This window comes from Oncorhynchus clarkii, chromosome 30 (genome assembly GCF_045791955.1).
Source record: "Oncorhynchus clarkii lewisi isolate Uvic-CL-2024 chromosome 30, UVic_Ocla_1.0, whole genome shotgun sequence".
NCBI lineage: Eukaryota > Metazoa > Chordata > Actinopteri > Salmoniformes > Salmonidae > Oncorhynchus > Oncorhynchus clarkii.
The window spans coordinates 34,655,344-34,727,432 of record NC_092176.1 but is presented as its reverse complement, the minus strand read 5'-3'; the positions used below and the strand labels follow the sequence as shown (position 1 = coordinate 34,727,432).

The window sequence follows — 72,089 nt, the reverse complement described above, 5'->3', positions numbered from 1 at the left end:
CTAATCAAATCACAGAATTACATAAACACACACAATTAGGTATGTTAGTAAATAAATTGGGTACTAACATGACACAAGGAAAAGACCCTAGCGGACAAAACCGATATGATGGCTTGGTAGACAAAGGAAAGGGATGGGGACCGCTCAGGAGCGGGAAACTCATTGAGGATTACTACACTCATAGAAATGGCTAATCCTTTGAACATGAACAACCGCATTTACGTATTTATGAGTCTCTGCCTTTGTTGTCCCTCTCTGCGATTGTCGGTCCGTCTGCTAGATATTTGGTCGACAGAGCACCTCTGGTTTGTCCAGCAGAGATCCAAGTTGTAGGTAGTTAGAATGGATACTTCAGGGTACTATTCAGAAATGTTCTTAGATCGAATGCGTTTACCAGACTAAAGTATTTAAACAGCTGGCGGTCTGAATAGTTTATCATGGGGGTGTGGCCACTGACTAGCTAAAACGTTATACCTAAACAAGTATTTTGTTTAGATGGTCAACATCACATTACATCTTCTCACAAATAGTTTCATATTCAATCATATATTTTACACAACATTCAGGTAGAAAACTAATAACTGAGGAATGTACCCTTCCAGAGATAGCTTTATCTTGTCCTGCTGCCTTTCCTGGTGTCACAAAATCAAATCAAAGTTTATTTGTCACGTGCGCTGAATACAACAGGTGAAATGCTTACTTTCAGGCTCTAACCAATAGTGCAAAAAAGGTATTAGGTGAACAATAGGTAGGTAAAGAAATAAAACAACAGTAAAAAGACAGGCTATATACAGTAGCGAGGATATAAAAGTAGCGAAGCTACATACAGACACCGGTTAGTCAGGCTGATTGAGGTAGTATGTATGTACATGTAGATATGGTTAAAGTGACTATGCATATATGATGAACAGAGAGTAGCAGTAGCGTAAAAGAGGGGTTGGTGGATGGAACACTATGCAGATAGCCCAGTTAGCCACTGTGCCGTAGCACTGGTTGGTCGGCCCAATTGAGGTAGTATGTACATGAATGTATAGTTAAAGTGACTATGCATATATGATAAGGAGAGAGTAGCAGCAACGTAAAAGAAGGGGTTGGGATGGGGGGCACACAATGCAAATAGTCCGGGTGGCCATTTGATTACCTGTTCAGGAGTCTTATGGCTTGGGGGTAAAAACTGTTGAGAAGCCTTTTTGTCCTAGACTTGGCACTCCGGTACCGCTTGCCATGCGGTAGTAGAGAGAACAGTCTATGACTGGGGTGGCTGGGGTCTTTGACCATTTTTTGGGCCTTCCTCTGACACCGCCTGGTGTAGAGGTCCTGGATGGCAGGCAGCTTAGCCCCAGTGATGTACTGGGCCGTACGCACCACCCTCTCTAGTGCCTTGCGGTCAGAGGCCGAGCAGTTGCCGTACCAGGCAGTGATGCAACCATGCTCTCGATGTTGCAGCTGTAGAACCTTTTGAGGATCTCAGAACCCATGCCAAATCTTTTTAGATTCCTGAGGGGCACCACGGGAACATGAATAGACTTTGTCATGCCCTCTTCACGACTGTCTTGGTGTGTTTGGACCATTCTAGTTTGTTGTTGATGTGGACACTAAGGAACTTGAAGCTCTCAAACTGCTCCACTACAGCCCCGTCGATGAGAATGGGGACGTGCTCGGTCCTCCTTTTCCTGTAGTCCCCAATCATCTCCTTTGTGTCTTGGTTACGTTTAGGGATAGGTTTTTATTCTGGCACCACCCGGCCAGGACTCTGACTTCCTCCCTATAGGCTGTCTCATTGTTGTCGGTGATCAGGCCTACCACTGTTGTGTCGTCTGCAAACTTAATGATGCTGTTGGAGTCGTGCCTGGCCATGCAGTCGTGGGTGACAGGAAGTACAGGATGGGACTGAGCACACACCTGGGGAGCTCCAGCGTTAAGGATCAGCAAGGCAGATGTGTTGCTGCCTACCCTCACCACCTGGGGGCGGCACGTCAGGAAGTCCAGTATCCAGTTGCAGAGGGAGGTGTTTAGTCCCAGGATCATTAGCTTAGTGATGAGCTTTGAGAGTACTATGGTGTTGAACGCTGAGCTGTAGTCAATGAATAGCATTCTCACGTAAGTGTTCCTTTTGTCCAGGTGCGAAAGGACAGTGTGGAGTGCAATAGAGACTGCATCATCTGTGGATCTGTTTGGGCGGTACGCAAATTGGAGTGGGTCTAGGGTTTTTGTTGATAATGGTGTTGATGTGAGCCATTACCAACCTTTCAAAGCACTTCATGGCTACAAACGTGAGTGCTATGGTTCTGTAGTCGTTTAGGCAGGTTGCGTTTGCATTCTTGGGCACAGGGACTATGGTGGTCTGCTTGAAACATGTTGGTATTACAGACTTAATCAGGGACATGTTGAAAATGTCAGTGAAGACACCTGCCAGTTGGTCAGCACATGCCCGGAGAACACGTCCTGGTAATCCGTCTGGCCCCGCAGCCTTGTGTATGTTGACCTGTTTAATGGTCTTACTCACATCGGCTATGGAAAGCGTGATCACACAGTCGCCTGGAACAGCTGATGCTCTCATGCATGCCTCAGTGTTGCTTGTCTCGAAGTGAGCATAGAAGTGATTTAGCTCGTCTGGTAGGCTCATGTCACTGGGCAGCTCGCAGCTGTGCTTCCCTCTGTAGTCTGTAATGGTTTGCAAGCGATGCCACATAAGACTTTCGTCGGAGCCGGTGTAGTATGATTCAATCTTAGACCTGTATTGACGCTTTGCCTGTTTGATGGTTCGTCGCAGGGCATAGTGGGATTTATTGTAAATCTCCAGGTTAGAGTCCCGCATCTTGAAAGCGGCAGCTTTACCTTTTATGATCAACAGTGTATCCTCTCTCCTCTCCTCCTCTTTCCTCCTATTTTCTTACAGACATCCTCTCCTTTATTTTGTGCATTGTTAAGGTCTACTCATTTGGTTGTTTTTGAACATTCCATTTCTTCTCTCGTCTCTCCATTCTCCTCTCATCTCTCTCCTCCTCTTTCCTCTCCTCCTGTCTTTTTAAATGCTACCGATTTGGTTGTTTTTGAACCATCTATTCTCTGTACTTCCTGAGAAATGCATTTCCTGTGACCATGTGTTTTTTTTTACTAACCTAGTCCATGTACAAATCACAAATAGTGAAATTATAGTTTTTAATAGCTGTGGAACTTCAGATTTTTTGAAGTGGAATGGAGTGGAGTGGCTCTATTATTTTGATGTATTTGTGTATCTTGAGTGGCCATGGGCCTTGACTGTTTTGCTGACATGTATTTTGAAGATGAGAGTGAATGGGAAGGAGAAAAAGAAAGAGGAGGAGCTCCTTTATTGAATGAAGCCATGGGCAGTGTCGTGTCGTCGACTATCATTAAATGTGAAGACTGGATATTATCAAATCAATTCTCTGTGTGTAATTTAATTACGCAATTACACTAATCATGTCACTTTAATTAACTAGGAAGTCGGGGCACCACGGAAACATGTTGTTTATAGAGTGTACATTTCCTGAATATAACTCTTCAGATATTTTCATATCTTATCAAAACAGTTGCTAATTCATTTTATTACCTCATCAGTCTCATTACTGAACGTCGCAAACCCTTGGATACTGCACGAACCCTAGCCTAGATCATGAATCAGCGATATACAAATTGGTTTAATTATTTATTTACCTACTAACTAATCAAATCACAAAATTACATAAACACACACAATTAGTTATGTTAGTAAATAAATTGGGTACTAACATGACACAAGGAAAAGACCCTAGAGGACGAAACCGATATGATGGCTTGGTAGACAAAGGAAAGGGATGGGGACCGCTCAGGAGCGGGAAACTCATTGAGGATTACTACACTCATAGAAATGGCTAATCCTTTGAACATGAACAACCGCATTTACGTATTTATGAGTCTCTGCCTTTGTTGTCCCTCTCTGCGATTGTCGGTCCGTCTGCTAGATAGTCGGTCGACAGAGCACCTCTGGTTTGTCCAGCAGAGATCCAAGTTGTAGGTAGTTAGAATGGATACTTCAGGGTACTATTCAGAAATGTTCTTAGATCGAATGCGTTTACCAGACTAAAGTATTTAAACAGCTGGCGGTCTGAATAGTTTATCATGGGGGTGTGGCCACTGACTAGCTAAAACGTTATACCTAAACAAGTATTTTGTTTAGATGGTCAACATCACATTACATCTTCTCACAAATAGTTTCACATTCAATCATATATTTTACACAACATTCAGGTAGAAAACTAATAACTGAGGAATGTACCCTTCCAGAGATAGCTTTATCTTGTCCTGCTGCCTTTCCTGGTGTCACAAAATCAAATCAAAGTTTATTTGTCACGTGCGCTGAATACAACAGGTGAAATGCTTACTTTCAGGCTCTAACCAATAGTGCAAAAAAGGTATTAGGTGAACAATAGGTAGGTAAAGAAATAAAACAACAGTAAAAAGACAGGCTATATACAGTAGCGAGGATATAAAAGTAGCGAAGCTACATACAGACACCGGTTAGTCAGGCTGATTGAGGTAGTATGTATGTACATGTAGATATGGTTAAAGTGACTATGCATATATGATGAACAGAGAGTAGCAGTAGCGTAAAAGAGGGGTTGGTGGATGGAACACTATGCAGATAGCCCAGTTAGCCACTGTGCCGTAGCACTGGTTGGTCGGCCCAATTGAGGTAGTATGTACATGAATGTATAGTTAAAGTGACTATGCATATATGATAAGGAGAGAGTAGCAGCAACGTAAAAGAAGGGGTTGGGATGGGGGGCACACAATGCAAATAGTCCGGGTGGCCATTTGATTACCTGTTCAGGAGTCTTATGGCTTGGGGGTAAAAACTGTTGAGAAGCCTTTTTGTCCTAGACTTGGCACTCCGGTACCGCTTGCCATGCGGTAGTAGAGAGAACAGTCTATGACTGGGGTGGCTGGGGTCTTTGACCATTTTTTGGGCCTTCCTCTGACACCGCCTGGTGTAGAGGTCCTGGATGGCAGGCAGCTTAGCCCCAGTGATGTACTGGGCCGTACGCACCACCCTCTCTAGTGCCTTGCGGTCAGAGGCCGAGCAGTTGCCGTACCAGGCAGTGATGCAACCATGCTCTCGATGTTGCAGCTGTAGAACCTTTTGAGGATCTCAGAACCCATGCCAAATCTTTTTAGATTCCTGAGGGGCACCACGGGAACATGAATAGACTTTGTCATGCCCTCTTCACGACTGTCTTGGTGTGTTTGGACCATTCTAGTTTGTTGTTGATGTGGACACTAAGGAACTTGAAGCTCTCAAACTGCTCCACTACAGCCCCGTCGATGAGAATGGGGACGTGCTCGGTCCTCCTTTTCCTGTAGTCCCCAATCATCTCCTTTGTGTCTTGGTTACGTTTAGGGATAGGTTTTTATTCTGGCACCACCCGGCCAGGACTCTGACTTCCTCCCTATAGGCTGTCTCATTGTTGTCGGTGATCAGGCCTACCACTGTTGTGTCGTCTGCAAACTTAATGATGCTGTTGGAGTCGTGCCTGGCCATGCAGTCGTGGGTGACAGGAAGTACAGGATGGGACTGAGCACACACCTGGGGAGCTCCAGCGTTAAGGATCAGCAAGGCAGATGTGTTGCTGCCTACCCTCACCACCTGGGGGCGGCACGTCAGGAAGTCCAGTATCCAGTTGCAGAGGGAGGTGTTTAGTCCCAGGATCATTAGCTTAGTGATGAGCTTTGAGAGTACTATGGTGTTGAACGCTGAGCTGTAGTCAATGAATAGCATTCTCACGTAAGTGTTCCTTTTGTCCAGGTGCGAAAGGACAGTGTGGAGTGCAATAGAGACTGCATCATCTGTGGATCTGTTTGGGCGGTACGCAAATTGGAGTGGGTCTAGGGTTTTTGTTGATAATGGTGTTGATGTGAGCCATTACCAACCTTTCAAAGCACTTCATGGCTACAAACGTGAGTGCTATGGTTCTGTAGTCGTTTAGGCAGGTTGCGTTTGCATTCTTGGGCACAGGGACTATGGTGGTCTGCTTGAAACATGTTGGTATTACAGACTTAATCAGGGACATGTTGAAAATGTCAGTGAAGACACCTGCCAGTTGGTCAGCACATGCCCGGAGAACACGTCCTGGTAATCCGTCTGGCCCCGCAGCCTTGTGTATGTTGACCTGTTTAATGGTCTTACTCACATCGGCTATGGAAAGCGTGATCACACAGTCGCCTGGAACAGCTGATGCTCTCATGCATGCCTCAGTGTTGCTTGTCTCGAAGTGAGCATAGAAGTGATTTAGCTCGTCTGGTAGGCTCATGTCACTGGGCAGCTCGCAGCTGTGCTTCCCTCTGTAGTCTGTAATGGTTTGCAAGCGATGCCACATAAGACTTTCGTCGGAGCCGGTGTAGTATGATTCAATCTTAGACCTGTATTGACGCTTTGCCTGTTTGATGGTTCGTCGCAGGGCATAGTGGGATTTATTGTAAATCTCCAGGTTAGAGTCCCGCATCTTGAAAGCGGCAGCTTTACCTTTTATGATCAACAGTGTATCCTCTCTCCTCTCCTCCTCTTTCCTCCTATTTTCTTACAGACATCCTCTCCTTTATTTTGTGCATTGTTAAGGTCTACTCATTTGGTTGTTTTTGAACATTCCATTTCTTCTCTCGTCTCTCCATTCTCCTCTCATCTCTCTCCTCCTCTTTCCTCTCCTCCTGTCTTTTTAAATGCTACCGATTTGGTTGTTTTTGAACCATCTATTCTCTGTACTTCCTGAGAAATGCATTTCCTGTGACCATGTGTTTTTTTTTACTAACCTAGTCCATGTACAAATCACAAATAGTGAAATTATAGTTTTTAATAGCTGTGGAACTTCAGATTTTTTGAAGTGGAATGGAGTGGAGTGGCTCTATTATTTTGATGTATTTGTGTATCTTGAGTGGCCATGGGCCTTGACTGTTTTGCTGACATGTATTTTGAAGATGAGAGTGAATGGGAAGGAGAAAAAGAAAGAGGAGGAGCTCCTTTATTGAATGAAGCCATGGGCAGTGTCGTGTCGTCGACTATCATTAAATGTGAAGACTGGATATTATCAAATCAATTCTCTGTGTGTAATTTAATTACGCAATTACACTAATCATGTCACTTTAATTAACTAGGAAGTCGGGGCACCACGGAAACATGTTGTTTATAGAGTGTACATTTCCTGAATATAACTCTTCAGATATTTTCATATCTTATCAAAACAGTTGCTAATTCATTTTATTACCTCATCAGTCTCATTACTGAACGTCGCAAACCCTTGGATACTGCACGAACCCTAGCCTAGATCATGAATCAGCGATATACAAATTGGTTTAATTATTTATTTACCTACTAACTAATCAAATCACAGAATTACATAAACACACACAATTAGGTATGTTAGTAAATAAATTGGGTACTAACATGACACAAGGAAAAGACCCTAGCGGACAAAACCGATATGATGGCTTGGTAGACAAAGGAAAGGGATGGGGACCGCTCAGGAGCGGGAAACTCATTGAGGATTACTACACTCATAGAAATGGCTAATCCTTTGAACATGAACAACCGCATTTACGTATTTATGAGTCTCTGCCTTTGTTGTCCCTCTCTGCGATTGTCGGTCCGTCTGCTAGATATTTGGTCGACAGAGCACCTCTGGTTTGTCCAGCAGAGATCCAAGTTGTAGGTAGTTAGAATGGATACTTCAGGGTACTATTCAGAAATGTTCTTAGATCGAATGTGTTTACCAGACTAAATTATTTAAACAGCTGGCCGTCTGAATAGTTTATCATGTGGGTGTGGCCACTGACTAGCTAAAACATTATACCTAAACAAGTATTTTGTTTAGATGGTCAACATCACATTACATCTTCTCACAAATAGTTTCATATTCAATCATATATTTTACACAACATTCAGGTAGAAAACTAATAACTGAGGAATGTACCCTTCCAGAGATAGCATTATCTTGTCCTGCTGCCTTTCCTGATGTCACAAAATCAAATCAAAGTTTATTTGTCACGTGCGCTGAATACAACAGGTGAAATGCTTACTTACAGTCTCTAACCAATATGCAAAAAAGGTATTAGGTGAACAATAGGTAGATAAAGACATAAAACAACAGTAAAAAGACAGGCTATATACAGTAGCGAGAATATAAAAGTAGCGAAGCTACATACAGACACCGGTTAGTGAGGCTGATTGAGGTAGTATGTATGTACATGTAGATATGGTTAAAGTGACTATGCATATATGATGAACAGAGAGTAGCAGTAGCATAAAAGAGTGGTTGGTGGATGGAACACAATGCAGATAGCCCAGTTAGCCTCTGGTTGGTCAGCCCAATTGAGGTAGTATGTACATGAATGTATAGTTAAAGTGACTATGCATATATGATAAGGAGAGGGTAGCAGCAACGTAAAAGAAGGGGTTGGGGTGGGGGGGCACACAATGCAAATAGTCCGGGTGGCCATTTGATTACCTGTTCAGGAGTCTTATGGCTTGGGGGTAAAAATGGTTGAGAAGCCTTTTTGTCCTAGACTTGGCACTCCGGTACCGCTTGCCATGCGGTAGTAGAGAGAACAGTCTATGACTGGGGTGACTGGGGTCTTTGACCATTTTTTGGGCCTTCCTCTGACACCGCCTGGTGTAGAGGTCCTGGATGGCAGGCAGCTTAGCCCCAGTGATGTACTGGGCCGTACGCACCACCCTCTGTAGTGCCTTGCGGTCAGAGGACGAGCAGTTGCCGTACCAGGCAGTAATGCAATTGACGCTTTGCCTGTTTGATGGTTCGTCGCAGGGCATAGCGGGATTTCTTGTAAACCTCCGGGTTAGAGTCCCGCACCTTGAAAGTGGCAGCTTTATCTTTTAGCTCAGTGCGAATGTTGCCTGTAATCCATGGCTTCTGGTTGGGGTATGTATGTACAGTCACCGTGGGGACGACGTCCTCGATGCACTTGTTGATAAAGCCAGTGACTGATGTGGTGTACTCCTCAATGCCATCGGAAGAATCCCGGAACATGTCCCAGTCTGTGATCGCAAAACAGTCCTGTAGTTTAGCGTCTGCTCCATCTGACCACTTTTTTAAGGACCGAGTCACTGGTGTTTCCCGCTTAAATTTTTGCTTGTAAGCAGGAATCTGGAGGATAGAGTTGTGGTCGGATTTATCAAATGGAGGGCGAGGAAGACCTTTGTACACGTTTCTGTGTGTGGAGTACAGGTGATCTAGAATTATTTTCCCTCTGGTTGCACATTTAACATGCTGATGGAAATTTGGTAGAACTGATTTAAGTTAGGAGTAGGAGGCCCAGAGGCGGCACCAGGAGAGCCGCCTCTGGACGAGTGGTTTCCTGTTTGCTTATCTCCTCATACAGCTGACTGAGTGCGGTCTTAGTGCCAGCATCTGTCTGTGGTGGTAAATTAACAGCCACGAAAAGTATAGCTAAAAACTCTCTAGTTAAGCAGTGGCCTGCAATTCCTCACAATATACTCTACTTCAGGCGAGCAAAATCTAGAGACTTCCATTGATTTCGCGCACCAGCTGTTGTTTACAAATATGCACAGGCCGCCCGCCCTCGTCTTACCGGACGGAGTGTGCTGTTCTATCTTGCCGGTGCAGCTTATATCCTGCTAACTGAATATCCATGTCGTCATTCAGCCACGATTCCGTGAAACATAGGATTTTACAGTTTTTGATGCTCGTTGGTAGGATCTTTGTGATCGTACCTCGTCGAGTTTATTGTCCAATGATTGCACATTGGCGAGTAGTATTATTATTATTATTATTAGTATTGGTCCTCATGAGGCATCCGGCTCTTTGTCCTCAGTAACTGCATCGCTTCCTCTTGCAAATAACGTGGATATCGGCCCTGCTGGGTGTTTGGAGGATGTCTTGTGCATCTTGTTTGTTGAAGAAAAAATATTTGTCTAATCCGAGGTGAGTGATCGCTGTCGTGACATCCAGAAGCTCTTTTTTGCCGTAAGATACGGTTGCAGAAACATTATGTACAAAATAAGTAACAAATACCACGAAAAATAACACATAATAGCACAATTGGTTGGTCGCCTGTAAAACTGCTGCCATTTCTTCCAGCGCAATATCTTAATAAAATAACTTTGACAGGATTGTTCTTTAAATACCCACGGACCATTCCAACATTCTCAAAAAGAGAAATATTGTTTAATTCTCCAATTTTGGGGATTAGGAGTTTTGGCAAGAGAAGCTTTTTGTTCTCTCAGTGGCTTTTCCCCTCAATCCTGCCAAACCCCAAGTTTCTACATGGTATTTATGACATGAGGCAATTAAACCTGTGGTGGGAGAGAGAGTGAGAGAGGGAGGGAGGGGGGAGGCACGATATACACCAAAAAGGTCACGTTGTGACAGCAGTATAACTCTATAACCTGTTCCTCCGCATTGTGGTATGTGTCCTTGTTTCTATGGAGATGGAGAATGCAGCTGGAATCTCACCAAAGCCAAGGTGACAACTTTTTTTTACATTCTACTACGAACAAAAAACGTTCAGCTTTCACAAGGTTTTTCTCTTTTTCTCCTTTAGTTCATGTCCTAGGCCTTGTACTGTCCCTTTTTACAGTTGTCAAGACTGAGGTTGCCAATGGGCCACAGTTTTCTGAATTGTCGTGAGAAGGCTTTCATTCAGTATTGATGGTGTATGGAAAGTTGGAAACATACAGACATCTGATTTGTTGTTTTATTCCACACGGGGAATGGACGTGTTTCCTATTCAGCATCGAACTAAAGTTTTGATTCATATCAGATTTTGAAATACCCTCAGGCACTTTCTCCTCATCAATGATGCCAGTCTCCAGTTCAGTGAGATTCTACGGTATTGGTTCTTATCTCCTGGAGGAATAGATATTGGTATTGCTATCGTACTGTATCCAGCATTTCATTTCAACATGTTGATAGAATTCACAACGGGGCTTAGTAAAGCTGTCTTGGTTAGTAATGCTGTCTTGGTTAGTAATGCTGTCTTGGTTAGTAATGTTGTCTTGGTAAGTAATGCTGTCTTGGTAAGTAATGTTGTCTTGGTTAGTAATGCTGTCTTGGTAAGTAATGCTGTCTTGGTAAGTAATGCTGTCTTGGTAAGTAATGCTGTCTTGGTAAGTAATGTTGTCTTGGTAAGTAATGCTGTCTTGGTAAGTAATGTTGTCTTGGTAAGTAATGCTGTCTTGGTAAGTAATGTTGTCTTGGTAAGTAATGTTGTCTTGGTAAGTAATGGTGTCTTGGTAAGTAATGATGTCTTGGTAAGCAATGCTGTCTTGGTAAGTAATGCTGTCTTGGTAAGTAATGTTGTCTTGGTAAGTAATGCTGTCTTGGTAAGTAATGTTGTCTTGGTAAGTAATGTTGTCTTGGTAAGTAATGGTGTCTTGGTAAGTAATGATGTCTTGGTAAGTAATGCTGTCTTGGTAAGTAATGCTGTCTTGGTAAGTAATGTTGTCTTGGTAAGTAATGCTGTATTGGTAAGTAATGCTGTCTTGGTAAGTAATGCTGTCTTGGTAAGTAATGTTGTCTTGGTAGGTAATGCTGTCTTGGTAGGTAATGTTGCCTTGGTAAGTAATGCTGTCTTGGTAAGTAATGCTGTCTTGGTAAGTAATGCTGTCTTGGTAAGTAATGTTGTCTTGATAAGTAATGTTGTCTTGGTAAGTAATGCTGTCTTGGTAAGTAATGCTGTCTTGGTAAGTAATGTTGTCTTGATAAGTAATGCTGTCTTGGTAAATAATGCTGTCTTGGACACATACACTACCTTTCAAAAGTTTAGGGTCACTTAGAAATGTCCTTGTTTTTAAAAGAAAAGCACGTTTTTTGGTCCATTAAAATAACATAAAATTGATCAGAAATAGTGTAGACATTGTTAATGTTGTAAATGACTACTGTAGCTGGAAACGGCTAATATTTAATGGAATATCTACAGTTGAAGTCGGAAGTTTACATACACCTTAGCCAAATACATTTTGTATTTTAGTATTTCCTGACATTTAATCTGAGTAAAAATTCCCTGTTTTAGGTCAGTTAGGATTACCACTTTATTTCAAGAATGTGAAATGTCAGAATAATAGTCGAAAAAATGATTTATTTCAGCTTTTATTTCTTTCTTCTCATTCCCAGTAAGTCAGAAGTTTACAAACACTCAATTAGTATTTGGTAGCAATTGCCTTTAAATTGATTAACTTTGGTCAAACATTTTGGCTAGTCTTCCACAAGCTTCCCACAATAAATTGGGTGAATTTTGGCCCATTCCTCCTGACAGAGCTGGTGTAACTGAGTCAGATTTGTTGGCCTCCTTGCTCGCACACACTTTTTCAGTCTGTCCACAAATGTTCTATAGGATTGAGGTCAGGGCTTTGTGATGCCACTCCAATACCTTGACTTTGTTGTTCTTAAGCCATTTTGCCACAACTTTGGAAGTATGCTTGGGGTCATTGTCCATTTGGAAGACCGACTTGCGACCAAGCTTTGACTTCCTAATTGATGTCTTGAGATGTTGCTTCAATATATCCACATAATATTAATTCCTTTATGTCGATATAGGACTCGTTTTACTGTGGATATACTGTAGGTACTTTTGTATCTGTTTCATCCAGCATCTTCACAAGGTCCTTTGCTGTTGTTCTGTGATTGATTTGCACTTTTCGCAGCAAAGTACGTTCATCTCTAGGAGACAGAACGCGTCTCCTTCCTGAGCGGTATAACGGCTGTGTGGTCCCATGGTGTTTATACTTGTGTACTGTTGTTTGTACAGATGAACGCGGTACCTTCAGGTGTTTGGATTTTTTTTCCCAAAGATGATCCAGACTTGTGGAGGTCTATAATTTATTTTCTGAGGTCTTGGCTGATTTCTTTAGATTTTCCCATGATGTCAAGTAAAGAGGCACTGAGTTTGAAGGTAAGCCTTGAAATACATCCACAGGTACACCTCCAATTGACTCAGATTATGTCTATTTGCCTATCAGAAGCTTCTAAAGCCATGCTATAGTTTTCTGGAATTTTCCAAGCTGTTTAACTTCACTAGGGTATGGGGCAGCATTCGGAATTTTGGATGAAAAACGTGCCCAAATTAAACTGCTGCTACTCAGGCCCAGAAGATAGGAGATGCATATAATTAGTAGATTTGGATAGAAAACACTCAACATTTTGCATTACTGTTATAATAATGTCTGTGAGTATAACATAACTTATATGGCAGGCGAAAACCCGAGGAAAATCCACCAGGCAGTACTATTATTTTGAAAGGCTGTTTTTCCATTGAAAGCCTATCCACCATACAAAGACTTAGGACCCAGTTCACGAGCTCTATGGCTTCTTCTACATGTGGCCAGTCTTTAGGCATTGTTTCAGGCTTTTACTCTGAAAAATGAGGGATGTACAACACTTGCAATCAGTGGCCAGTGGTAATTTCCAGACATCAGCCATGGGCCTGATCGGGAACGCGCCTTTCTTGTTTCTCTTTTTCTATTGACAAAGCTTTTGTCCGACTGAAATATTATTTATGACAAAAACAACCGGAGGATTGATTTAAAACATCTTTTGGCATGTTTCTACTAACTTTTATTGTACTTTTTTTAAATACCTTAGTGAACGTGCCTTGAACATTTGGATTACTGTACAAAATGCGCGAACAAAAATGAGGTTTTTGGTCATAAAGAGGGACATTATCGAACAAAACAAACATTTATAAAAATCTGCCGTTTCCATCTACAATAGTCATTTACAACATTAACAATGTCTACATTGTATTTCTGATCAATTTGATGTTATTTTAATGGACACATATTTTTTATTTTCTTTCAAAAACAAGGACATTTCTAAGTGACCCCAAAGCTTTGAAAGGTAATGTACACATGAGTTGTAGTTTTACTTATTCCGAAATGTTTGTCTGTGTGTTCTTGTGTGTGTGCACGACATCCCACTCAGCACAAACTTGTTGAATCAACGTTGTTTCCCCGTAATAAAAAATAAAAAACAATGTGATGATGTTAAATCATTGATTGGATTTGCAAAAAGTCATCAATATTTTTTCCACCCAACTTTTAACCTTCTATAGCATGCTTCATGTGTTTGTTGATTTCACAGAGAATTCACATTAGTTGACAACTCATTCAAATGTAAATCAAAACTAGACGTTGAAATGACGTCTGAGGTTGCATGACTGCACACAAAGGATGTCATTAACCAGGATAGGAAGATAACCAATAACATAGTAATGTCAATGCACTGACATTTTCATGTCCCAAAAGCATTGTTCAACGCCCCCTGCCCCGTTGGAACAGGTTTCCATGTTGCTCCTCTATTCTTCCACCAGTCCCTATCCTCCCCCAGCACACACACAAACTAAAAAACATACACATACTGGCACGGTCCGCACAGGACAAAACCCTGCTAAACAAATATCCTCAATCAATGATTTATTTGACCCTCACTTTGCACTATACATGTAGTATATAAATAACGACACTACACAAAGCTTTTGTTTCTTATGTCCCATATAAAACATTATTACAGAAATGCAGAATTACAGTCTTGACATTTATCCGTTTCTCTACGTCGAGTGCACGCCTTACAGTTTGTTGTACCAGTCACTGGTATCATTTATCTTCATCATCTAACTTTATCCTTTAACCATTATTGTTAGTTGTTATTATGATTGTCAACAATCAGTCAAGTTTTGCATATTGTATTGTGTACCTCTGTGTTTCTGCAGAGTTATCAGTATTATGATACTGATGGTTTGTCGAGACTGATGGTTTGTACGATTGTGGCTACCAGTACACTCTTGGAAAAAAAAGGTTCCAAAAGGGTTCTTCGGATGTCCCCATAGGAGAACTCTTTTTGGTTCCAGGTAGAACTGTTTTGGGTTCCGTGTAGAACCCTCTGTAGAAAGGTTTCTTCAAAGGGTTATCTTAACAGTTGTAGCTGTAATTGTAGTAATATAGCTAACCCTAACCCTTTTCCTAACCTCAACCTCTTTCTCCTAACCTGCTACATTAATTATCCCTACCTGCTATGTTAATTATCCTAACCTGCTGCGTTAGTTCTCCTAACTTGCTACGTACAGTCACTTCTGTCCATAGCTGGGTTAGGCTTAGCTAAAATGCTACAGTTGTCAACAAACCATCGCATCGGTGTCACCACACCAACACTATGTCTGCAGCATGGAAGCCGGCTATGTTCTGGTAAAGGATGTCCGTGCGGAATTCCACCACTAAAGTTTTTCATTTCAATAAATGTATAAAGTGTTTCTTTTTTTTTATTTTCTCAGGCTATAATTTGTATTTAATTCATTTGAGTAATAAACCACATTGCTTGTCAGAATTTCTCGTTGCCTCCTTCGTCACACACACACACACACACACACACACACACACACACACACACACACACACACACACACACACACACACACACACACACACACACACACACACACACACACACACACACCCTCCCCCGTCAGTTGAGGTAGATGTGATAATTTGCCTACGTGCACAACTGCCAAGGCCAAAGAGGGTCATTAGAATATCCTAAAATACCTGGGGGAAGAATTGCATATGTTCTCCACGGAGGCAAGGCAGTGACCCGGGATACACGAATAACCCTCGCGCAGTGGTATAAAGTACTTAAGTAAAAGTACTACTTAAGTAGTTTTTTGGGGTATAACAACTTTTACTTTTACTTCACTACATTCCTAAAGAAAATATTGTACTTTTTACTCCATACATTGTCCCTGGCACCCAAAATAACTTATCACCTTGGTCCAATTCACGCAACTATCAAGGGAACATCCCTAGTCATCCCTACTGCTTCTGATCTGGCGAATTCACTAAACACTAATGCTTAATTTGTAAATGATGTCGGAGTGTTGGAGTGTGCCCCTGGCTATCGATACATATAAAAATACAAGAAAATGGTGCCGTCTGGTTTGCTTAATATAAGGAATTTGAAGTATATTTTTAAACCAAATACTTTTAAACTTTTACTCAAGTAGTATTTTACTGGGTGATTTTCACTTTTACTTGAGTCATTTTCTGTTAAGGTATCTTTACTTTAACTCAAGTGTGACAGTTGGGCACTTTTTTCACCACTGACCTCACTGGTCAAGATGAATGAAAAACAAAAACAAAGATTCACTGAAGCAAGGAGGAGAGCAAAGCACAGTATAGCAGAGCCAGTTAGCGGTTGCTATCAGAGATAATTGGTTCATTTACACAATTAACTGGAGCGAAAAAAAACCTTTGAGGAGGAATACCCCCCCAATCATTAGCACCCATTTAACCAATTAATGCATTAGCCAATTACTGCTTAGCTATTGACTCTTTCTCTCCTTTCTCTCACTGGTGGATCCACACTTAAAACCAGAGAGCCTGAGAATCGTCAGCTAAGTTGACATATAATAGCCAACATCCTAAAGCGATATGTTAATGTTTGTGGTGGGGTATGCTCACCATGGGACACATTGAATACATTAATTCAAATCTATCCACACATGATTCTATTTCCATATCCATTTTGTAACTGATCTCTGTGTCCAAAATTACTTCACTAAGCACCCATGCTGTGGGAGATGTTGTGATCTTGTCAAAATCTGCACAATAAAATTGGCTACCTGAGTGTTGCCAACTGCCTGTCTGTCCATATCAACCCAGCATGTTGTCACAGCCTGCTGCATTCAATTTGTCTCAGAGTCCAATGAGCCAATTAAGGTTGGACCAATTAAAAACTCTGTTCCAGCTGAGCACAGCATGCCCTGTGCCTGATGGTTATGTAGTAATTAGCTCCTGTGAGATAGGACCTCAGGGCCACCCCCTTTAACTCTGACAGTCCAAAATGTTCACTATATGCATTTCACTAGGCACCATAGAGCTCTAGTCAGAAATAGTGCACTACATAGGAAATAGGGTGCCATTTTGGAGAGAGAGAGAGAGAGAGAGAGAGAGAGAGAGAGAGAGAGAGAGAGAGAGAGAGAGAGAGAGAGAGAGAGAGAGAGAGAGAGAGAGAGAGAGAGAGAGAGAGAGAGTTTCTATGGAGGCCTGTGAGTCAAAGCTGTAAGGATGTAGTTGGTCTGGACACAAAAACTTATTTGAGTAACTGTTGTGTTGAATGAAAAAAAAAAGATGAGGGACAGAGCAGACCTGCTTTCATGGCAGGATATTTTGCAGGCGCCATTTTCAAAGCGTAGAGTAGAGTGTTTCAAGAGGAAGGAGTGATATTAATGGGATTTTATTTCAGCATCTCAAATGGCACCCTGTTCCTTCTGACCAGAGGGGTATTGGGTGCCATTAAGGATGCAGACTATATGTCAAGGCTGTTAAGCCTGAACCCAAATAAAAGGCTAAATTAAATGTCCTTGTTTCACAATGTGAATCACGGAGAGGCATGTACACACTAACACTGTTGTGTTCCCACTAAATGACGAGTATTGATTCGGAGCGTAGAGAGAGAACAGAATCTGAAGTGCGTTCCAAATGGCACCATATTCCGTATGTAGTACACTACTCTTGATAAGGGGACCCATCCAGAGCCTTGTGGGCCCCTTGGTCAAAAGTTGTGAACTATATAGGGAGTAGGATGCCATTTGAGGTGCAACCCTTGACTTCCATGGACCAAGCCCTTGATAATAAATCATGGAAGACTATCCAGAATGCTACAATGTTACGGCCTTGTGGAGGTCCCAACACCTCTGATATATAGGTGATTCTACACAAGTGGTGCAAATTAATGGTTTGAAAAAAAGATATATCCTATTTTTCCCACACTTTAATGAATGACACATTTCTTGAGTTATCTTACATTTATTGGAACTATTTTGAGAAAGTGTATACTGGCTACTGCGTCTCAACTGACTTGCCTAGTAAAATGAAAATTCATTCTACATTCTATAAATGTGTATTAGTGAGATAGTGTTTTTTTTTAAGATGTTTTAAAAAATGAACGAAGCTACTGATTAGATGAGTATTGTTCAGTGTAGTTATAGAACAACTCAAGATTATCTATTTAAATAACAATGTTAAAAATATTACAAAAATCAGGAATTGTTTTATTTTCGAACATGTTTTAGGAGTCAGGGTGTGGGACAGCCACCTCTCAATAGGAATAGTTGTATAAACAATGACTTAACAATATATTAATTTAACAATATTTCCTAAGTTTAGAGACTTAACTGTTTGTTTTTTTAAGTCATTTTTTGGGGTAGGACAGCAATTTACACCACCTCTGTGGAATCACCCATAAAGGTTAGTATCCCAAATGGAATCCTATACCCTTTCTAGTGCACTACTTTTGACCAAGGTGAATAGGGCTCTGGTCAAAAGTAGTGCACTCTATAGGGAATAGGCTGCCCGTTGGGATGCAGGTATAGTCCCAAACCACGGCAATATAATCAAGATAATTACAGGCAAATCTCAACCCAAAACAAAACACATGAATCATACCATCCAGACGGAGAACAATTGGGGAGAACCGAGCTGCTGCAACGCCGTGCCTCACAATCACTGATGATTTATTGATTGTTCCAAATGTAAAAGCAATTGCTTTTTATTGCTTTACATGGACCAGGGCTAATAAAACACTCAGGCAGCGCAGATGAAAATAACTGAGGGGACTGTAAAATAAAGAGGCAGGGCATGCGTCCCAAATGGCACCCATGTTCCTATATACTGCACTACTTTAGACCAGGGCCCATAGGGCTCTTGTCAAAAGTAGTACACTATGTAGTGAATAGTGTGCCATTTGGGACACCGTCTGGGTGTTGGAAACACACAGCAGATTGAGACTGAAGGAAGACAGACTAACATATTGTTCGCTAACCAAACTTGTCAAGATGTCTGTCTACATGATTCAAAGTCCTCTACCTGCCTTGGCTTTGCTAATATTCCAAATGTCTTTGCGTGTAATTCTGATTCTTAGAACTCAAAGAGTGCCTAAAATAGTTTACTCATGAGATTTTATCAAATATGTAGGAACAAAGTATTACTTTCATAACCTACTTTTCTAGCCTTACCACTAGAAAGTCTTGAGTGGTTTACAACACTACAGATTCACTGCTATAACTGAAGACAGTGCCACATAGAGCAGAGCTACAATAGCACATCTTGTTGGTATTGGTCCACCCAGGCTCTTGGTAGAGCAGAGAGCATTGTGGGTGTCTGTGTCTGGGCCACTACAGCACTAGCTGGCAAGGGGAGGAGAAAGGGAGACAGGGAGAGTGATGTGTTGGGACGAAAGCCCACCACTGCAGGGCTCCTTTCCTCCTCTCCTGTTCTCCTCTTCTCCAGCTAGGAGACAAATAGGGAAACACAGCCGTCAGGTTTGGCAAGCCCAGCCTGGGAAAGGACGCTTGACAGGAGAGACTCTAAAGCTGTGGAGGAGTAGATCATCCCTACAGGAACACACACACACACACACACAGAGACAGAGAGAGAGAGAGAGAGAGAGAGAGAGGCTATGTAACAAAGAATAAAGAGCAAAAACATATACATGATCAAATACAAATCTTAGAATCAAATATTAAAGACTACCAGAACCCACTGGATTCTCCAATTACCTTGAATGAGTTACAGGACAAAATAAAAACCCTCCAACCCAAAAAGGCCTATGGTGTTGATGGTATCCTTAATGAAATGATCAAATATACAGACAACAAATTCCAATTGGCTATACTAAAACTCTTTACATCCTCTTTAGTTCTGACATCTTCCCCAATATTTGGAACCAAGGACTGATCACCCCAATCCACAAAAGTGGAGACAAATTTGACCCCAATAACTACCGTGGAATATGCGTCAACAGTAACCTTGGGAAAATCCTCTGCATTATCATTAACAGCAGACTCCTACATTTCCTCAATGAAAACAATGTACTGAGCAAATGTCAAATTGGCTTTTTACCAAATTACCATACAACAGAACATGTACTCACCCTGCACACCCTAATTGACAACCAAACAAACCAAAACAAGGGCAAAGTCTTCTCATGCTTTGTTGATTTCAAAAAAGCCTTCGACTCAATTTGGCTTGTCTATACAAATTGATGGAAAGTGGTGTTGGGGGTAAAACATACGACATTATAAAATCCATGTACACAAACAACAAGTGTGCGGTTAAAATCGGCAAAAAACACACACATTTCTTCATACAGGGTCGTGGGGTGAGACAGGGATGCAGCTTATCCCCACCCTCTTCAACATATATATCAACGAATTGGCGCAGGCACTAGAAAAGTCTGCAGCACCCGGCTGAACCCTACTAGAATCCAAAGTCAAATGTCTACTGTTTGCTGATGATCTGGTGCTTCTGTCACCAACCAAGGAGGGCCTACAGCAGCACCTAGATCTTCTGCACAGATTCTGCCAGACCTGGGCCCTGACAGTAAATCTCAGTAAGAGCAAAATAATGGTGTTCCAAAAAGGGTCCAGTCACCAGGACCACAAATACAAATTCCATCTAGACACCATTGACGTAGAGCACACAAAAAAAACTATACATACCATGGCCTAAACATCAGCGCAACAGATAACTTCCACAAAGCTGTGAACGATCTGAGAAACAAGGCAAGAAGGGCATTCTATGCCATCAAAACGAACATAAATTTCAACATACCATCTGGCTAAAAATACTTGAATCAGTCATAGAGCCCTTTGCTCTTTATGGTTGTGAGGTCTGGGGTCCGCTCACCAACCAAGACTTCACAAAATGGGACAAACACAAAATTGAGACTTTACATGCAGAATTCTGCAAAATTATCCTCTGTGTACAACGTAGAACACCAAATAATGCATGCAGAGCAGAATTAGGCCGATACCCACTAATTATCAAAATCCAGAAAAGAGCCGTTAAATTCTACAACCACCTAAAAGGAAGTGATTCCCAAACCTTCCATAACAAAGCCATCACCTACAGAGAGATGAACCTGGAGAAGTGTCCCCTAAGCAAGCTGGTCCTGGGGCTCTGTTCACGAACACAAACACCCCACAGAGCCCCAGGACAGCAGCACAATTAGACCCAACCAAATCATGAGAAAACAAAAAGATAATTACTTGACACATTGGAAAGAATAAACAAAAAAACAGAGCAAACTAGAATGCTATTTGGCCCTAAACAGAGAGTACACAGTGGCAGAATACCTGTCCACCGTGACTGACCCAAACTTAAGGAAAGCTTTGACTATGTACAGACTTAGTGAGCATAGCCTTGCTATTGAGAAAGGCCGCCGTAGACAGACCTGGCTCTCAAGAGAAGACAGGCTATGTGCACACTGCCCACAAAATGAGGTGGAAACTGAGCTGCACTTCCTAACCTCCTGTCCAACGTATGACCATATCAGAGATACATATTTCCCTCAGATTACACAGATCCACAGAGAATTCGAAAACAAATCCAATTTTGATAAACTCCCATATCTACTGGGTGAAATTCCACAGTGTGCCATCAGAGCAGCAAGATGTGTGACCTATTGCCACAAGAAAAGGGCAACCAGTGAAGAACAAACACCATTGTAAATATAATATAATATATATATGACATTTGTAATGTCTTTATTGTTTTGAAACTTCTGTATGTGTAATGTTTACTGTTAATTTTTATTGTTTGTTCCACTTTTATATATTATCTACCTCACTTTTTTTTAGCAATGTTAACACATGTTTCCCATGCCAATAAAGCCTCTTGAATTGAATTGAATTGACAAGGGGATGGAGAAAGAGAGAGAGACAGGGGGATGGAGAAAGAGAGAGAGAGACAGGGGATGGAGAAAGAGAGAGAGAGACAGGGGATGGAGAAAGAGAGAGAGACAGGGGATGGAGAAAGAGAGAGAGACAGGGGGGTGGAGAAAGAGAGAGAGACAGAGACAAGGGATGGAGAGAGAGAGAGAGAGACAGGATGGAAAAAGGGAGAGTGAGAGAGAGATGGGGGTGGGAGAAAGAGACAGATCGAGAGAGCGATGGAGATGGAGATATGGAGATGGAGAGGGATGGAGAAAGAGAGAGAGTGGGATGGAGAAAGAGAGGGAGGCAGGGGATGGAGAAAGAGAGAGAGACAGGGGAAGGAGAAAGAGAGACAGACATTTATTGATTAAGGTACAGTATACACAAACACATCCACTAGAGGCACCTGCTCATTTCTATGCAGACACCTACTGCACCTATCAAACACTCCTCTGAAAGAAGTCTTCAGCCTCCAATAACTTTGCAGTTACAACTGCAACCAAGCCAGATGCATAAATGTATTCTGAATTCACTCAAACAATGAGAAAGTTGCATACAATACTGGTATATTATGGTATTCTGGTATATATCATCAGAGATGTGCTGACAACCTCATGAGAACAAATATAAGTACTGAGAGCATGTGACATACATTACCGAGAAGAACAGAAGCTATGTCCAGTCACTCAAAGTGAATCTGCCTCCGCTGATGCATAGATGAAATTCATGAGCTCGTCTTTATTCCCAGTCACTCTACATAAGCTGTATTAACAAATTGAGTCCACTAGTCTCACTCACAAAGAACTACCCTGCGCATTAACCTCTTTCTCCCCTCTCTCTCCAGATGACATCCTGTGACTATTGAGGTCTTCGCTCCCGACAACTCTTCCGCTCAATCTCATCCCCTCCTCCCTACTCCAGACCATCTCTCAAGACCTTCTCCCATTCCTCACTACCATTATCACCTTATCATGCCTTGTGACTTGGAGAATCACCTCTCTTCAACCCTGTTGTTTTCAACCAGAGTATGTAACCCCTGTAATACTGGCCTTCCCCAGCCATCCTTACATGCATACATACATACTATACATGACCAAAGGTATGTGGACACCTGCTCATCGAACATCTCATTCCCAAAAAATGACGACATCAATCCCTGACCACTGGCTGCGTCACCCCTGACTTCAAAATGGCTCGAGTTGCCCTCCTCCTCAAGAAACTAACACTCGACTCACCTGATGTCAAAAACTACAGACCTGTATACCTTTTTTCTTTTCTTTCCAAAACACTTGAGCGTGCTGACTCTTTCTCGTTATCTCTATCAGAACCATCTTCTTGACCCTAACCAGTCACGATTCAAGACTGGTCACTGAATCGAGACTGCTCTCATCTGTATCACGGAGGCTGTCTGCACTGCCAAAGCTGACTCTCTCTCCTCTGTTCTCATCCTCCTAGATCTATCCGCTGCCTTTGATACCGTGAACCCTTAGATCCTCCTCTCCACCCTCTCAGGGCTGGGCGTCTCAGACTCTATCAGATACTCCTCTCCATCCTCTCAGGGCTGGGCGTCTCAGACTATCAGATCCTCCTCTCCACCCTCTCAGGGCTGGGTGTCTCAGACTCTATCAGATCCTCCTCTCCACCCTCTCAGGGCTGAGCGTCTCAGACTCTATCAGATCCTCCTCTCCACCTTCTCAGGGCTGGGCGTCTCAGGCTCTATCAGATCCTCCTCTCCACCCTCTCAGGGCTGGGCGTCTCAGGCTCTACACACCCTTGGATTGCATCCTACCTGGCAGGCCACTCCTATCAGGTGACTTGGAGAGGATTTGTTTCTGCACCACGTATTCTCACTACTGGTGTCCCCCAGTGCTTGGTTCTAATCCGTCTCCTCTTCTCTCTATATACCAAGTCACTTGGCTCCGTCATATCCTCATATGGTCTCTCCTATCATTGCTATGCTTTTCTACTCTCCTATCATTGCTATGCTTTTCTACTTTCACCTTCTAACACCCAGGTGACTACACTCATCTTTGCATGCCTGGCAGAAATCTCAACTTGGATGTCGGCCCATCTCCTCAAGCTGAACCGCTTCCCGCTTGTGCCATCAAACCCCTGCGAATTACCTAGAAGGCCTGGTTTCCCAAGTTCTCTCATGTCACCCCCCTCCTCTGCACACTCCACTAGCTTCCAGTCGAAGCTCGCATCCACTGCAATACCATGGTGCTTACCTACGGTACAGTAAGAATAACTGCCCCCCCCCCCATGCTATGCTCAAACCCTACACCCCAACCTGAGCACTCCGCTCTGCCACATCAGGTTTCTTTTTTCTCCCACCCCTACGGGTCGGCAGCTCCTACTCTGCCCAGTCTAAGCTCTTCTCTGTCCTGGCACCCCAATGTTGGAACCAGCTTCCCCCTGAAGCTAGGACAGCGGCGTCCCTGCCCATCTTCCAAAAACGTCTGAAACCCAGCCTCTTAAAATCCACCTCACCTCGTCCCCATACCCCCTCGACAATTCCCCCTTCCTAGCTCTGATTCTACTTTAAGGAGGAAACATTGACTTCCTGCGATATGTGGTTGTCTCACATAGCTGTCTTAAGATGAATGTACTAACTGTAAGTTGCTATGGATAACAGCATCTGCTAATTGACTAAAATGTTAATAATAAAAAGTAGGTAAGTGGGTGTTGGTGTACTGTGACAGTGGGTGAATGTGCTGGTAGGTCAAAGTTTAATTCATGGAATGGAGGTGTGGTATATATTGTAAATCTTAAATATATGCCTACATTCAGATATAAACTAGGTGAATTCAGGTGAACGCTATGATCTCTTATTTACGAGACTTCAATTCCAGTTCAATTCCGTTCAATCAGTGTTGATGAAGGGGAGGAAACAGGTTAAAGAAGGATGTTAAGCCTTGAGACAATTGAGACATGGATTGTGTATGTGTGCCATTCAGAGGATGAATGGGCAAGACAGAAGATTTAAGTGCCTTTGAACATGGCGTTGTAGTAGGTGCCAGATGAACCAGTTTGAGGGTGTCAAAAACTGCAATGCTGCTGGGTTTTTCATGCTCAACCGTTTCACGTGTGTATCACGGTCCACCACACAAAGGACATCCAGCCAATTTAACACAACGTTGGGAAGCATTGAAGTCAACATGTGCCAGCATCCCTGTGGAACACTTTCTACACCTTGTAGTGCCAACACTGGGGCCCCACAAGGGTGCGTTCTCAGCCCTCTCCAGTACTCCCTGTTCAACCATGACTGCATGGCCATGCACGCCTCCAACTCAATCATCAAGTTTGCAGACGCCACTTCAGTAGTAGGCTTGGTTACCAACAACGACGAGACCTCCTAAAGGAGGAGGTGAGGGCCCTCGGAGTGTGGTGTCAGGAAAATAACCTCTCACTCAAAATCAACAAAACAAAGGAGATGATCTTGAACTTCAGTAAACAGCAGAGGGAGCACCCCCCTATCCACATCGATGGGACAGTAGCGGAGAAGGTCAAACTGAAATGGTCCACCCACACAGACAGAGTTGGGAAGAAGGCGCAACAGCGCCTTTTCAACTTCAGGAGGCTGAAAGAATTTGGCTTGTCACCTAAAACACTCACAAACTTTTACAGATGCACAATCGAGAGCATCCTGTCGGGCTGTATCACCGCCTGGTATGGCAACTGCACCTCCCTCAACCGCAAGGCTCTGCAGAGGGTAGTGCGGTCTGCACAATGCATCACAGGGGGCAAACTACTTGCACTCCAGGACACTTTCAGCACCCAATGTCACAAGAAGGCCCAAAAGATCATCAAGGACAGCAACCACTTGAGCCACTGCCTGTTCACCCCACTATCATCCAGAAGGCGAGGTCAGTACAGGTGCATCAAAGCTGGGACCAAGAGACTGAAAAACAGCTTCTATCTCAAGGCCATCAGACTGTTAAACAGCCAACACTAACATAGAGGCTGCTGCCAACATACAGATTCAAATCTCTGGCCACTTCTACTGCATCTTGCCATTGCTTATCCATATATTTACAGTGCCTTGCGAAAGTATTCGGCCCTCTTGAACTTTGCGACCTTTTGCCACATTTCAGGCTTCAAACATAAAGACATAAAACTGTATTTGTTTGTGACGAATCAACAACAAGTGGGACACAATCATGAAGTGGAACGACATTTATTGGATATTTCAAACTTTTTTAAGAAATCAAAAACTGAAAAATTGGGCGTGCAAAATTATTCAGCCCCCTTAAGTTAATACTTTGTAGCGCCACCTTTTGCTGCGATTACAGCTGTAAGTCGCTTGGGGTATGTCTCTATCAGTTTTGCACATCGAGAGACTGACATTTTTTCCCATTCCTCCTTGCAAAACAGCTCGAGCTCAGTGAGGTTGGATGGAGAGCATTTGTGAACAGCAGTTTTCAGTTCTTTCCACAGATTCTCGATTGGATTCAGGTCTGGACTTTGACTTGGCCATTCTAACACCTGGATATGTTTATTTTTGAACCATTCCATTGTAGATTTTGCTTTATGTTTTGGATCATTGTCTTGTTGGAAGACAAATCTCCGTCCCAGTCTCAGGTCTTTTGCAGACTCCATCAGGTTTTCTTACAGAATGGTCCTGTATTTGGCTCCATCCATCTTCCCATCAATTTTAACCATCTTCCCTGTCCCTGCTGAAGAAAAGCAGGCCCAAACCATGATGCTGCCACCACCATGTTTGACAGTGGGGATGGTGTGTTCAGCTGTGTTGCTTTTACGCCAAACATAATGTTTTGCATTGTTGCCAAAAAGTTCAATTTTGGTTTCATCTGACCAGAGCACCTTCTTCCACATGTTTGGTGTGTCTCCCAGGTGGCTTGTGGCAAACTTTAAAAGACACTTTTTATGGATATCTTTAAGAAATGGCTTTCTTGCCACTCTTCCATAAAGGCCAGATTTGTTGTCCTCAGCTGTAGATCTCTGCAGTTCATCCAGAATGATCATGGGCCTCTTGGCTGCATCTCTGATCAGTCTTCTCCTTGTATGAGCTGAAAGTTTAGCGGGACGGCCAGGTCTTGGTAGATTTGCAGTGGTCTGATACTCCTTCCATTTCAATATTATCGCTTGCACAGTGCTCCATGAGATGTTTAAAGCTTGGGAAATCTTTTTGCATCCAAATCCGGCTTTAAACTTCTTCACAACAGTATCTCGGACCTGCCTGGTGTGTTCCTTGTTCTTCATGATGCTCTCTGCGCTTTCAACGGACCTCTGAGACTATCACAGTGCAGGTGCATTTATACGGAGACTTGATTACACACAGGTGGATTGTATTTATCATCATTAGTCATTTAGGTCAACATTGGATCATTCAGAGATCCTCACTGAACTTCTGGAGAGAGTTTGCTGCACTGAAAGTAAAGGGGCTGAATAATTTTGCACGCCCAATTTTTCAGTATTTGATTTGTTAAAAAAGTTTGAAATATCCAATAAATGTCGTTCCACTTCATGATTGTGTCCCACTTGTTGTTGATTCTTCACAAAAAAATACAGTTTTATATCTTTATGTTTGAAGCCTGAAATGTGGCAAAAGGTCGCAAAGTTCAAGGGGGCCGAATACTTTCGCAAGGCACTGTATATGTACATATTCTTATTCATCCCTTTACATTTGTGTGTATAAGGTAGTCGTTGTGAGTTTGTTAGATTACTTGTTCGATATTACTGCACTGTCGGAACTAGAAGCATAAGCATTTCGCTACACTTGCATTAACATCTGCTAACCATGTGTATGTGACCAATAAGATTTGATTTGATTTGATGCCCTGCCAAATTGAGGCTGTTCTGAGGGAAAAGAGGGTGGGGGTTAACTCAATATTAGGTAGGTGTTCTTAATGTTTTGTAGTTATCTCTGTTCAATGTCACTTACCTTTCTATTTATTGAACACTTGCCTGGAATTGGGATGTTGTTTCGATGTGCCAATTCATAGGCAAGTTCTCTGCATTTGAGGCTACTAAAGCCCATGAAACTGGTTCACGAAAGTATTGATATGTTTAGCAAGCTCAGACTCCATGTCATCAAATGAGACTGTGTGTGCCTCTGCTACTCTATCATTGCCTCTCTTTCAAACAGGTACAATGTATGTTTTCTTTTTTGTTAATGTATCCCTTCAGTGTCATTCAGTTGTTTTTATCCCTCGCTGCTGCTTGAATGGACTTCTTACTTCCTTTGTTGCTCTCTCAGGAACCTCAAGGGGGGCTTGACTCCTGCTTGTTTTACTTTTGTATAGACAAGACATGATGATGTCTGCTCCATAACAATGTAGTGATAAATCATATTGAAATCTACATTTGATAAACCTGACTATCTGACTCCATTTGATATTATTGTAAAACCATGTGCAATCAAGTATTATGCATTTAGCTGACTAAGATCTAGGAATGGTTATGAGAAGCGAATATCAAAGCTAGTATGATTTAATAACTTTGTAAAATGAATGATACATTATAGAAGGCACAAACGTAACATACAAAGCATTAAAAATCATTACAAGATATGAATCTAGGCACATAAGACAAAACATGAACAAAGAGATGCCTAGATGCTCTAGGAAATTAGTATTGATCATACAACCTTCCTCTGTGGACCAGAAACAGGAGAAGATGGAGAACAACAAACCATTCCATTTATACCATATCTGACTTGTTAATATTCTAAATCAATTGTTGACCAATCCACAGGCAAAACCGAAGGTACTGTAATAAAAATAAGATATCCAATGTTAGAGGATCTGAAAATCTATGATTAGTAAATGGGAAATATCATTATACTCTTGGGTAAAGTATTTATTTTTAAGGCAATATCAGAATCACTTGTACAAATAGGGAGGTTCAGGACCTTTGTAAGACATTATATTAAAATGAGGGGTATATTGCAAAAGGAAATAGCTAAATGGCGTTATACTGGGAAAGATGGGTTAATCTGTGGACGTCGGAGGGTTGGAGTTGCAGAATGAATGTCGGATTGGCCGCTGTGAGTGAAAATCCAGCCCTTGAAGAAAGAGGAAATTAGGATTATATGTACAATTATTTAACTACAGATGCCGTAGATGTGAGCGAAATAACTGTGTGTATTGCTGTCCTTTAGTTTACTCCAATTAGGGTAGGGATGGAAGGGTAAGGGGGAAAAGTATTTTTAACAAAAAATGAAAATAAAGGGGATTAGAAATGAAATTGATATGACCTACAATCTATCTGTAATATAAAAGCTGATTCCATACAGTGTCATCAGAGTTCACTCTGAACAACAAGTAGCCACAGAGATCATACATCCATATAGATAGCTTCAGAGTTTAGATGCCAAAAATGGCTGCAACAGTCTTATTCTAACACACATTTCTGTTGTTAATTCTCTGGTTAGAGAGAGCGATACAGTTTGGTCCCTCAGAGGTCCTTGGGCATTGTGTTTTGCCATGTGGCCGAAGGTGACATTAGGGCCGAGTTTACATCCATATAAATGCACTCCACTGAGTACATATGCATGACACATTGGCAAAATACTATGCATATTATGCATAAAACCAACAAAATGACATCATCATTTGTACGGGGAATGGTGGCCATTGGCTCAGTGTACCCCAAGGCTAACATTTGGACTGTATCACCCCACAGAGCTACAAAGATGCACTTTCATGCTAGGTTTAGGATCTCATATTGTAGCTTATAGAGACGCCAACTGATGTATATAATCATCTTAAAACAATCTACTTTGGTTTAGATACAGGCATCATGACACAATCATGACACCTCTTAACACAATCCATTCATTTGACACGGTGAAACCAGTTTTTGGATCTAATTTACCACTTTTTCCATTTGGTTTCTTCCTTCACAGACTCCATGAACTGATGACCACTATCTGACTCCATTTGATATGATTGTAAAACCATGTGTGTGTTTTTATGTGGGTGCAGTTGACAGATTACCGTGGGGAGAAGAGAACATGTTTGCTGCACAGCAGTCAGGGTCAGGGTCATAACTAATGACAATGTTAATGCTGCATGAATTTTCTGTACCATTGTGTATAACAGGACTGTTTAATGACAGTTTCCAATGTCAACTTCAGACTTACATAACAAACAGAACATAACGTCCCACAAAATGTCAGTCTCTTTCCCCTTGACAGCTTGGCAGTCACTTGCAAAGTCAGGTTACTGTGCCGGCTTCCATATTAAATGTACTAGATGTATTTTATTCTGAGAAAGAGCCATTGCGTTTGAGCATTACGTGGTGTGACTGCATGCTCGTTAATCGCTCACGGCAAAGTAGCAACTCATGGGATTATTGCCAAACTTTTGTCATACATCTAAAACTCTGGTGGCCCACCCAAAGAGTATGATATATCTAATAAGGAAAACTTTTGAAAAGAAATAGTAACTCTTCACAGGATTAGTTGTGATTGAAAACTTCAATAGCTTTTATCTCCTCTTGCTCAGAGCAAAGTCCTTTATGTGAAACTCATGCAAGGATCCTTTAGGAGAAGTGAGAGACGTGCCATCAAGGCCTGTCACACTGACACCAGGGGAGGATAACGGGTCTGTGGGGCCTGTCACACTGACACCAGGGGAGGATAACGGGTCTGTGGGGTCTGTCACACCAACACCAGGAGATGATAACGGGTCTGTGGGGCCTGTCACACTGACACCAGGGGAGGATAACGGGTCTGTGGGGTCTGTCACACCAACACCAGGAGATGATAACGGGTCTGTGGGGTCTGTCACACTGACACCAGGGGAGGATGGTGGGTCTGTGGGGCCTGTCACACTGACACCAGGGGAGGATAACGGGTCTATGGGGTCTGTCACACTGACACCAGGGGAGGATAACGGGTCTGTGGGGTCTGTCACACTAACACTCCAGGGGAGGATAACGGGTCTTTGGGGTCTGTCACACTGACACCAGGGGAGGATAACGGGTCTATGGGGCCTGTCACACTGACACCAGGGGAGGATAACGGGTCTGTGGGGCCTGTCACACTGACACCAGGGGAGGATAACGGGTCTGTGGGGCCTGTCACACTGACACCAGGGGAGGATAACGGGTCTGTGGGGTCTGTCACACCAACACCAGGGGAGGATAACGGGTCTGTGGGGTCTGTCACACTGACACCAGGGGAGGATAACGGGTCTGAGGGGCCTGTCACACCAACACCAGGGGAGGATGGTGGGTCTGTGGAGTCTGTCACACTGACACCAGGGGAGGATGGTGTGTCTGTGGGGTCTGTCACACTGACACCAGGGGAGGATAACGGGTCTGTGGGGCCTGTCACACTGACACCAGGGGAGGAAAACGGGTCTGTGGGACCTGTCACACTGACACCAGGGGAGGATGGTGGGTCTGTGGGGTCTGTCACACTGACACCAGGGGAGGATAACGGGTCTGTGGGGACTGTCACACTGACACCAGGGGAGGATAACGGGTTTGAGGGGCCTGTCACACCAACACCAGGGGAGGATAACGTGTCTGTGGGGTCTGTCACACTGACACCAGGGGAGGATGGTGGGTCTGTGGGGTCTGTCACACTGACAGCAGGGGAGGATGGTGGGTCTGTGGAGTCTGTCACACTGACACCAGGGGAGGATGGTGTGTCTGTGGGGTCTGTCACACTGACACCAGGGGAGGATGGTGTGTCTGTGGGGTCTGTCACACCAACACCAGGGGAGGATAACGGGTCTGTGGGGTCTGTCACACTGACACCAGGGGAGGATAACGGGTCTGTGGGGCCTGTCACACTGACACCAGGGGAGGATAATGGGTCTGTTTGGGCCTGTCACACCAACACCAGGGGAGGATAACGGGTCTGTGGGGCCTGTCACACCAACACCAGGGAGGATAACGGGTCTGTGGGGTCTGTCACACTGACACCAGGGGAGGATAACGGGTCTGTTTGGGCCTGTCACACTGACACCAGGGGAGGATAACGGGTCTGTGGGACCTGTCACACTGACACCAGGGGAGGATGGTGTGTCTGTGGGGTCTGTCACACTGACACCAGGGGAGGATAACGGGTCTGTGGGGCCTGTCACACTGACACCAGGGGAGGATAACGGGTCTGTGGGGCCTGTCACACTGACACCAGGGGAGGATAACGGGTCTGAGGGGCCTGTCACACCAACACCAGGGGAGGATAATGTGTCTGTGGGGTCTGTCACACTGACACCAGGGGAGGTTGGTGGGTCTGTGGGGTCTGTCACACTGACACCAGGGGAGGATGGTGGGTCTGTGGAGTCTGTGACACTGACACCAGGGGAGGATGGTGTGTCTGTGGGGTCTGTCACACCAACACCAGGGGAGGATAACAGGTCTGTTTGGGCCTGTCACACCAACACCAGGGGAGGATAACGGGTCTGTGGGGTCTGTCACACTGACACCAGGGGAGGATAACGGGTCTGTGGGGCCTGTCACACTGACACCAGGGAAGGATAATGGGTCTGTTTGGGCCTGTCACACCAACACCAGGGGAGGATAACGGGTCTGTGGGGCCTGTTACACCAACACCAGGGAGGATAACGGGTCTGTGGGGTCTGTCACACTGACACCAGGGGAGGATAACGGGTCTGTTTGGGCCTGTCACACTGACACCAGTGGAGGATAACGGGTCTGTGGGACCTGTCACACTGACACCAGGGGAGGATGGTGCGTCTGTGGGGTCTGTCACACCAACACCAGGGAGGATAACGGGTCTGTGGGGCCTGTCACACTGACACCAGGGGAGGATAACGGGTCTGTGGGGCCTGTCACACTGACATCAGGGGAGGATAACGGGTCTGTGGGACCTGTCACACCAACACCAGGGGAGAATGGTGGGTCTGTGGATTCTGTCACACTGACACCAGGGGAGCATTGTGTGTCTGTGGGGTCTGTCACACCAACACCAGGGAGGATAACGGGTCTCTGGGGTCTGTCACACTGACACCAGGGGAGGATAACGGGTCTGTTTGGGCCTGTCACACTGACACCAGGGGAGGATAACGGGTCTGTTTGGGCCTGTCACACTGACACCAGTGGAGGATAACGGGTCTGTGGGACCTGTCACACTGACACCAGGGGAGGATGGTGTGTCTGTGGGGTCTGTCACACTGACACCAGGGGAGGATAACGGGTCTGTTGGCTTGTCACACTGACACCAGGGGAGGATAACGGGTTTGTCGGGCCTGACACACCAACACCAGGGGAGGATAACGGGTCTGTGGGACCTGTCACACCAACACCAGGGGAGAATGGTGTGTCTGTGTGGTCTGTCACACTGACACCAGGGGAGGATGGTGTGTCTGTGGGGTCTGTCACACCAACACCAGGTGAGGATAACGGGTCTTTGGGGCCTGTCACACTGACACCAGGGGGGGGATAACGGGTCTGTGGGACCTGTCATTCCAACACCAGGGGAGGATGGTGGGTCTGTGGAGTCTGTCACACCAACGCCAGGGGAGGATAACGGGTCTGTGGGGCCTGTCACACAGACACCAGGGGAAGATGATGGATATGTGGGACCTGTCACACCGACACCAGGGGAGGATAACGGGTCTGTTTGGGCCTGTCACACCAACACCAGGGGAGGATAACGGGTCTGTTTGGGCCTGTCACACCAACACCAGGGGAGGATGGTGGGTCTGTGGGGTCTGTCACACAGACACCAGGGGAGGATAACGGGTCTGTGGGGTCTGTCACACCAACACCAGGGGAGGATAACGGGTCTGAGGGGCCTGTCACACCAACACCAGGGGAGGATGGTGGGTCTGTGGAGTCTGTCACACTGACACCAGGGGAGCATGGTGTGTCTGTGGGGTCTGTCACACTGACACCAGGGGAGGATAACGGGTCTGTGGGGCCTGTCACACCAACACCAGGGGAGGATAACGGGTCTGTGGGGCCTGTCACACCAACACCAGGGGAGGATAATGGGTCTGGTGGACCTGTCACACCAACACCAGGGGAGAATGGTGGGTCTGTGGGGCCTGTCACACTGACACCAGGGGAGGATGGTGGGTCTGTGGGGTCTGTAACACCAACACCAGGGGAGGATAACGGGTCTGTGGGGCGTGTCACACTGACACCAGGGGAGGATAACGGGTCTGTGGGGCCTGTCACACTGACACCAGGGGACGATAACGGGTCTGTGGGACCTGTCACACTGACACCAGGGGAGGATAACGGGTCTGTTTGGGCCTGTCACACCAACACCAGGGGAGGATAACGGGTCTGTGGGGCCTGTCACACTGACACCAGGGGAGGATAACGGGTCTGTTTGGGCCTGTCACACCAACACCAGGGGAGGATAACGGGTCTGTGGGGCCTGTCACACTGACACCAGGAGAGGATAACGGGTCTGTGGGGCCTGTCACACTGACACCAGGGGAGGATAACGGGTCTGTGGGGCCTGTCACACTGACACCAGGGGAGGATAACGGGTCTGTGGGACCTGTCACACCAACACCAGGGGAGAATGGTGGGTCTGTGGAGTCTGTCACACTGACACCAGGGGAGCATGGTGTGTCTGTGGGGTCTGTCACACTGACACCAGGGGAGGATAACGGGTCTGTTTGGGCCTGTCACACTGACACCAGGGGAGGATAACGGGTCTATGGGACCTGTCACACTGACACCAGGGGAGGATAACAGGTCTGTGGGACCTGTCACACCAACACCAGGGGAGAATGGTGTGTCTGTGTGGTCTGTCACACTGACACCAGGGGAGGATGGTGTGTCTGTGGGGTCTGTCACACCAACACCAGTGGAGGATAACGGGTCTTTGGGGCCTGTCACACTGACACCAGGGGAGGATAACTGGTCTGTGGGGCCTGTCACACCAACACCAGGGGAGGATAATGTGTCTATGGGGTCTGTCACACTGACACCAGGGGAGGGTGGTGGGTCTGTGGGGTCTGTCACACTGACACCAGGGGAGGATGGTGGGTCTGTGGAGTCTGTGACACTGACACCAGGCGAGGATGGTGTGTCTGTGGGGTCTGTCACACCAACACCAGGGGAGGATAACGGGTCTGTTTGGGCCTGTCACACCAACACCAGGGGAGGATAATGGGTCTGTGGGGTCTGTCACACTGACACCAGGGAAGGATAACGGGTCTGTGGGGCCTGTCACACTGACACCAGGGGAGGATAATGGGTCTGTTTGGGCCTGTCACACCAACACCAGGGGAGGATAACGGGTCTGTGGGGCCTGTTACACCAACACCAGGGAGGATAACGGGTCTGTGGGGTCTGTCACACTGACACCAGGGGAGGATAACGGGTCTGTTTGGGCCTGTCACACTGACACCAGGGGAGGATAACGGGTCTGTGGGACCTGTCACACTGACACCAGGGGAGGATGGTGTGTCTGTGGGGTCTGTCACACTGACACCAGGGGAGGATAACGGGTCTGTGGGGCCTGTCACACCAACACCAGGGGAGGATGGTGGGTCTGTGGAGTCTGTCACACTGACACCAGGGGAGCATGGTGTGTCTGTGGGGTCTGTCACACTGACACCAGGGGAGGATAACGGGTCTGTGGGGCCTGTCACACCAACACCAGGGGAGGATAATGGGTCTGGTGGACCTGTCACACCAACACCAGGCGAGAATGGTGGGTCTGTGGGGCCTGTCACACTGACACCAGGGGAGGATGGTGGGTCTGTGGGGTCTGTCACACCAACACCAGGGGAGGATAACGGGTCTGTGGGGTCTGTCACACTGACACCAGGGGAGGATAACTGGTCTGTGGGGCCTGTCACACTGACACCAGGGGAGGATAACGGGTCTGTGGGGCCTGTCACACTGACACCAGGGGAGGATAACGGGTCTGTGGGACCTGTCACACTGACACCAGGGGAGGATAACAGGTCTGTTTGGGCCTGTCACACCAACACCAGGGGATGATAACGGGTCTGTGGGGCCTGTCACACTGACACCAGGGGAGGATAACGGGTCTGTTTGGGCCTGTCACACCAACACCAGGGGAGGATAACGGGTCTGTGGGGCCTGTCACACTGACACCAGGAGAGGATAACGGGTCTGTGGGGCCTGTCACACTGACACCAGGGGAGGATAACGGGTCTGTGGGACCTGTCACACCAACACCAGGGGAGAATGGTGGGTCTGTGGAGTCTGCCACACTGACACCAGGGGAGCATGGTGTGTCTGTGGGGTCTGTCACACTGACACCAGGGGAGGATAACGGGTCTGTGGGGCCTGTCACACCAACACCAGGGGAGGATAACGGGTCTGTGGGACCTGTCACACCAACACCAGGGGTGGATAACGGGTCTGTGGGGTCTGTCACACTGACACCAGGGGAGGATGGTGTGTCTGTGGGACCTGTCACAATGACACCAGGGGAGGATGGTGGGTCTGTGGGGTCTGTCACACCAACACCAGGGGAGGATAACGGGTCTGTGGGGCCTGTCACACTGACACCAGGGGAGGATAACGGGTCTGTGGGGCCTGTCACACTGACATCAGGGGAGGATAACGGGTCTGTGGGACCTGTCACACCAAACACCAGGGGAGAATGGTGGGTCTGTGGAGTCTGTCACACTGACACCAGGGGAGCATTGTGTGTCTGTGGGGTCTGACACACTGACACCAGGGGAGGATAACGGGTCTGTGGGGCCTGTCACACCAACACCAGGGGAGGATAACGGGTCTGTGGGACCTGTTACACCAACACCAGGGAGGATAACGGGTCTGTGGGGTCTGTCACACTGACACCAGGGGAGGATAACGGGTCTGTTTGGGCCTGTCACACTGACACCAGTGGAGGATAACGGGTATGTGGGACCTGTCACACTGACACCAGGGGAGGATGGTGTGTCTGTGGGGTCTGACACACTGACACCAGGGGAGGATAACAGGTCTGTGGGGCCTGTCACACCAACACCAGGGGAGGATAACGGGTCTGTGGGACCTGTTACACCAACACCAGGGAGGATAACGGGTCTGTTTGGGCCTGTCACACTGACACCAGTGGAGGATAACGGGTATGTGGGACCTGTCACACTGACACCAGGGGAGGATAACGGGTCTGTTGGGCCTGTCACACTGACACCAGGGGAGGATAACGGGTCTGTGGGGCCTGACACACTGACACCAGGAGAGGATAACGGGTCTGTGGGGCCTGTCACACTGACACCAGGGGAGGATAACGGGTCTGTGGGACCTGTCACACCAACACCAGAAGAGAATGGTGGGTCTGTGGAGTCTGTCACACTGACACCAGGGGAGCATGGTGTGTCTGTGGGGTCTGTCACACTGACACCAGGGGAGGATAACGGGTATGTGGGACCTGTCACACTGACACCAGGGGAGGATAACGGGTCTGTTGGGCCTGTCACACTGACACCAGGGGAGGATAACGGGTCTGTGGGGCCTGACACACTGACACCAGGAGAGGATAACGGGTCTGTGGGGCCTGTCACACTGACACCAGGGGAGGATAACGGGTCTGTGGGACCTGTCACACCAACACCAGGGGAGAATGGTGGGTCTGTGGAGTCTGTCACACTGACACCAGGGGAGCATGGTGTGTCTGTGGGGTCTGTCACACTGACACCAGGGGAGGATAACGGGTCTGTTTGGGCCTGTCACACTGACACCAGGGGAGGATAACGGGTCTATGGGACCTGTCACACTGACACCAGGGGAGGATAACAGGTCTGTGGGACCTGTCACACCAACACCAGGGGAGAATGGTGTGTCTGTGTGGTCTGTCACACTGACACCAGGGGAGGATGGTGTGTCTGTGGGGTCTGTCACACCAACACCAGTGGAGGATAACGGGTCTTTGGGGCCTGTCACACTGACACCAGGGGAGGATAACTGGTCTGTGGGGCCTGTCACACCAACACCAGGGGAGGATAATGTGTCTGTGGGGTCTGTCACACTGACACCAGGGGAGGGTGGTGGGTCTGTGGGGTCTGTCACACTGACACCAGGGGAGGATGGTGGGTCTGTGGAGTCTGTGACACTGACACCAGGCGAGGATGGTGTGTCTGTGGGGTCTGTCACACCAACACCAGGGGAGGATAACGGGTCTGTTTGGGCCTGTCACACCAACACCAGGGGAGGATAACGGGTCTGTGGGGTCTGTCACACTGACACCAGGGAAGGATAACGGGTCTGTGGGGCCTGTCACACTGACACCAGGGGAGGATAATGGGTCTGTTTGGGCCTGTCACACCAACACCAGGGGAGGATAACGGGTCTGTGGGGCCTGTTACACCAACACCAGGGAGGATAACGGGTCTGTGGGGTCTGTCACACTGACACCAGGGGAGGATAACGGGTCTGTTTGGGCCTGTCACACTGACACCAGGGGAGGATAACGGGTCTGTGGGACCTGTCACACTGACACCAGGGGAGGATGGTGTGTCTGTGGGGTCTGTCACACTGACACCAGGGGAGGATAACGGGTCTGTGGGGCCTGTCACACCAACACCAGGGGAGGATGGTGGGTCTGTGGAGTCTGTCACACTGACACCAGGGGAGCATGGTGTGTCTGTGGGGTCTGTCACACTGAAACCAGGGGGGATAACGGGTCTGTGGGGCCTGTCACACCAACACCAGGGGAGGATAATGGGTCTGGTGGACCTGTCACACCAACACCAGGCGAGAATGGTGGGTCTGTGGGGCCTGTCACACTGACACCAGGGGAGGATGGTGGGTCTGTGGGGTCTGTCACACCAACACCAGGGGAGGATAACGGGTCTGTGGGGTCTGTCACACTGACACCAGGGGAGGATAACTGGTCTGTGGGGCCTGTCACACTGACACCAGGGGAGGATAACGGGTCTGTGGGGCCTGTCACACTGACACCAGGGGAGGATAACGGGTCTGTGGGACCTGTCACACTGACACCAGGGGAGGATAACAGGTCTGTTTGGGCCTGTCACACCAACACCAGGGGATGATAACGGGTCTGTGGGGCCTGTCACACTGACACCAGGGGAGGATAACGGGTCTGTTTGGGCCTGTCACACCAACACCAGGGGAGGATAACGGGTCTGTGGGGCCTGTCACACTGACACCAGGAGAGGATAACGGGTCTGTGGGGCCTGTCACACTGACACCAGGGGAGGATAACGGGTCTGTGGGACCTGTCACACCAACACCAGGGGAGAATGGTGGGTCTGTGGAGTCTGCCACACTGACACCAGGGGAGCATGGTGTGTCTGTGGGGCCTGTCACACTGACACCAGGGGAGGATAACGGGTCTGTGGGACCTGTCACACTGACACCAGGGGAGGATAACAGGTCTGTTTGGGCCTGTCACACCAACACCAGGGGATGATAACGGGTCTGTGGGGCCTGTCACACTGACACCAGGGGAGGATAACGGGTCTGTTTGGGCCTGTCACACCAACACCAGGGGAGGATAACGGGTCTGTGGGGCCTGTCACACTGACACCAGGAGAGGATAACGGGTCTGTGGGGCCTGTCACACTGACACCAGGGGAGGATAACGGGTCTGTGGGGCCTGTCACACCAACACCAGGGGAGGATAACGGGTCTGTGGGACCTGTCACACCAACACCAGGGTGGATAACGGGTCTGTGGGGTCTGTCACACTGACACCAGGGGAGGATGGTGTGTCTGTGGGACCTGTCACAATGACACCAGGGGAGGATGGTGGGTCTGTGGGGTCTGTCACACCAACACCAGGGGAGGATAACGGGTCTGTGGGGCCTGTCACACTGACACCAGGGGAGGATAACGGGTCTGTGGGGCCTGTCACACTGACATCAGGGGAGGATAACGGGTCTGTGGGACCTGTCACACCAAACACCAGGGGAGAATGGTGGGTCTGTGGAGTCTGTCACACTGACACCAGGGGAGCATTGTGTGTCTGTGGGGTCTGACACACTGACACCAGGGGAGGATAACGGGTCTGTGGGGCCTGTCACACCAACACCAGGGGAGGATAACGGGTCTGTGGGACCTGTTACACCAACACCAGGGAGGATAACGGGTCTGTGGGGTCTGTCACACTGACACCAGGGGAGGATAACGGGTCTGTTTGGGCCTGTCACACTGACACCAGTGGAGGATAACGGGTATGTGGGACCTGTCACACTGACACCAGGGGAGGATGGTGTGTCTGTGGGGTCTGACACACTGACACCAGGGGAGGATAACGGGTCTGTGGGGCCTGTCACACCAACACCAGGGGAGGATAACGGGTCTGTGGGACCTGTTACACCAACACCAGGGAGGATAACGGGTCTGTTTGGGCCTGTCACACTGACACCAGTGGAGGATAACGGGTATGTGGGACCTGTCACACTGACACCAGGGGAGGATAACGGGTCTGTTGGGCCTGTCACACTGACACCAGGGGAGGATAACGGGTCTGTGGGGCCTGACACACCAACACCAGGGGAGGATAACGGGTCTGTGGGACCTGTCACACCAACACCAGGGGAGAATGGTGTGTCTGTGTGGTCTGTCATACTGACACCAGGGGAGGATGGTGTGTCTGTGGGGTCTGTCACACCAACACCAGGGGAGGATAATGGGTCTTTGGGGCCTGTCACACTGACACCAGGGGGGGATAACGGGTCTGTGGGACCTGTCATTCCAACACCAGGGGAGGATGGTGGGTCTGTGGAGTCTGTCACACCAACGCCAGGGGAGGATAACGGGTCTGTGGGGCCTGTCACACTGACACCAGGGGAGGATAACGGGTCTGTTTGGGCCTGTCACACAGACACCAGGGGAAGATGATGGATATTTGGGACCTGTCACACCAACACCAGGGGAGAATGGTGGGTCTGTGGGGCCTGTCACACTGACACCAGGGGAGGATGGTGGGTCTGTGGGGTCTGTCACACCAACACCAGGGGAGGATAACGGGTCTGTGGGGTCTGTCACACCAACACCAGGGGAGGATAACGGGTCTGAGGGGCAAGTCACACCAACACCAGGGGAGGATGGTGGGTCTGTGGAGTCTGTCAAACCGACACCAGGGGAGCATGGTGTGTCTGTGGGGTCTGTCACACTGACACCAGGGGAGGATAACGGGTCTGTGGGGCCTGTCACACCAACACCAGGGGAGGATAACGGGTCTGTGGGGCCTGTCACACCAACACCAGGGGAGGATAATGGGTCTGGTGGACCTGTCACACCAACACCAGGGGAGAATGGTGGGTCTGTGGGGCCTGTCACACTGACACCAGGGGAGGATGGTGGGTCTGTGGGGTCTGTCACACCAACACCAGGGGAGGATAACGGGTCTGTGGGGTCTGTAACACTGACACCAGGGAAGGATAACTGGTCTGTGGGGCCTGTCACACTGACACCAGGGGAGATAACGGGTCTGTGGGGCCTGTCACACTGACACCAGGGGAGGATAACGGGTCTGTGGGACCTGTCACACTGACACCAGGGGAGGATAACGGGTCTGTTTGGGCCTGTCACACCAACACCAGGGGAGGATAACGGGTCTGTGGGGCCTGTCACACTGACACCAGGGGAGGATAACGGGTCTGTTTGGGCCTGTCACACCAACACCGGTGGAGGATAACGGGTCTGTGGGGCCTGTCACACTGACACCAGGAGAGGATAACGGGTCTGTGTGGCCTGTCACACTGACACCAGGGGAGGATAACGGGTCTGTGGGACCTTTCACACAAACACCAGGGGAGAATGGTGGGTCTGTGGAGTCTGTCACACTGACACCAGGGGAGCATGGTGTGTCTGTGGGGTCTGTCACACTGACACCAGGGGAGGATAACGGGTCTGTGGGGCCTGTCACACCAACACCAGGGGAGGATAACGGGTCTGTGGAACCTGTCACACCAACACCAGGGGAGAATGGTGGGTCTGTGGGGCCTGTCACACTGACACCAGGGGTGGATAACGGGTCTGTGGGGTCTGTCACACTGACACCAGGGGAGGATGGTGTGTCTGTGGGACCTGTCACACTGACACCAGGGGAGGATGGTGGGTCTGTGGGGTCTGTCCAACCAACACCAGGGGAGGATAACGGGTCTGTGGGGCCTGTCACACTGACACCAGGGGAGGATAACGGGTCTGTGGGACCTGTCACACCAACACCAGGGGAGAATGGTGGGTCTGTGGAGTCTGTCACACTGACACCAGGGGAGCATGGTGTGTCTGTGGGGTCTGTCACACTGACACCAGGGGAGGATAACGGGTCTGTTTGGGCCTGTCACACTGACACCAGGGGAGGATAACGGGTCTGTGGGACCTGTCAAACTGACACCAGGGGAGGATAACGGGTCTGTGGGACCTGTCACACCAACACCAGGGGAGAATGGTGTGTCTGTGTGGTCTGTCACACTGACACCAGGGGAGGATGGTGTGTCTGTGGGGTCTGTCACACCAACACCAGGGGAGGATAACGGGTCTTTGGGGCCTGTCACACTGACACCAGGGGAGGATAACGGGTCTGTGGGGTCTGTCACACTGACACCAGGGGAGGATAACAGGTCTGAGGGGCCTGTCACACCAACACCAGGGGAGGATAATGTGTCTGTGGGGTCTGTCACACTGACACCACGGGAGGGTGGTGGGTCTGTGGGGTCTGTCACACTGACACCAGGGGAGGATGGTGGGTCTGTGGAGTCTGTGACACTGACACCAGGGGAGGATGGTGTGTCTGTGGGGTCTGTCACACAGACACCAGGGGAGGATAACGGGTCTGTGGGGTCTGTCACACCAACACCAGGGGAGGATCACGGGTCTGGGGGGCCTGTCACACCAACACCAGGGGAGGATGGTGGGTCTGCGGAGTCTGTCACACTGACACCAGGGGAGGATGGTGGGTCTGTGGGACCTGTCACACTGACACCAGGGGAGGATGGTGGGTCTGTGGGGTCTGTCACACCAACACCAGGGGAGGATAACGGGTCTGTTTGGGCCTGTCACACCAACACCAGGGGAGGATAACGGGTCTGTGGGGTCTGTCACACTGACACCAGGGAAGGATAACGGGTCTGTGGGGCCTGTCACACTGACACCAGGGGAGGATAATGGGTCTGTTTGGGCCTGTCACACCAACACCAGGGGAGGATAACGGGTCTGTGGGGCCTGTTACACCAACACCAGGGAGGATAACGCGTCTGTGGGGTCTGTCACACTGACACCAGGGGAGGATAATGGGTCTGTTTGGGCCTGTCACACTGACACCAGGGGAGGATGGTGTGTCTGTGGGGTCTGTCACAATGACACCAGGGGAGGATAACGGGTCTGTGGGGCCTGTCACACTGACACCAGGGGAGGATAACGGGTCTGTGGGGCCTGACACACCAACACCAGGTGAGGATAACGGGTCTGTGGGACCTGTCACACCAACACCAGGGGAGAATGGTGTGTCTGTGTGGTCTGTCACACTGACACCAGGGGAGGATGGTGTGTCTGTGGGGTCTGTCACACCAACACCAGGGGAGGATAACGGGTCTTTGGGGCCTGCCACACTGACACCAGGGGGGGATAACTGGTCTGTGGGACCTGTCATTCCAACACCAGGGGAGGATGGTGGGTCTGTGGAGTCTGTCACACCAACGCCAGGGGAGGATAACGGGTCTGTGGGGCCTGTCACACTGACACCAGGGGAGGATAACGGGTCTGTTTGGGCCTGTCACACAGACACCAGGGGAAGATGATGGATATGTGGGACCTGTCACACCGACACCAGGGGAGGATAACAGGTCTGTTTGGGCCTGTCACACCAACACCGGGGGAGGATAGTGGGTCTGTGGGGTCTGTCACACTGACACCAGGGGAGGATGGTGGGTCTTTGGGGCCTGTCACACTGACACCAGGGGGGATAACGGGTCTGTGGGACCTGTCAATCCAACACCAGGGGAGGATGGTGGGTCTGTGGAGTCTGTCACACCAACGGCAGGGGAGGATAACGGGTCTGTGGGGCCTGTCACACTGACACCAGGGGTGGATAACGGGTCTGTTTGGGCCTGTCACACAGACACCAGGGGAAGATGATGGATATGTGGGACCTGTCACACCGACACCAGGGGAGGATAACGGGTCTGTTTGGGCCTGTCACACCAACACCAGGGGAGGATGGTGGGTCTGTGGGGTCTGTCACACAGACACCAGGGGAGGATAACGGGTCTGTGGGGTCTGTCACACCAACACCAGGGGAGGATCACGGGTCTGGGGGGCCTGTCACACCAACACCAGGGGAGGATGGTGGGTCTGCGGAGTCTGTCACACTGACACCAGGGGAGGATGGTGGGTCTGCGGAGTCTGTCACACTGACACCAGGGGAGCATGGTGTGTCTGTGGGGCCTGTCACACTGACACCAGGGGAGGATAACGGGTCTGTGGGGCCTGTCACACTGACACCAGGGGAGGATAACGGGTCTGTGGGACCTGTCACAGGGGAGGATAACGGGTCTGTTTGGGCCTGTCACACCAACACCAGGGGAGGATAACGGGTCTGTGGGGCCTGTCACACTGACACCAGGGGAGGATAACGGGTCTGTTTGGGCCTGTCACACCAACACCAGGGGAGGATAACGTTTCTGTGGGGCCTGTCACACTGACACCAGGAGAGGATAACGGGTCTGTGGGGCCTGTCACACTGACACCAGGGGAGGATAACGGGTCTGTGGGACATGTCACACGAACACCAGGGGAGAATGGTGGGTCTGTGGAGTCTGTCACACTGACACCAGGGGAGCATGGTGTGTCTGTGGGGTCTGTCACACTGACACCAGGGGAGGATAACGGGTCTGTGGGGCCTGTCACACAAACACCAGGGGAGGATAACGGGTCTGTGGGACCTGTCACACCAACACCAGGGGAGAATGGTGGGTCTGTGGGGCCTGTCACACTGACACCAGGGGTGGATAACGGGTCTGTAGGGTCTGTCACACTGAAACCAGGGGAGGATGGTGTGTCTGTGGGACCTGTCACACTGACACCAGGGGAGGATGGTGGGTCTGTGGGGTCTGTCACACCAACACCAGGGGAGGATAACGGGTCTGTGGGGCCTGTCACACTGACACCAGGGGAGGATAACGGGTCTGTGGGGCCTGTCACACTGACACCAGGGGAGGATAACGGGTCTGTGGGGTCTGTCACACTGACACCAGGGGAGGATAACTGGTCTGTGGAGTCTGTCACACTGACACCAGGGGAGCATGGTGTGTCTGTGTGGTCTGTCACACTGACACCAGGGGAGGATAACGGGTCTGTTTGGGCCTGTCACACTGACACCAGGGGAGGATGGTGGGTCTGTGGGGTCTGTCACACCAACACCAGGGGAGGATAACGGGTCTGTGGGGTCTGTCACACCAACACCAGGGGAGGATAACGGGTCTGAGGGGCAAGTCACACCAACACCAGGGGAGGATGGTGGGTCTGTGGAGTCTGTCAAACCGACACCAGGGGAGCATGGTGTGTCTGTGGGGTCTGTCACACTGACACCAGGGGAGGATAACGGGTCTGTGGGGCCTGTCACACCAACACCAGGGGAGGATAACGGGTCTGTGGGGCCTGTCACACCAACACCAGGGGAGGATAATGGGTCTGGTGGACCTGTCACACCAACACCAGGGGAGAATGGTGGGTCTGTGGGGCCTGTCACATTGACACCAGGGGAGGATGGTGGGTCTGTGGGGTCTGTCACACCAACACCAGGGGAGGATAACGGGTCTGTGGGGTCTGTCACACTGACACCAGGGAAGGATAACTGGTCTGTGGGGCCTGTCACACTGACACCAGGGGAGATAACGGGTCTGTGGGGCCTGTCACACTGACACCAGGGGAGGATAACGGGTCTGTGGGACCTGTCACACTGACACCAGGGGAGGATAACGGGTCTGTTTGGGCCTGTCACACCAACACCAGGGGAGGATAACGGGTCTGTGGGGCCTGTCACACTGACACCAGGGGAGGATAACGGGTCTGTTTGGGCCTGTCACACCAACACCGGTGGAGGATAACGGGTCTGTGGGGCCTGTCACACTGACACCAGGAGAGGATAACGGGTCTGTGTGGCCTGTCACACTGACACCAGGGGAGGATAACGGGTCTGTGGGACCTTTCACACAAACACCAGGGGAGAATGGTGGGTCTGTGGAGTCTGTCACACTGACACCAGGGGAGCATGGTGTGTCTGTGGGGTCTGTCACACTGACACCAGGGGAGGATAACGGGTCTGTGGGGCCTGTCACACCAACACCAGGGGAGGATAACGGGTCTGTGGAACCTGTCACACCAACACCAGGGGAGAATGGTGGGTCTGTGGGGCCTGTCACACTGACACCAGGGGTGGATAACGGGTCTGTGGGGTCTGTCACACTGACACCAGGGGAGGATGGTGTGTCTGTGGGACCTGTCACACTGACACCAGGGGAGGATGGTGGGTCTGTGGGGTCTGTCCAACCAACACCAGGGGAGGATAACGGGTCTGTGGGGCCTGTCACACTGACACCAGGGGAGGATAACGGGTCTGTGGGACCTGTCACACCAACACCAGGGGAGAATGGTGTGTCTGTGTGGTCTGTCACACTGACACCAGGGGAGGATGGTGTGTCTGTGGGGTCTGTCACACCAACACCAGGGGAGGATAACGGGTCTTTGGGGCCTGCCACACTGACACCAGGGGGGGATAACTGGTCTGTGGGACCTGTCATTCCTACACCAGGGGAGGATGGTGGGTCTGTGGAGTCTGTCACACCAACGCCAGGGGAGGATAACGGGTCTGTGGGGCCTGTCACACTGACACCAGGGGAGGATAACGGGTCTGTTTGGGCCTGTCACACAGACACCAGGGGAAGATGATGGATATGTGGGACCTGTCACACCGACACCAGGGGAGGATAACAGGTCTGTTTGGGCCTGTCACACCAACACCGGGGGAGGATAGTGGGTCTGTGGGGTCTGTCACACTGACACCAGGGGAGGATGGTGGGTCTTTGGGGCCTGTCACACTGACACCAGGGGGGATAACGGGTCTGTGGGACCTGTCATTCCAACACCAGGGGAGGATGGTGGGTCTGTGGAGTCTGTCACACCAACGGCAGGGGAGGATAACGGGTCTGTGGGGCCTGTCACACTGACACCAGGGGTGGATAACGGGTCTGTTTGGGCCTGTCACACAGACACCAGGGGAATATGATGGATATGTGGGACCTGTCACACCGACACCAGGGGAGGATAACGGGTCTGTTTGGGCCTGTCACACCAACACCAGGGGAGGATGGTGGGTCTGTGGGGTCTGTCACACAGACACCAGGGGAGGATAACGGGTCTGTGGGGTCTGTCACACCAACACCAGGGGAGGATCACGGGTCTGAGGGGCCTGTCACACCAACACCAGGGGAGGATGGTGGGTCTGCGGAGTCTGTCACACTGACACCAGGGGAGGATGGTGGGTCTGCGGAGTCTGTCACACTGACACCAGGGGAGCATGGTGTGTCTGTGGGGTCTGTCACACTGACACCAGGGGAGGATAACGGGTATGTGGGGCCTGTCACACCAACACCAGGGGAGGATAACGGGTCTGTGGGGCCTGTCACACCAACACCAGGGGAGGATAATGGGTCTGGTGGACCTGTCACACCAACACCAGGGGAGAATGGTGGGTCTGTGGGGCCTGTCTCACTGACACCAGGGGTCGAAGGTGGGTCTGTGGGGTCTGTCACACCAACACCAGGGGAGGATAACGGGTCTGTGGGGTCTGTCACACTGACACCAGGGGAGGATAACTGGTCTGTGGGGCCTGTCACACTGACACCAGGGGAGGATAACGGGTCTGTGGGGCCTGTCACACTGACACCAGGGGAGGATAACGGGTCTGTGGGACCTGTCACACTGACACCAGGGGAGGATAACGGGTCTGTTTGGGCCTGTCACACCAACACCAGGGGAGGATAACGGGTCTGTGGGGCCTGTCACACTGACACCAGGGGAGGATAACGGGTCTGTTTGGGCCTGTCACACCAACACCAGGGGAGGATAACGTTTCTGTGGGGCCTGTCACACTGACACCAGGAGAGGATAACGGGTCTGTGGGGCCTGTCACACTGACACCAGGGGAGGATAACGGGTCTGTGGGACATGTCACACGAACACCAGGGGAGAATGGTGGGTCTGTGGAGTCTGTCACACTGACACCAGGGGAGCATGGTGTGTCTGTGGGGTCTGTCACACTGACACCAGGGGAGGATAACGGGTCTGTGGGGCCTGTCACACAAACACCAGGGGAGGATAACGGGTCTGTGGGACCTGTCACACCAACACCAGGGGAGAATGGTGGGTCTGTGGGGCCTGTCACACTGACACCAGGGGTGGATAACGGGTCTGTAGGGTCTGTCACACTGAAACCAGGGGAGGATGGTGTGTCTGTGGGACCTGTCACACTGACACCAGGGGAGGATGGTGGGTCTGTGGGGTCTGTCACACCAACACCAGGGGAGGATAACGGGTCTGTGGGGCCTGTCACACTGACACCAGGGGAGGATAACGGGTCTGTGGGGCCTGTCACACTGACACCAGGGGAGGATAACGGGTCTGTGGGACCTGTCACACCAACACCAGGGGAGAATGGTGGGTCTGTGGAGTCTGTCACACTGACACCAGGGGAGCATGGTGTGTCTGTGTGGTCTGTCACACTGACACCAGGGGAGGATAACGGGTCTGTTTGGGCCTGTCACACTGACACCAGGGGAGGATAACGGGTCTGTGGGACCTGTCACACTGACACCAGGGGAGGATAACGGGTCTGTGGGACCTCTCACACCAACACCAGGGGAGAATGGTGTGTCTGTGTGGTCTGTCACACTGACACCAGGGGAGGATGGTGTGTCTGTGGGGTCTGTCACACCAACACCAGGGGAGGATAATGGGTCTTTGGGGCCTGTCACACTGACACCAGGTGAGGATAACGGGTCTGTGGGGCCTGTCACACTGACACCAGGGGAGGATAACGGGTCTGAGGGGCCTGTCACACCAACACCAGGGGAGGATAATGTGTCTGTGGGGTCTGTCACACTGACACCAGGGGAGGGTGGTGGGTCTGTGGGGTCTGTCACACTGACACCAGGGGAGGATGGTGGGTCTGTGGAGTCTGTGACACTGACACCAGGGGAGGATGGTGTGTCTGTGGGGTCTGTCACACCAACACCGGGGGAGTATAACGGGTCTGTTTGGGCCTGTCACACCAACACCAGGGGAGGATAACGGGTCTGAGGGGTCTGTCACACTGACACCAGGGAAGGATAACGGGTCTGTGGGGCCTGTCACACTGACACCAGGAGAGGATAATGGGTCTGTTTGGGCCTGTCACACCAACACCAGGGGAGGATAACGGGTCTGTGGGGCCTGTTACACCAACACCAGGGAGGATAACGGGTCTGTGGGGTCTGTCACACTGACACCAGGGGAGGATAACGGGTCTGTTTGGGCCTGTCACACTGACACCAGGGGAGGATAACGGGTCTGTGGGACCTGTCACACTGACACCAGGGGAGGATGGTGTGTCTGTGGGGTCTGTCACACTGACACCAGGGGAGGATAACGGGTCTGTGGGGCCTGTCACACTGACACCAGGGGAGGATAACGGGTCTGTGGGGCCTGACACACCAACACCAGGAGAGGATAACGGGTCTGTGGGACCTGTCACACCAACACCAGGGGAGAATGGTGTGTCTGTGTGGTCTGTCACACTGACACCAGGGGAGGATGGTGTGTCTGTGGGGTCTGTCACATCAACACCAGGGGAGGATAACGGGTCTTTGGGGCCTGTCACACTGACACCAGGGGGGGATAACGGGTCTGTGGGACCTGTCATTCCAACACCAGGGGAGGATGGTGGGTCTGTGGAGTCTGTCACACTGACACCAGGGGAGCATGGTGTGTCTGTGGGGTCTGTCACACTGACACCAGGGGAGGATAACGGGTCTGTGGGGCCTGTCACATCAACACCAGGGGGGGATTACTGGTCTGTGGGACCTGTCATTCCAACACCAGGGGAGGATGGTGGGTCTGTGGAGTCTGTCACACCAACGCCAGGGGTAGGATAACGGGTCTGTGGGGCCTGTCACACTGACACCAGGGGAGGATAACGGGTCTGTTTGGGCCAGTCACACAGACACCAGGGGAAGATGATGGATATGTGGGACCTGTCACACCGACACCAGGGGAGGATAACAGGTCTGTTTGGGCCTGTCACACCAACACCAGGGGAGAATGGTGGGTCTGTGGGGTCTGTCACACTGACACCAGGGGAGGATGGTGGGTCTGTGGAGTCTGTCACACTGACACCAGGGGAGCATGGTGTGTCTGTGGGGTCTGTCACACTGACACCAGGGGAGGATAACGGGTCTGTGGGGCCTGTCACACCAACACCAGGGGAGGATAATGGGTCTGTGGGACCTGTCACACCAACACCAGGGGAGAATGGTGGGTCTGTGGGGCCTGTTACACTGACACCAGGGGAGGATGGTGGGTCTGTGGGGTCTGTCACACCAACACCAGGGGAGGATAATGGGTCTGTGGGACCTGTCACACCAACACCAGGGGAGAATGGTGGGTCTGTGGGGCCTGTTACACTGACACCAGGGGAGGATGGTGGGTCTGTGGGGTCTGTCACACCAACACCAGGGGAGGATGGTGGGTCTGTGGGGTCTGTCACACTGACACCAGGGGAGGATAACGGGTCTGTGGGGCCTGTCACACTGACACCAGGTGAGGATAACGGGTCTGTGGGGCCTGTCACACTGACACCAGGGGAGGATAACGGGTCTGTTTGGGCCTGTCACACCAACACCAGGGGAGGATAACGGGTCTGTGGGGCCTGTCACACTGACACCAGGGGAGGATAACGGGTCTGTTTGGGCCTGTCACACAGACACCAGGGGAAGATGATGGATATGTGGGACCTGTCACACCGACACCAGGGGAGGATAACGGGTCTGTTTGGGGCTGTCACACCAACACCAGGGGAGGATGGTGGGTCTGTGGGGTCTGTCACACTGACACCAGGGGAGGATAACGGGTCTGTGGGGCCTGTCACACTGACACCAGGTGAGGATAACGGGTCTGTGGGGCCTGTCACACTGACACCAGGGGAGGATAACGGGTCTGTTTGGGCCTGTCACACCAACACCAGGGGAGGATAACGGGTCTGTGGGGCCTGTCACACTGACACCAGGGGAGGATAACGGGTCTGTTTGGGCCTGTCACACAGACACCAGGGGAAGATGATGGATATGTGGGACCTGTCACACCGACACCAGGGGAGGATAACGGGTCTGTTTGGGGCTGTCACACCAACACCAGGGGAGGATGGTGGGTCTGTGGGGTCTGTCACACTGACACCAGGGGAGGATAACGGGTCTGTGGGGCCTGTCACACTGACACCAGGTGAGGATAACGGGTCTGTGGGGCCTGTCACACTGACACCAGGGGAGGATAACGGGTCTGTTTGGGCCTGTCACACCAACACCAGGGGAGGATAACGGGTCTGTGGGGCCTGTCACACTGACACCAGGGGAGGATAACGGGTCTGTGGGGCCTGTCACACTGACACCAGGGGAGGATAACGGGTCTGTGGGACCTGTCACACCAACACCAGGGGAGAATGGTGGGTCTGTGGAGTCTGTCACACTGACACCAGGGGAGCATGGTGTGTCTGTGGGGTCTGTCACACTGACACCAGGGGAGGATAACGGGTCTGTGGGGCCTGTCACACCAACACCAGGGGAGAATGGTGGGTCTGTGGGGCCTGTCACACTGACACCAGGGGTGGATAACGGGTCTGTGGGGTCTGTCACACTGACACCAGGGGAGGATGGTGTGTCTGTGGGACCTGTCACACTGACACCAGGGGAGGATGGTGGGTCTGTGGGGTCTGTCACACCAACACCAGGGGAGGATAACGGGTCTGTGGGGCCTGTCACACTGACACCAGGGGAGGATAACGGGTCTGTGGGACCTGTTACACCAACACCAGGGAGGATAACGGGTCTGTGGGGTCTGTCACACTGACACCAGGGGAGGATAACGGGTCTGTTTGGGCCTGTCACACTGACACCAGGGGAGGATAACGGGTCTGTGGGACCTGTCACACTGACACCAGGAGAGGATGGTGTGTCTGTGGGGTCTGTCACACTGACACCAGGGGAGGATAACGGGTCTGTTGGGCCTGTCACACTGACACCAGGGGAGGATAACGGGTCTGTGGGGCCTGACACACCAACACCAGGGGAGGATAACGGGTCTGTGGGACCTGTCACACCAACACCAGGGGAGAATGGTGTGTCTGTGGGACCTGTCATTCCAACACCAGGGGAGGATGGTGAGTCTGTGGGGTCTGTCACACCAACACCAGGGGAGGATAACAGGTCTTTGGGGCCTGTCACACTGACACCAGGGGGGGATAACGGGTCTGTGGGACCTGTCATTCCAACACCAGGGGAGGATGGTGGGTCTGTGGAGTCTGTCACACCAACGCCAGGGTAGGATAACAGGTCGTGGGGCCTGTCACACTGACACCAGTGGAGGATAACGGGTCTGTTTGGGCCTGTCACACAGACACCAGGGGAAGATGATGGATATGTGGGACCTGTCACACCGACACCAGGGGAGGATAACGGGTCTGTTTGGGGCTGTCACACCAACACCAGGGGAGGATGGTGGGTCTGTGGGGTCTGTCACACTGACACCAGGGGAGGATAACGGGTCTGTGGGGTCGGTCACACCAACACCAGGGGAGGATAACGGGTTTGAGGGGCCTGTCACACCAACACCAGGGGAGGATGGTGGGTCTGTGGAGTCTGTCACACTGACACCAGGGGAGCATGGTGTGTCTGTGGGGTCTGTCACACTGACACCAGGGGAGGATAACGGGTCTGTGGGGCCTGTCACACTGACACCAGGGGAGGATAACTGGTCTATGGGGCCTGTCACACTGACACCAGGGGAGGATAACGGGTCTGTGGGGCCTGTCACACTGACACCAGGGGAGGATAACGGGTCCGTGGGACCTGTCACACTGACACCAGGGGAGGATAACGGGTCTGTTTGGGCCTGTCACACCAACACCAGGGGAGGATAACGGGTCTGTGGGGCCTGTCACACTGACACCAGGGGAGGATAACGGGTCTGTTGGGCCTGTCACACTGACACCAGGGGAGGATAACGGGTCTGTCGGGCCTGACACACCAACACCAGGGGAGGATAACGGGTCTGTGGGACCTGTCACACCAACACCAGGGGAGAATGGTGTGTCTGTGTGGTCTGTCACACTGACACCAGGGGAGGATGGTGTGTCTGTGGGGTCTGTCACACCAACACCAGGGGAGGATAACAGGTCTTTGGGGCCTGTCACACTGACACCAGGGGGGGATAACGGGTCTGTGGGACCTGTCATTCCAACACCAGGGGAGGATGGTGGGTCTGTGGAGTCTGTCACACCAACGCCAGGGTAGGATAACAGGTCGTGGGGCCTGTCACACTGACACCAGTGGAGGATAACGGGTCTGTTTGGGCCTGTCACACAGACACCAGGGGAAGATGATGGATATGTGGGACCTGTCACACCGACACCAGGGGAGGATAACGGGTCTGTTTGGGGCTGTCACACCAACACCAGGGGAGGATGGTGGGTCTGTGGGGTCTGTCACACTGACACCAGGGGAGGATAACGGGTCTGTGGGGTCGGTCACACCAACACCAGGGGAGGATAACGGGTTTGAGGGGCCTGTCACACCAACACCAGGGGAGGATGGTGGGTCTGTGGAGTCTGTCACACTGACACCAGGGGAGCATGGTGTGTCTGTGGGGTCTGTCACACTGACACCAGGGGAGGATAACGGGTCTGTGGGGCCTGTCACACTGACACCAGGGGAGGATAACTGGTCTATGGGGCCTGTCACACTGACACCAGGGGAGGATAACGGGTCTGTGGGGCCTGTCACACTGACACCAGGGGAGGATAACTGGTCCGTGGGACCTGTCACACTGACACCAGGGGAGGATAACGGGTCTGTTTGGGCCTGTCACACTGACACCAGGGGAGGATAACGGGTCTGTGTGGTCTGTCACACTGACACCAGGGGTGGATAACGGGTCTGTGTGGTCTGTCACACTGACACCAGGGAGGATGGTGTGTCTGTGGGACCTGTCACACTGACACCAGGGGAGGATGGTGGGTCTGTGGGGTCTGTCACACCAACACCAGGGGAGGATAACGGGTCTGTGGGGCCTGTCACACTGACACCAGGGGAGGATAACGGGTCTGTGGGGCCTGTCACACTGACACCAGGGGAGGATAACAGGTCTGTGGGACCTGTCACACCAACACCAGGGGAGAATGGTGGGTCTGTGGAGTCTGTCACACTGACTTCAGGGGAGCATGGTGTGTCTGTGGGGTCTGTCACACTGACACCAGGGGAGGATAACGGGTCTGTTTGGGCCTGTCACACTGACACCAGGGGAGGATAACGGGTCTGTGGGACCTGTCACACTGACACCAGGGGAGGATGGTGTGTCTGTGGGGTCTGTCACACTGACACCAGGGGAGGATAACGGGTCTGTTGGGCCTGTCACACTGACACCAGGGGAGGATAACGGGTCTGTGGGGCCTGACACACCAACACCAGGGAGGATAACGGGTCTGTGGGACCTGTCACACCAACACCAGGGGAGAATGGTGTGTCTGTGTGGTATGTCACACTGACACCAGGGGAGGATGGTGTGTCTTTGGGGCCTGTCACACTGACACCAGGGGGGGATAACAGGTCTGTGGGACCTGTCATTCCAACACCAGGGGAGGATGGTGGGTCTGTGGAGTCTGTCACACCAATGCCAGGGGAGGATAACGGGTCTGTGGGGCCTGTCAAACCAACACCAGGGGAGGATAACGGGTCTGTGGGACCTGTTACACCAACACCAGGGAGGATAACGGGTCTGTGGGGTCTGTCACACTGACACCAGGGGAGGATAACGGGTCTGTTTGGGCCTGTCACACTGACACCAGGGGAGGATAACGGGTCTGTGGGACCTGTCACACTAACACCAGGGGAGGATGGTGTGTCTGTGGGGTCTGTCACACTGACACCAGGGGAGGATAACGGGTCTGTTGGGCCTGTCACACTGACACCAGGGGAGGATAACGGGTCTGTGGGGCCTGACACACCAACACCAGGGGAGGATAACGGGTCTGTGGGACCTGTCACACCAACACCAGGGGAGAATTGTGTGTCTGTGTGGTCTGTCACACTGACACCAGGGGAGGATGGTGTGTCTGTGGGGTCTGTCACACCAACACCAGGGGAGGATAACAGGTCTTTGGGGCCTGTCACACTGACACCAGGGGGGGGATAACGGGTCTGTGGGACCTGTCATTCCAACACCAGGGGAGGATGGTGGGTCTGTGGAGTCTGTCACACCAACGCCAGGGTAGGATAACGGGTCTGTGGGGCCTGTCACACTGACACCAGGGGAGGATAACGGGTCTGTTTGGGCCTGTCACACATACACCAGGGGAAGATGATGGATATGTGGGACCTGTCACACCGACACCAGGGGAGGATAACGGATCTGTTTGGGGCTGTCACACCAACACCAGGGGAGGATGGTGGGTCTGTGGGGACTGTCACACTGACACCAGGGGAGGATAAAGGGTCTGTGGGGTCGGTCACACCAACACCAGGGGAGGATAACGGATCTGAGGGGCCTGTCACACCAACACCAGGGGAGGATGGTGGGTCTGTGGAGTCTGTCACACTGACACCAGGGGAGCATGGTGTGTCTGTGGGGTCTGTCACACTGACACCAGGGGAGGATAACGGGTCTGTGGGGCCTGTCACACTGACACCAGGGGAGGATAACTGGTCTATGGGGCCTGTCACACTGACACCAGGGGAGGATAACGGGTCTGTGGGGCCTGTCACACTGACACCAGGGGAGGATAACGGGTCCGTGGGACCTGTCACACTGACACCAGGGGAGGATAACGGGTCTGTTTGGGCCTGTCACACCAACACCAGGGGAGGATAACGGGTCTGTGGGGCCTGTCACACTGACACCAGGGGAGGATAACGGGTCTGTTTGGGCCTGTCACACCAACACCAGGGGAGGAAAACGGGTCTGTGGGGCCTGTCACACTGACACCAGGAGAGGATAACGGGTCTGTGGGGCCTCTCACACTGACACCAGGAGAGGATAACGGGTCTGTGGGGCCTGTCACACTGACACCAGGGGAGGATAACGGGTCTGTGGGACCTGTCACACCAACACCAGGGGAGAATGGTGGGTCTGTGGAGTCTGTCACACTGACACCAGGGGAGCATGGTGTGTATGTGGGGTCTGTCACACTGACACCAGGGGAGGATAACGGGTCTGTGGGGCCTGTCACACCAACACCAGGGGAGGATAACGGGTCTGTGGGACCTGTCACACCAACACCAGGGGAGAATTGTGGGTCTGTTTGGCCTGTCACACTGACACCAGGGGTGGATAACGGGTCTGTGGGGTCTGTCACACTGACACCAGGGGAGGATGGTGTGTCTGTGGGACCTGTCACACTGACACCAGGGGAGGATGGTGGGTCTGTGGGGTCTGTCACACCAACACCAGGGGAGGATAACGGGTCTGTGGGGCCTGTCACACTGACTTCAGGGGAGCATGGTGTGTCTGTGGGGTCTGTCACACTGACACCAGGGGAGGATAACGGGTCTGTTTGGGCCTGTCACACTGACACCAGGGGAGGATAACGGGTCTGTGGGACCTGTCACACTGACACCAGGGGAGGATGGTGTGTCTGTGGGGTCTGTCACACTGACACCAGGGGAGGATAACGGGTCTGTTGGGCCTGTCACACTGACACCAGGGGAGGATAACGGGTCTGTGGGGCCTGACACACCAACACCAGGGGAGGATAACGGGTCTGTGGGACCTGTCACACCAACACCAGGGGAGAATGTTATCTGTGTGGTCTGTCACACTGACACCAGGGGAGGATGGTGTGTCTGTGGGGTCTGTCACACCAACACCAGGGGAGGATAACGGGTCTATGGGACCTGTCATTCCAACACCAGGGGAGGATGGTGGGTCTGTGGAGTCTGTCACACCAACGCCAGGAGAGGATAACGGGTCTGTGGGGCCTGTCACACTGACACCCGGGGAGGATAACGGGTCTGTTTGGGCCTGTCACACAGACACCAGGGTAAGATGATGGATATGTGGGACCTGTCACACCGACACCAGGGGAGGATAATGGGTCTGTTTGGGCCTGTCACACCAACACCAGGGGAGGATGGTGGGTCTGTGGGGTCTGTCACACTGACACCAGGGGAGGATAACGGGTCTGTGGGGTCTGTCACACCAACACCAGGGGAGGATAACGGGTCTGAGGGGCCTGTCACACTGACACCAGGGGAGCATGGTGTGTCTGTGGGGTCTGTCACACTGACACCAGGGGAGGATAACGGGTCTTTGGGGCCTGTCACACCAACACCAGGGAAGGATAACGGGTCTGTGGGGCCTGTCACACCAACACCAGGGGAGGATAATGGGTCTGGTGGACCTGTCACACCAACACCAGGGGAGAATGGTGGGTCTGTGGGGCCTGTCACACTGACACCAGGGGAGGATGGTGGGTCTGTGGGGTCTGTTACACCAACACCAGGGGAGGATAACGGGTCTGTGGGGTCTGTCACACTGACACCAGGGGAGGATAACTGGTCTGTGGGGCCTTTCACACTGACACCAGGGGAGGATAACGGGTCTGTGGGGCCTGTCACACTGACACCAGGGGAGGATAACGGGTCTGTGGGACCTGTCACACTGACACCAGGGGGGGATAACGGGTCTGTTTGGGCCTGTCACACCAACACCAGGGGAAGATAACGGGTCTGTGGGGCCTGTCACACTGACACCAGGGGAGGATAACGGGTCTGTTTGGGCCTGTCACACCAACACCAGGGGAGGATAACGGGTCTGTGGGGCCTGTCACACTGACACCAGGAGAGGATAACGGGTCTGTGGGGTCTGTCACACTGACACCAGGGGAGGATAACGGGTCTGTGGGACCTGTCACACCAACACCAGGGGAGAATGGTGGGTCTGTGGGGCCTGTCACACTGACACCAGGGTGGATAACGGGTCTGTGGGGTCTGTCACACTGACACCAGGGGAGGATGGTGTGTCTGTGGGGTCTGTCACACCAACACCAGGGGAGGATAACGGGTCTGTGGGGCCTGTCACACTGACACCAGGGGAGGATAACGGGTCTGTGGGGCCTGTCACACTGACACCAGGGGAGGATAACGGGTCTGTGGAACCTGTCACCCCAACACCAGGGGAGAATGGTGGGTCTGTGGAGTCTGTCACACTGACACCAGGGGAGCATGGTGTGTCTGTGGGGTCTGTCACACTGACACCAGGGGAGGACAACGGGTCTGTGGGGCCTGTCACACTGACACCAGGGGTGGATAACGGGTCTGTGGGGTCTGTCACACTGACACCAGGGGAGGATGGTGTGTCTGTGTGGTCTGTCACACTGACACCAGGGGAGGATGGTGTGTCTGTGGGGTCTGTCAAACCAACACCAGGGGAGGATAACGGGTCTTTGGGGCCTGTCACACTGACACCAGGGGAGGAAAACGGGTCTGTGGGACCTGTCAAACTGACACCAGGGGAGGATGGTGTGTCTGTGGAGTCTGTCACACTGACTTAATGGGAGCATGGTGTGTCTGTGGGGTCTGTCACACTGACACCACGGGAGGATAACGGGTCTGTTTGGGCCTGTCACACTGACACCAGGGGAGGATAACGGGTCTGTGGGACCTGTCACACTGACACCAGGGGAGGATGGTGTGTCTGTGGGGTCTGTCACACTGACACCAGGGGAGGATAACGGGTCTGTTGGGCCTGTCACACTGACACCAGGGGAGGATAACGGGTCTGTGGGGCCTGACACACCAACACCAGGGGAGGATAACGGGTCTGTGGGACCTGTCACACCAACACCAGGGGAGAATGGTGTGTCTGTGTGGTCTGTCACACCAACACCAGGGGAGGATAACGGGTCTTTGGGGCCTGTCACACTGACACCAGGGGGGGATAACGGGTCTGTGGGACCTGTCATTCCAACACCAGGGGAGGATGGTGGGTCTGTGGAGTCTGTCACACCAACGCCAGGGTAGGATAACGGGTCTGTGGGGCCTGTCACACTGACACCCGGGGAGGATAACGGGTCTGTTTGGGCCTGTCACACCAACACCAGGGGAGGATGGTGGGTCTGTGGGGTCTGTCACACTGACACCAGGGGAGGATAACGGGTCTGTGGGGTCTGTCACACCAACACCAGGGGAGGATAACGGGTCTGAGGGGCCTGTCACACCAACACCAGGGGAGGATGGTGGGTCTGTGGAGTCTGTCACACTGACACCAGGGGAGCATGGTGTGTCTGTGGGGTCTGTCACACTGACACCAGGGGAGGATAACGGGTCTGTGGGGCCTGTCACACCAACACCAGGGGAGGATAACGGGTCTGTGGGGCCTGTCACACCAACACCAGGGGAGGATAATGGGTCTGGTGGACCTGTCACACCAACACCAGGGGAGAATGGTGGGTCTGTGGGGCCTGTCACACTGACACCAATGGAGGATGGTGGGTCTGTGGGGTCTGTCACACCAACACCAGGGGAGGATAACGGGTCTGTGGGGTCTGTCAAACTGACACCAGGGGAGGATAACTGGTCTGTGGGGCCTGTCACACTGACACCAGGGGAGGATAACGGGTCTGTGGGGCCTGTCACACTGACACCAGGGGAGGATAACGGGTCTGTGGGACCTGTCACACTGACACCAGGGGGGGATAACGGGTCTGTTTGGGCCTGTCACACCAACACCAGGGGAAGATAACGGGTCTGTGGGGCCTGTCACACTGACACCAGGGGAGGATAACGGGTCTGTTTGGGCCTGTCACACCAACACCAGGGGAGGATAACGGGTCTGTGGGGCCTGTCACACTGATACCTGGAGAGGATAACGGGTCTGTGGGGCCTGTCACACTGACACCAGGGGAGGATAACGGGTCTGTGGGACCTGTCACACCAACACCAGGGGAGAATGGTGGGTCTGTGGAGTCTGTCACACTGACACCAGGGGAGCATGGTGTGTCTGTGGGGTCTGTCACACTGACACTAGGGGAGGATAACGGGTCTGTGGGGCCTGTCACACCAACACCAGGGGAGGATAACGGGTCTGTGGGGCCTGACACACCAACACCAGGGGAGGATAACGGGTCTGTGGGACCTGTCACACCAACACCAGGGGAGAATGGTGTGTCTGTGTGGTCTGTCACACCAACACCAGGGGAGGATAACGGGTCTTTGGGGCCTGTCACACTGACACCAGGGGGGGATAACGGGTCTGTGGGACCTGTCATTCCAACACCAGGGGAGGATGGTGGGTCTGTGGAGTCTGTCACACCAACGCCAGGGTAGGATAACGGGTCTGTGGGGCCTGTCACACTGACACCCGGGGAGGATAACGGGTCTGTTTGGGCCTGTCACACCAACACCAGGGGAGGATGGTGGGTCTGTGGGGTCTGTCACACTGACACCAGGGGAGGATAACAGGTCTGTGGGGTCTGTCACACCAACACCAGGGGAGGATAACGGGTCTGAGGGGCAAGTCACACCAACACCAGGGGAGGATGGTGGGTCTGTGGAGTCTGTCACACTGACACCAGGGGAGCATGGTGTGTCTGTGGGGTCTGTCACACTGACACCAGGGGAGGATAACGGGTCTGTGGGGCCTGTCACACCAACACCAGGGGAGGATAACGGGTCTGTGGGGCCTGTCACACCAACACCAGGGGAGGATAATGGGTCTGGGGGACCTGTCACACCAACACCAGGGGAGAATGGTGGGTCTGTGGGGCCTGTCACACTGACACCAATGGAGGATGGTGGGTCTGTGGGGTCTGTCACACCAACACCAGGGGAGGATAACGGGTCTGTGGGGTCTGTCAAACTGACACCAGGGGAGGATAACTGGTCTGTGGGGCCTGTCACACTGACACCAGGGGAGGATAACGGGTCTGTGGGGCCTGTCACACTGACACCAGGGGAGGATAACGGGTCTGTGGGACCTGTCACACTGACACCAGGGGGGGATAACGGGTCTGTTTGGGCCTGTCACACCAACACCAGGGGAAGATAACGGGTCTGTGGGGCCTGTCACACTGACACCAGGGGAGGATAACGGGTCTGTTTGGGCCTGTCACACCAACACCAGGGGAGGATAACGGGTCTGTGGGGCCTGTCACACTGATACCTGGAGAGGATAACGGGTCTGTGGGGCCTGTCACACTGACACCAGGGGAGGATAACGGGTCTGTGGGACCTGTCACACCAACACCAGGGGAGAATGGTGGGTCTGTGGAGTCTGTCACACTGACACCAGGGGAGCATGGTGTGTCTGTGGGGTCTGTCACACTGACACTAGGGGAGGATAACGGGTCTGTGGGGCCTGTCACACCAACACCAGGGGAGGATAACGGGTCTGTGGGACCTGTCACACCAACACCAGGGGAGAATGGTGGGTCTGTGGGGCCTGTCACACTGACACCAGGGTGGATAACGGGTCTGTGGGGTCTGTCACACTGACACCAGGGGAGGATGGTGTGTCTGTGGGACCTGTCACACTGACACCAGCGGAGGATGGTGGGTCTGTGGGGTCTGTCACACCAACACCAGGGGAGGATAACGGGTCTGTGGGGCCTGTCACACTGACACCAGGGGAGGATAACGGGTCTGTGGGGCCTGTCACACTGACACCAGGGGAGGATAACGGGTCTGTGGGACCTTTCACACCAACGCCAGGGGAGAATGGTGGGTCTGTGGAGTCTGTCACACTGACACCAGGGGAGCATGGTGTGTCTGTGGTGTCTGTCACACTGACACCAGGGGAGGACAACGGGTCTGTGGGGCCTGTCACACTGACACCAGGGGTGGATAACGGGTCTGTGGGGTCTGTCACACTGACACCAGGGGAGGATGGTGTGTCTGTGGGACCTGTCACACTGACACCAGGGGAGGATGGTGGGTCTGTGGGGTCTGTCACACCAACACCAGGGGAGGATAACGGGTCTGTGGGGTCTGTCACACTGACACCAGGGGAGGATAACGGGTCTGTGGGGCCTGTCACACTGACACCAGGGGAGGATAACGGGTCTGTGGGGCCTGTCACACTGACACCAGGGGAGGATAACGGGTTTGTGGGACCTGTCACACTGACACCAGGGGAGGATAACGGGTCTGTTTGGGCCTGTCACACCAACACCAGGGGAGGATAACGGGTCTGTGGGGCCTGTCACACTGACACCAGGGGAGGATAACGGGTCTGTTTGGGCCTGTCACACCAACACCAGGGGGGGATAACGGGTCTGTGGGGCCTGTCACAACACCAGGGGAGGATAACGGGTCTGTGGGGCCTGTCACACTGACACCAGGGGAGGATAACGGGTCTGTTTGGGCCTGTCACACAGACACCAGGGGAAGATGATGGATATGTGGGACTTGTCTCACTGACACCAGGGGAGAATGGCGGGTCTGTGGGGCCTGTCACACCAACACCAGGGGAGGATGGTCTGTCTGTGGGGCCTGTCCCACTGACACCAGGGGAAGATGGTGTGTCTGTGGGGCCTGTCACACCAACACCAGTAGAGGATTGCGGGTCTGTGGGGCCTGTCACACTGACACCAGGGGAGCATGGTGGGTCGGTGTGGAGAGATTTGGAGAGCTTGGGACTACGTGGTTCTATCTGCAAAAAGATGATTCTGAGATATTGTTTTTAAAGTTTCGAACCCTCACTGGTTTGAATAGTGTCAGCAATTTTTATATTGAATTGTTTTGAACTTAACAACATGAATTGGGGTATTTAGAGTACTATGTAGGTAGAGAACATTGAACAGAACAAGGCTAATGTCAATAACTACATTTAGACTAAAATTCAGATAGAAGCGTAGTCCCAAGATCTCGATTTGAGACTTACACGACAGCTTATGGGGACAAAATAAAATCAATAAGGGACATATTTTTTTTTTTTTTAATGTTATATTACTTTACATAATTGACTGAATCCATGCTGGCGGCTCTAAACTACTTTCCTGTTTGAATAAAAAGGCATAAGGAGAGAAACAGTATTTCCTTCCTGACACAAATATAATAAAATGCTGTATTTTGAAGTCGTCACATCTCATCAGGAGTAAAGAAAAACAACCTTGTCCCTCATTCACAGCCCTGTCCCTCATTCACAGCCCTGTCCCTCATTCACATCCCTGTCCCTCATTCACAGCCCTGTCCCTCATCCACAGCCCTGTCCCTCATTCACAGCCCTGTCCCTCATTCACAACCCTGTCCCTCATTCACAGCCCTGTCCCTCATTCACAACCCTGTCCCTCATTCACAGCCCTGTCCCTCATTCACAACCCTGTCCCTCATTCACAGCCCTGTCCCTCATTCACAACCCTGTCCCTCATTCACAGCCCTGTCCCAAATTCACAGCCCTGTCCCTCATTCACAGCCCTGTCCCTCATTCACAACCCTGTCCCTCATTCACAACCCTGTCCCTCATTCACAGCCCTGTCCCTCATTCACAGCCCTGTCCCTCATTCACAACCCTGTCCCTCATTCACAACCCTGTCCCTCATTCACAGCCCTGTCCCTCATTCACAACCCTGTCCCTCATTCACAACCCTGTCCCTCATTCACAGCCGTGGCTTCTGCCGCCTGATCCACTGGTTTCTAGTTGATCTGCCGTCCCTGCTCCTCTCACGCAAAGCTTCTCTGTATGCATGCAGGTTGGCAGGATCAGCAGCACACACACACGCGTGCAAACACACATGCACACACAAACACACATGCACACACAAACACACACATGTGCAAACACACATGCATACACACAAACGCACGCACACACATACCATGCATGTGCACTCACACACACACACACACACACACACACACACACACACACACACACACACACACACACACACACACACACACACACACACACACACACACACACACACACACACACACAGCATCCTGGAGGAGAGGTTTAGAGAGAGACACAGACTTATCCGGGAGCTACTGAGACGGATTAGTCCATCTCCTTACCACCTTCAAACATTGAGGAGGGGTTGAGGAGGGCCTGGGGAGCTGTGGAACAATAAGCTTAAAGGGTTGCCAGAAGTGTGTGCTGTGGATTTCCTGGGTTGTCAGGGTGACTGGCCATGTTTTGTTTTTTCCATATGACTCTGTTTGTAGACAGGGTAACAGTGTAAATATTGTTGTGGTTTTCTCTCTGAGGCAAGGCCAGAAAAGCTGTGCAACCAGTGAAGTAGTTTTTATTTAACCATTATTTTGACAGGGAGTCAAAGCTGAGACCAAGGTCTCTTTTCCAGATGAACCCTGTATAGCACCACAATACACATCAATATACAATAAACACATCAAACTACACATTTATGTACACAATAAAATATACATTGTTATACACAACAATAGACAAGAGGCAAAACACCATCATGAAAAACAGAGACATTCTTCAGTAAAAAGGTTACCTAGCAACCGTCTGAAATGCCCCAGAAGCACCAATTCCTCCGATTTTAATGTGTATTGTAGATCATTCCAAATGTCAGGTGCAAGGAAATTAAAGTCTGATTTACCTTACTCTCTAGACACCAAAGGATTCTCCAGAGTTAACCAGTCCTGTGAATGGGTTTGATAACTTGTCATTTAAAATCTTAACAATGGTGTTAGGTACGTCGGAAGTTTGGGGAGCATGGCTTTGTAAACAAAAAGAGCATAACGACGTGATCTACGTGACTTCAAAGAGATCCAGACAACCTTGTGATAATAACAATAATAGTTTTCACAGTTGTTACCATGCCCAAGAGTTACTGTTGACAACTCTCACTACTCATCGGCTATAAAAGTGGAGAGATAGGGACGACTACATGACCATGTATTCTGGGTTGGGAATGTAACCAGGAGATTGCCATTACATTGGGGTTAAAAGCCTTGCTGTTGTGATGAGTGCCATAAGAGTAAGGCTCAGACAGCTACAGGGAGGTGTTCCTACCACCCTGGGGCCTCTTCAGACCAGAGGGAGAACTGTCCTTTGTACAGAAGAGTATCAATCCTGCTTAGCTCCAGTCGAAAGCCAACATGGGGGAATGGTACATGGCTGGCAACATGAGGGAACGGTACATGACTGCCTGCCGGTATGTTTTTATAGATCATGTTTTGAATCATGAAGCAGTAGCTATTTTGAAACTCTCACAATCGATGAAGCATGAACTGGTATTAGTGCTCACTTGACCTGCCTCCGAGTGTACTGCCTCCGAGTGTACTGCCTCCGAGTGTACTGCCTCCGAGTGTACTGCCTCCGAATGTACTGCCTCCGAGTGTACTGTATATACGTGACCCGTGAGAACATTTCTAGTTTACAAGCTCTTTGTACTGTGTTTCTACACACTTCATTATTTATTAGCTAGCTGGTTTTGCAGCTGACAGATCAATCCACCACAATGAGAAATGTGTTACAACCAGTCTTTGATGTTACCTCTTCAATTCTGTTTTTTCATTATGCTGCGTAATGAGGTTACGCCCTATAGATGACTCCACCTGGGAAACCATTCAGGTCACGTCCACTGGTAAGGTTAGCATTTGCATAAATTTTACCATGCGTTACTTATAATGCCCTGCGGTCAAATCCCTCTGATGTGGTTTAACGGTGATGCTTCCATCCGTAGTATATGGTCAGCATTCGCCTCCAACACTCACAATTCACTGTTGAATAGGATTGCCCCTGCCCGTCTGTCAGTTATAGGGCTTTAAATACACAGCCTACCAGCTAAGGCACACAGATGTCATGACAGCACCCTAAAACAGTTTTATATAACAACCTCAGCCAAAGGGTTTTAAACTACTATCTATAACACCCTCACAGCGTTTTGCAAGGATGTCATACAAGCATCTTTCAAAATGTTTTTTTTTATTTTTTTTTTTAAAACCACCATCAGGTTTATGAAGCCTCAACATTGCTAAACTTTACTCCAGGAGGACAAGGTGAGGTATTTTAGTTCACACCTTCACAGGCAGAGAGAGAGAAAGAGAGAAAGATACTCATTTATATCTGATGCTAACATGCGTCCATTGTCCTGATCTTGTCCACATTTCTGATTGTACCCCACATTCTGATTGCTTTCCCTTTATGCAAAATGAAATAATATTTATTTTAAGACACATATAGATGCCATATGTCAATGGTGCAACATGTTAATGATTTTAGAAGGTAAGATAGCGATGATTAGAAAATGTCACTGTGCAGATCCGTCGAACTACCTGATCACAATCAGATCTCAATGTGTCTTAATTGTCTACACCTGTCTAAAAATGTGGGCCCAATCAGAATGTGGAGAGAGAGAGAGAGGCAGAGAGAGGCAGAGAGAGAGAGAGAGAGAGAGAGAGAGAGAGAGAGAGAGAGAGGCAGGCTACACAGATGGACCTCCTTTGAGGTGACTAGATGGTTCATTGTGATACAAGCTACTGAAAGAATCTACTAATGTTGGCATACGTTGATTTGTGGACTGTCTATTTCCGGGTTGCATCTTATGCAGACCAACATCTCATGCGCACTAGCATGCATGCGAGCAGCAACGACATCATCCAAAAACATGACAAACACTGGAAGAAGTATAAAACGTTAATGTCTTTGTCTGTGAATGATGGGGGAAAAAACTGCCTCCGCGACAACTATTTGAATAATTTGATGGATGTTTTGTGCACAAAGGTGATGACTAAAGTGTTTTATTAGGAATGGAAATTGACTTTCTTGGCCGGGTATCAGTTAAACTGCAGTACCGAAGCAAAGCTGTAGGAGCAGTAGAAACCGTGCCTGCAGATCGTAACCCTGGCCCTTGGTGGAGTCAGCTACACTATGCTCTTGTAAAAATGGCAAGAGAGAAAACCACATCAACCCCTCATAAAACATTTAGCAGTCCTGATTATTCCTTAGATTTCAATTTCACCCAGGCTACTTATGCAACCTACCATGGATTTCATCAACTGGTAGCAGAATGTACATATGAATTAAAGTTTTTTTTTAAACGGATCAAAACTATGTTCAGAAATTTGATATATGTATGCCGGTCAAAAATCAAATCAAATATCAAATAACATTGCGAAAGCGTGTGTGTATTACCTGAGTAGAGATTAGTTCATGACTCGGCTTTGAAAACGTTTCTAGGGAATGAATTTGCTAGAGGGGTTGATAGATTGAGGTCCATTGGATAGATTTATTTTTAACAGCCTCCTTTGAAAATCCCAATGTTGTGCTTCTGTGTGATCTCCCTTGATTTTTCTGCAGTATGAGATACTACGGAGTCAAATCATCTCTGACAACGACTGCAGTGTCTCGGCTGACTGGAAGAAAGCTGTTTATTCCACAGAAACTGCTGTCAGCTGTATCATAGGCTATGAACTCCCATTTCCGGACTGTCAATGTCAAGCCATTGCAAATTACACACTCCATGCTACTGTACGTACACACCTCATCCTTTCATGGGCTTCTTGATTGTGTTTCATGCATGCGCAACATGCACATTCTCTCTCTCTCTCCCTCTCCCTCCCTCTCTCTCTTTCTCTCCCTCTTTCATCTGTTACGCATACAAACACACACAACCACCTACACACACATCCATCTCAACCCCGCACTCACATACACACACACACAAACAAAGGTTATATCGCCTGCTGATCTATCAGCATAAATCCTCATGCCCGTGAGCTTGGTGCAAGTGACATGAATACAAATGCATTCTGGGACGGCGCTCAAACAGCGCTCAATACCCTGATCTCACTTGTCAATATCTCTGCCCTGGTCAATCGGACATGGCACGGCATCGTAAGGATCACTATCTATTATGGCACAGACACAATGCAGGAGCACACATAACCAATCAGAAGTCTTTTTCAGGGGGGGCTATTTAGTGCAGACACTAAGTTGAGTTTTCTGTGTCCATCTTCTCCTAAAGTGGCAGCCTGTTATGCCTATGCATGTCGTGATGATTCGAACTTGGAGTCTCATTTGAGAGATAAGTGGTATAGAAGCTCATTTCCTCCACTCCTGTTTTATTCAGCCAGCCACTAATCAAATAAATTGGTCAGCAGAAAAAGTTCAATTTTGTTCTTGTGAAGTTAATCAACTCCTTGGACCGCCCATAACTCCCAGAGAAGGCCCATTTATTGTCTCAGAATGGGAATGTTTCTTTCCCTGGCCTCCAAAGCAAACGCACACAATCACACATTACTTTTCTCCCTGGGTGGACGGCAGTTTGTTATAGGTCTTAGTCTGAAGTGATTGAATAGTTCCCTGGAGAAGAGGCAATTTTACACTGCTGACCTGCCTTCCCTTACCATCGCTTAAGAAAAAGACAGTTCTGTCCGGGAAGGTTGGAGTGTTAGTAACGACACAGCATGCAGAAAATAATCTAAACTGAATCAGTTACTTTACCAATACTTACAGTAGTATCACTGCTGTTTTATTTTCTGTATTGTGTATTGCACCATTATACAGTGTCATTGCCAGTGCCACGTCACTTCCATCACACTTCTGCGTTGTCTCCGTGCTGCTGTGCTATTGGTTGATACTTGGCTACCTGCCAAAGTAGTTTTTTTGTTAGAAATATATTTTTCTCCCCAATTTCATGATATCCAATTGGTAGTTACAGTCTTTTCCCATCGCTGCAACTCCCGTACGGACTCGGGAGAGGCAAAGGTCATTAGCCACATCCTCCGAAACACGACCCTGCCAAGCTGCACTGCTTCTTGACACACTGCTCAACTGTTTAATCAAACTCTGTATTTAACCAATTTCCCAACGTCTTGGCTTTTTCCTCACTCAACTTTTTTCATTAAAATGTTTCACCTCGGACACTTTATCTGGTCATGGATCTGCAGGACCTCCTCCGGCCCAAAAAATCTAAGTCACATTATGCCTTCTCATGGCAGTAGCTGTACTCATAATATATAGGAGAACTACCGCCTTGTGTTGAGGATAGCCAAGTTGCATGCCCAGCTTCAGACTGGAAAGGATGAAACAGTGTCTGTGCCACCAGTAAGTACAGGTAGTGGTGTTAATCCCCCTGCACAGTCCTCGCGAACCCATTACCTGCAATATTAGACTTAAAAATAATCATCCAGTGATCATACATTGTTTACCAGGGGGCAGGGCTACTGATGTAAAGGCTAAACTGAAGATGGTGCTGGCTAAGGCTAAAACTGGCGAGTGTAGAGAGTGCAGGGATATTGTTATCTCCAACAATACTAGGATAAAACAGTCAGAGGTCACCAAGCACAACATAGCTTCAGCATATAACTTAGCTAGAAAGATGTGTCGTATCGACAAATTGTCTCTGGCACCACCCAGTTAGAATGACTCGCTGGTTGAAAACTGTTTTCTTCCCCTCCCAAAAAATGGCATTTGCAGATAAATGGCCCTCTTTCTGGGACCCTAGCTGGAGGGGTGCTCTCATCTTATCTATCAACAGTGTTACGCTCGTTGATGGAAGGATCGGACCAAGGTGCAGCGTGGTAGGCGTATCTTACTTTATTCAATGCACACTGAAAAAACAACAAATACAAACGAAACATAAAGTTTAGTAGGGCTAAACAGCACAGTACCAAAACAAGATCCCACAAACTACAGGTGGGAAAAAGGCTGCCTAAGTATGATCCCCAATCAGAGAAAACGATAGACAGCTGCCTCTGATTTGGGAACCATACCAGGCCAACAAAGAAATAGAAAACATAGATTGCCCACCCTAGTCACACCCTGACCTAACCAAATAGAGAACAAAAAGTATCTCTAAGGTCAGGCTGTGACAAACAGGGCTCTCACTCCTCTGGCTCCACAATGAGATAGGGTGCAGGCCAGCCTGCCAGCTTAGTGGAGTCTGCCTTTACCATAGTCAATATAGTCCGTTCAGTTTTCTACATTGAGACTGTATAGGTGGCTCGATCTAAGTCGGGCAAAACTAAACATGGTGGTGTTCGCTTTAGCAATCTCACTGGAATAAAGACTTCCTCCATATCTGTCGTTATTGAAAGAGAATGTGATAATACCTCACATCTCACAATAGGACTACTTAATGTTAGATCCCTCACTTCCAAGGCAGTCATAGTCAATGAACTAATCAATGATCATTAAACTTGACAAACATGGCTTAAGCCTGATTAATTTACTACGTTAAATGAGACATTTCCTCCTGGTTACACTAGTGACCATATCATCCCGCAAAGGCGGAGGTGTTGCTAACATTTATGACAGCAAATGTCCAAGACTGCTTTTTCATATTTTGAGATTCTCGTCATGAAATCTATGCAGCCAACTCAATCCCTATTTATAGCTACTGTTTACAGGCCTCCTAGGCCGTATACAGCATTTCTCACTGAGTGCCCTAAATTCCAAGGACCTCATAGTCATGGCAGATAATATTCACATTTTTGGTGACTTCAATATTTACACTAGTCCACAGACCTACTCTAAAAGGCTTTCGGAGCCATCATCAACTGAGTGGGTTTTGTCCAACATGTCTCGGGACCGACACATTCCCATAAATACCCTGGATCTTTTTTTGTCTCATGGAATATATATTGTGGGGCTAAGTGTTTTTCCTCATAATCCTGGACTATTGGACTACCCTCTTATTACATTTGCAATTGCAACAAATCATTTGCTGAAACCCAGCTATAAACTCTCTGACAACCCAAACATTCCTAGATGCCCTTCCAGACTCCATCTACCTACTAAAGGATGTTGGAGTACAAAAATCAGTTAACTACCTAACAAGGGATCTAAACGTAACATTGCATAATACTCTAGATGCAGTCACACCGCTAAAACAAAAAAAAAATTGTGACAAGAAATTTGGTCCCTGGTACACAGAAAATACCTGAGCCCTGAAGCAAGCGTCCAGAAAATTGGAAGAGAAATTGTCTTCCGACTAGCTTGGAAAGACAGTACAGTGCCATATCAAAAAGCCCTCAATCAGCCTACTTTTCCATCCTGATTGAGGAGAATAAAAACAATCCAACATTTGTTTGTGATACTGTTACAAAGCTAACTAAAAAGCAACATTCCCCATGTGAGAATGGCCTTCACTTCAGCAGTGATGAAGTAATTAACTTCTTCAATGAAAAGATCATGAAAGATCATTAGAAATTGCAGACTCCTCTTTGAATATGCATATTTCTCAATTTGACCCTGTGTCTCTCAACACATTCAGAAAAATAGTAATGGCCTCTACACTTTCCATCTGTCTACTGGACCCTATTCCAACTACACTACTGAAATAGCTACTTCCTGTGCTTGGTCCTCCTATGTTCAACATAATAAATGGCTTCCTATCCTCCGGATGTGTACCAAACTCACTAAAAGTGGCAGTAATAAAGTCTCTCCTGAAAAAAATAAACCTTGACCTGGAAAATTTAAAAAACTATATTGAATCTCCCATTCCTCTCAAATATTTTTCAAACATCTGTTGCTCATCAACTCACTGCCTTCCTGAAGACAAATGACATATACAAAATGCTCCAGTCTGGTTTTAGACCCAACATGAAGGTGGTAAATTACTTTTTAATGGTGTCAGACCAAGGCTCTGCGTCTATGCTCGTGCTCCTAGACCATTGATCACACCATTATTTTGGAGAGATTGGATATCGTAATTGGCCTAGGTGGAGTTCTTGCCTGGTTTATATCTTATCTATCAGAAAGATATCAGTTTGTCTCTGTGGAAGGTTTGTCCACTGAAAAATCAATGGTAAGTTTTGGTGTTCCTCAAGGCTCCATTCTAGGACCACTATTGTTTTCACTATATATGCTACCTTTTGGTGATGTTACTCGAAAACACAATGTCAACTTTCACTGCTACGCAGATGACACACGGCTGTACATTTTGATGAAACATGGTGAAGCCGCAAAATTGCCTTCCCTGGAAGCCTGTGTTTCAGACATAAGGAAGTGGATGGCGGCGGAGGTTTTACTTTTAAACTCAGACAACAACAAAAATATGATAATTCTTGGTCCCAAGAAATAAAGAGTTCAGATCTGGCAATGAATCTCGATGGTTGTACAGTCATCTCGAATAAAACTGTGAAGGACCTCGGCGTTTCTCTGGACCCTGATCTCTCTTTTGACAAACATATCAAACATTTTTCAAGAGCAGCCTTTTTCCATCTTCGTAACATTGCACAAATCTAAAGCTTTTTGTCCAAACATTATACAAAAAAGCTAATCCATGC

The 72,089-nt window shown here is 49.8% G+C and overlaps 1 protein-coding gene across 1 annotated transcript; it reads right to left on the bottom strand.

The window, feature by feature from the left end:
* Window positions 1-30,185: 30,185 nt before the first annotated feature.
* On the bottom strand, window positions 30,186-67,691 carry LOC139389534 (mucin-2-like). Its single transcript, XM_071136353.1, has 39 exons — window positions 67,649-67,691; window positions 61,000-61,116; window positions 60,536-60,610; window positions 59,695-59,811; window positions 59,229-59,305; window positions 58,808-58,969; window positions 58,471-58,514; window positions 57,973-58,135; window positions 56,666-56,907; window positions 55,527-55,653; window positions 55,276-55,359; window positions 55,149-55,224; window positions 54,432-54,592; window positions 54,138-54,181; window positions 53,552-53,718; window positions 53,003-53,247; window positions 52,877-52,953; window positions 52,582-52,708; window positions 48,918-49,035; window positions 47,992-48,150; window positions 47,744-47,805; window positions 47,318-47,392; window positions 47,024-47,056; window positions 46,687-46,845; window positions 46,263-46,508; window positions 45,382-45,505; window positions 45,004-45,288; window positions 44,541-44,699; window positions 44,293-44,354; window positions 43,539-43,697; window positions 43,115-43,360; window positions 40,591-41,094; window positions 40,296-40,457; window positions 39,751-39,876; window positions 37,645-37,806; window positions 36,469-36,594; window positions 34,533-34,776; window positions 30,621-30,693; window positions 30,186-30,321 (listed from the first exon to the last, which is right to left on the bottom strand). Exons 1-39 carry the CDS (start codon window positions 67,689-67,691, stop codon window positions 30,186-30,188), a joined length of 5,568 nt encoding a protein of 1,855 aa, XP_070992454.1.
* Between the last annotated feature and the right edge of the window lie 4,398 nt (window positions 67,692-72,089).

Bases quoted from the DNA above. Each gene is read 5' to 3' on its own strand.
- LOC139389534 (XM_071136353.1), bottom strand. From the start codon at position 67,691: ATGCCGTGCCATGTCCGATTGACCAGGGCAGAGATATTGACAA. The intron at 53,248-53,551 runs GTGTGACAGACC...TCTGTGTGACAG, and splicing joins GTTATCCTCCCCTGGTGTCA to GCCCAAACAGACCCGTTATC. The intron at 43,698-44,292 runs GTCAGTGTGACA...TCTGTGTGACAG, and splicing joins ACCCGTTATCCTCTCCTGGT to GCCCAAACAGACCCGTTATC.